Source organism: Sciurus vulgaris (assembly GCF_902686455.1).
Source record: "Sciurus vulgaris genome assembly, chromosome: 18".
Lineage (NCBI taxonomy): Eukaryota > Metazoa > Chordata > Mammalia > Rodentia > Sciuridae > Sciurus > Sciurus vulgaris.
In genome coordinates, this window is record NC_136479.1 from 40784316 (window position 1) to 40855620 (window position 71305).

The following is a 71305-nucleotide window of genomic DNA, read 5'->3' on the forward strand; positions in this document are numbered from 1 at the left end:
AAATTTGGAAAAAGACAAGGATGTCCACTCTCACCACTCCTATTTAATACAGTGTTATAAATTCTAGTCAGAGCTATTAGGCAAGAGAAGGAAATAAAAGGGATAAAAATAAGAAAGGAAGAAGTCAAATTATCACTGTTTGCAGATGATATGATATACTCAGACGATCCACAATATTCCACCAGAAAACTGATAGAGCTAATAAACAAATTCAGCAAAGTAGCAGGCTACAAAATCAACATATAAAAATCAGTAGCTTTCTGGAGCTGGAGTTGTGGCTCAGAGGTACAGCGCTTGCCTGGCATGTGTGAGGCCCTGGGTTCAATTCTCAGCACCACATACTAATAAATGAATAAAATAAAAAGATTCATTGACAACTAAAAAATATTTTTAAAAAATCAAGTTTCCCTATATACCAACAATGAATCCACTCAGAAAGAAACCAGGAAAACAATCCCATTCACAGTAACCTCAAAAAAGAACAAACTGTCTAGGAAAAAATCTTACCAAGGAGGTAAAGACCTATACAATTAAAACTACAGGACACTGAAGAAAGAAGCTGAAGAAGACACAGGAGGATGGAAAGACCTCCCGTGTTCGTGGATAGGCATAAATGGTATTGTAAAATGGCCATAGTACCAAAAGCAATAACAGACTATGCAATACCCATCAAAATACCATTGACATTCTTCATAGAACTATAAGTCCTAAAATTCATATGGAAGTGAAAAAGACCCCAAATATAGAGAGAAATATGAAATTTAAAAGGACCAAAGTATAATACCTGATCTCAGGACACGCTGCAGAGCCACAGTAACCAAGCAGCATGGGACTGGTTCTAGAACACACAGTTCTAGAAATGAACCCACACAGCTACAGCCCACGGACTCCTGCCAAAGGTGCCAGAGAAACATGTGGAGGAGGGTCAGCCTCTTCAGAATGGTGCTGGGAAAACCAGTTATCCACGTGCAGAAGATTGCAACTCGACCCCTATCTCTCACACTGTAACCAAGGTTAACTTGAGATGGATCCAAGATCTTAATGTAAGACCTTACACTCTGAAACTACTAGAAGAAAATGCAAATACTTCAAGACTTGTCACAGGTATGAATTCATTTGGACAAGACCCCCCAAAACAAAATGACAAACAGGATTCTATCACACTATGAAGCTTCTGCACAGCAAAGGAAACAGCAGAGTGGAGGAGGCACCTTCGGAAGATACGGACATATCTGCCAACTATCGATCTGGCAAAGGGTCAGTATCCAGAATAGAGGAGGAATCCACACAGAAACCCCTAGATGCTCCCATTAAAATATAGGCAAGTTATCTGAATAGAATCTTCTTGAAAAATGCAAATGACCAACAAATACATGAAAATGGCTCAATATCATTAACTGTTAGGAAAATCCAAATAAGAACTACAAATAAGTGTTCTCTCATTCCAGTTAGAATTGCTATTATTAAAAAAAAAATAGCAAATGCAGGTGAAGATGTGGAGAAAAAGGAACACTTCTATAGTGTTTGTGGAAATGTAAATTGACACAGCCCTTGCAGAGTCTAGAGACCCCTCAAAGCCAAACAGATCTGCCACATGATCCAGCCGTCCTACTTCTGGGAATATATCCAAAGGAAGTGAACCAGCATACTCAGAGACACCTGCACACCCGTGTTTACTGCAGCACTATCCACAACAGCCAAGAGATGGAACCAGCTTAGGTGCCTGGACAGATGAGTGGACAAAGAAAATGTGGTGCATACACACCTTGGAATATTTTTCAGCCACAGAGGATGAAATCCCGTCACTTGCAGGAAAATGGGAGGAACTGGAGGACATTATGCTGAGTGAAATAGGTCAGGCACAGAAAGACGCGCACTGCATGTTCTCTCATGTGGAAGGAAAAAGGCTGACCTCAGGTGACCGCTAGAAGCTGAGAGGTGTATGTTGGGCAGGGAGCATGGACACAGGGCGGCTGCGTTCTATGGGCACCCCTGTGCATGCAGGAAAGTATGCTGAGTTCCACAAATGACGCAGCTGATACACATCAGCCGTAAACAAAGAAAAATGAAGTCCACGTTTTCCATGGGTGAATTTAAAACTAGTATAGAGGATAGGAAAGCAGGCTTCTCTAAATCAATTTTTCAAAGGTCATCAACATGACCCTCAGTGTTCCTCAAGACTCTTTCAAAATGACCCCAGGATTTGTTGGAAGACGACAATGCAGACTCTGTTATAAAATAATAAGGTAATAACAGAAATCCTACCATGTTCATCAAACAATGAGGCCTTCTGTGGCACATCAATGGACACTTTTGAATCCAAAAGTTAGATATTTATTCTTATAGAAGTTAGAATGTCATTAGCATAGCAAACACATGATTTCCATAAATAAAAGTTCCTAGGTCAAACTAAAAATTCTATGCCCTTTAAAAAATATTATGATTAGATATAGCAAAAGCTGTAAAGGAAGCACAAAATGACCGAAGCCATTCTGAGAAATGCTCCTTTTGTGTTTATTTGTTTAATAATGTATACCACAGCACTGCCTTGGTCAACAGGTTTTGTAGTATAAAACTTAGAGGTGACTAATGATAGCTTATCACTTACAGGATTTCTGTTCATTTCTTTGAAAAGTGTTAAATCAACTTGAAACATGACTCAATGTTTGTGTAAAATAAAATAATTTTCCCAGTCTACTACTCCTCCTGGGAATGTAATAGGCTACCAGTTTATTTATTTGGTTTTTATGCATTAAAAAGTTTATTTATAAGCTTTCCATCTGCTGTGAATAATCTGAGTTACTGGATCATCGAAGGAAAACAATTTCCCACATTTCACTTGTGGATGAATCGTGTGCCAAGTGGAGGACCGTGGCTGAAGGCTTTCCCACACTTACACTCATGCACCTTCCCCCGGGTGTGGGTTTTCCTGTGCTGGTTCAGGTGTGCACTCTGGCTAAAGGCTTTCCCACACTCGGGGCATTTGTAAGGCCTCTCTCCGGTGTGGGTCCTCTCGTGCTGGTTAAGGTGTGTCCTCTGGCTGAAGGCTTTCCCACAGAAGCTGCATTCATAGGGTTTCTCTCCCGTGTGCAGTCTATGATGCTCAGTAAGAGATGTGATACGGCTGAAGGCCTTGCCACACTGACTGCACTTATAGGGTTTCTCCCCGGTGTGGATCCTCAGATGCTGGGTGAAGGAGGAATGCTGGCGGAAGGCTTTCCCACACTCGTTGCATATAAAAGGTTTTTCCCCTGTGTGAATTCTCTGATGTTGAATGAGATGTATTCTCTGGCTGAATCTCTTCCCACATTCATCACACTTATAGGGCTTCTCTCCCTTAAGCCCTGGCTGAGGCTGGCTGAGAGGGGAGTTGTGGCTGAAGGCCTTTCCACATTCCAGAGGGTTCTCTGTTGCATGCGCACTATTGGGAAGAAGAATATGTTGACCGAAGGTTCTTCCACACTCATTAAATTCACAGGGGTTCTCTCTCACAGGGTTTTCCCGATAGCAGATCAAGTCTGAGCTATGCCTGAGGCTATTTCCTTGTGTGCCATAACAAGGGGGAATCTGAATGGAAGGAATTCTCTGACCACAGTTGTCCCCTGACCTCCTACATTCGCTGCTTCTCTCCTGTGTGAGCTTTTGGTGGATGAGAGATACTGGTCCCAAACGTCTCTGCTGGTTTTCTTGGTTCCACTCTAACTGACAATCAAGATCCCAGAGTCCTCCTAAGATGGAGTACCAGAAACCGTCTCCTGTTAGTCTCTGCATTATCATGTCCTGGGTTTGGTTTTCATTGGAAATACTCTGGTTTAGAGCTGACTTTTTTACTTCAGGGATGTTCTCCCCATCTAAAAGAAATTCAGAATGTATAAATACATTCTTATACAAACATACTCTTTGCTTTGAAAAAGAACTTAAGGCGTAAAGAACTGCCAAGTGAAACTGGCAGCACCTGTGGCATTCAGTTTTCAAACAAGGCCACGGGAAGACGAGGAGGGAGAGACAGAGCAGAGAGAGGGGATCTGAAACCCGGTGGAGTCAAGAGAGCTGCTCACAGGAGTGCCAGGGTGGAAGGAGATGGGTGGCCAGAAACACCAGGGGTCGCAGTGGCTTCCTGGGGAAGGCAGGCCTGGCGGGCCCTGCAGCCTCACCTGTGGGTTCTCCTGCTGTGATGCCGAAGCCTGCTGGGGAGGTATCTTCCTATTTTTAATCTTTTGTTTAAGCTGATAAAAGTGATGCTTGTCTGTAGGGTACCAAGCGTACTGAAGTATACTTGCCTGTATTTGAATATCATGGAAACACAGAGAAAGAGTCTACCGGTAAAATAATCATTTGGAGCCTGTCTTGCCTGATCTTTTCCCCTGTGTTTACACAAATATCCATGAAAACCATAGTTTGATCAAGCCCAACTCATGGATTATGATAAAAATAAGATTTCATTGTTTTCCCACCACTGCTTTGAACTCTATTGAGTTCAAAGACATGGCTGCTTTGGACATGGACATGGCTGCTCTGCCACCCCAGGTCAGTGCAGTGTCCCTCCTCCTGGCCTCCCGCCACCCCCTTCCTGCGTGCAACCCCCCTCCCCCAATGTCTCCCAGTAACTGCTTCTTTCTTCCCGCTCTCCTCATCCACTAACTGGGCTAATTCTTGTCACAGGAGGCAGGAGAGGGATGTTTAGAGGATGACGAGGTCAGGAGGTGAGGTTCTGAACCACTGGAGAGCTCCAATTTTAAGCTTGGCAGATGGCTGACACTGAGTCAGTTTGGGGAACTTTGATGACTCTTGGGAAGTTCTTAGAGGACTCTCCTCTCCTGTCATTTCCATTATCTAGACAGATATCTTTCTATCTCAGACACGAATCCTACTTGACCAGAGCCAAAGTCACGCCGGCTGACCCCTAAGCAACATTGGTAGTGTGGACTCCCCCTGCCTGCTGGCTCACCACCAGTCAGTCAGCTGCCCCCGGGGCCCTAGACGTTCTGGGCGAGCCAGCTTTGGCTTTCTCAGACGTGAGTCATGCCCTGGTACTGGTCTTGTGACCACAGGGAACATGCATCACAGCTGTCTGAGTGTGCCCTCCACGCTGGGTGGACATATCATTACTGTCCCAACTGGGGCTTTCGTCACCAAAAGTGGTACCACTGACAATTACACCAGGAACTTGGGGGGAGGAATCCCATGACTGTAACTTGACTCTCCCCTCAGCCCCCTCCCTTCTACCGCTTCCCTCAAAAGAGGGTCAGGGCCTCACAACAGAGTTCTCCCCTAAGCAGCGTCTTTACCAATCTCCTCAAGGGTCTCGCTCAGATCTCTTCACACCCTTGATCTGGTGGGCTCAGGACTAGAGTCCCATGGCTGTTTTCCATCTGCGTGACGTAGGGGACTTCCCACGCCTACCCTGGTGGGGCAGGTATCTTCTGTCAGCTCTGATCCTGTCAGTTTCTTCTAACACACATATTTGGATGTAATAATACATAGTTTTCATTTATTTTTATTTATTTTTTTAGTTTTTACTTAGTTTGAAATGAAAATGATAGTATATGTACTGTCTAGGTGACTTTGTTTTTCACTGAATTATATTCTGAGTATAGACTGACCTCCTTCTTTTTAAAGGTTATATCCTATTTTTAAAAAGCTACTCTCAAGTTTTAGGTTTTCAATTTTTTTTGGTGCTGGGGTTGAACCCCTGAGTTACATTCCAGCCTGTTTTATTTTGACAGATCAGGCTGGCCCTGATCTTGAGACCCTCCTGCCTCAGCCTCCTGGTAGCTGGGATTACAGGCATGCACCACTGTGTGGCTACCTTCCCGGGCAGGCTCGGCTTGAGATGGGCTGCCGGGAATGCCGCCTCTTCTCCTTCCTGGTCTCAGACTAAGGTCAGTGCAGGGTTCTGCAACCCCCATCCACTTGTGGGCTTCTTGTTAGCAGAACACGTCTGTGAACTCCAGCACTGGCTGCCTCTCAGTCTCAGGTGACCTCCCTGCCACATCCTTCCAATTCTCTGCATGACTTCCCTTCTGTATCCCTGAGCTTTTCAGGCCCTGCTCCTTCTAGTCTCAACCCACTTTGAAATTCTTTCCTGATCAAGTCTTGACCTAATTGGCCTAATCCTCTGGGAGGAGTGCCCTCTGCCATTCTGTGGACCTCCTTTCCCATCACCTCCTGGCCAGCGGGCATTCACATACCCAGCAGGTCAATTAGTGGGAATTACCAAGAAGAAAGAAGAGAGGAAAGGGTCTGAGAAAACAGGAGGGCTGAGGGAAGAAGAAGAGAGAGCCCAGGCTTCTGACTACCAGGCTGGACCACATATCTGTCTTCATGGGACCACTCAGAAAGTTAAGGAAGGGAGAAGAGGCTAGGGGAAAAAGGGGTGCCAAGAGCAGAGATTAGGAAGGAAAAATATCCAGGTCACCGGCGGCCCTTTAGGAAGGCAGGGGCACAGAGCCTTCCTGTGCAGCTGGGAAGGTGCTCTCACATGGAGCCGGAGCTCTCTACCTGCGCTGCACCCCAGCCCTCTGTAGAGGAGTCTGATTTTGAGACAGAGTCCCTCTGAGTTGCCCTGGCTGACTGAGTTAGTGATCTTCCTGCCTCGGCCTCTGGGTAAGGAACCTCCAGTTCAGTGCCTCCTCTTCCCAAGGGCGGTCTCAGCCTCAGTCAGCTCTACCTGCTTCCCGCCTCGTCTGGACCTGTTTCTTTGACTCTGCTGCTCTCTAGTTTCTAGTTTTCAGTCCTCTTTAGGCTCTGTGCACTTCCTGGAGTTTCCCAGATCACTAGTTCTTGATCAGCTTTCCTCCTTTAGTGTCACCGATTCATCGGGCCCCCCACTTGGCACAATGGATGCTGCTGGGTGCTACCTATGGAAACAGCACGCACTGGTGCACAGGGAAGCCACCGTCGGGGACGTGGGGGTGGCCTTCACAGCTGCAGACTCCTGTGCCTCTGGTCAGCTTCCGCCCGCCTACTAAGCTACTCAGTAGGCGGAAGTCACTCCTGCTTGGAACCAACTCCTCACACACCTTTCTTTCCCTTATTCTAGGGAAACCCGCTCCATTTCCTCCTCTCCTGCCTCTCTTCTTATAAGCCCACAGTAACGCACTAGCACCGCTGTATTTTCTAACCAGGTTCAGACTGACTCCTCCCAATCACCCCACCTTTTCCCTCCCTGATGCACTCACGGCCTCCTTGTTGCTCAATCACTGGAGATTTTCCAGGTCTCCTCTTGGCTAAGAAGAGATTTTGGGTAAAGTGGTGCTGGCCAGTGTCCATAACAAGGAGGCATGGCCTGCAGCACCCAAAGGGACATGCCAGAATTCAGTCACCCAGTGAGGTCATCCTTTCGGTCCCTTGAGTAACAGAAGTGCTTCACTGCACCTTCATGAGGACCACTGGCTGTCTGGCGGGGCCATGAGGAACCATCGGTATCTCCCTGGAAGAGACTGCAAGGCTGCCTGCCTGACGAGGGGCGTGAAAGGGAACCAGCTGCTTGAGAGGCCCTGAGAGCCCTGGGCATCCAGCGCAGCTGACTAAAGAAGCTGGGAAGTTGTTCTGCAGTTAGTGATTGATTTTTCCAGTTGAGGCCTGTGGGCAGGGACACAAGAGGGGACAGTGTGGATCCTACAAATGTAGCATGTGCAGTCTGGGGAAGGATGAGCCCTGCCCTCTGCTGTAGGTTCCTGCCTTGGCGATTCACCTGCACAGGGAGTTTTACAATCTCTTCCTTCAGTGTCCTGCTCCCAGGTTCAGAGCTGTGCAGGGCTGTAGAAACGTGCCACTGGCAGTTGTGGGGAAGCGCCAGGGTTCTTCACAGCACGTCTTAACTACCAGACTCTGCTCATGGAAGGGGGCACTGCCAGCCAGAGTTCTGCTCCTGAGGTCTCAGCGGGGCTGAAACAGGAATGAGTTTCTTACTAAGAAACCGAGTCACACCAAAGCCAACCTGCCTGAGAAAGCACAGTGTAAACGGCAGAGAACCAGGTCCAGGGCACAGAATCAGAGGGCAGAGGGACTGGACAGGGAAGGTGTGCTTGGGAGCCGCCCAAGCCACCGGAACAGAATTTGCCTATCTTAGCAAGCGTTTGCTGAAACAAGCAGGCAGAACGTTGCCGGTGTGTTCCTGCAGTAGAAGCTATTGTTATTGCTTGGTCAAGAAAGCCCATAACTAAGAAGCTCAAAGAAGAGGGACAAAGTCAACAGACCTAGGTTTTGAAGTCTTCGATTAAATGACAGCATGACATTAATCAGCAAAAATACAACATAAATCTGGAGGAAGCTTGTGGGTGAAATGCTGGGCTGGAAATGAAGAAGTCGGAAAATAACCTGAAGGGCAACTGAAAAGCAGAGCACCATGTCCATAAGGTGGTGCCTTCAGCAGCTCCAGGAGGAGAAGGCGAGAGAGGAGGGAGGGACAGAGCTGCCACAGCAGACTAGAGGAGCCCACGGCAGCCACAGGGCAGGCGGCCTCAAGAAGGTCAGAGGAACACAATCAGGCCAGCAGGACACAGGCGGCTTCCTGGCCACTGGATCTGATGGGAAAGAAGTCAGTAACGGTCCCCAAGGAAATGGCTTCAGGTAGAAGGGGTCACAGCACATAGGTGCACGAGGGACTTAGCAGTGAGGCTGAAGGTTCAGCTAAGCTTAAAGAGTCTGATAATAAAAGGAAAAAGGAAAAATGAAAAATGGGCAAAAATACAGAGCGGTTTTGATGTGGAGAAGAAGGATTTGAAGAACCCTGGGAGGAGATCTCAGCAGGAAATACAGAGAGAATCTTTGTGGAGATCCATAGCATTAAGGTACTAGTGGGTGTTCACACTGAGACTTCAAAATTACTTTTGTATTCCATATTTAAATAATAAATATATATGTTGTTGATTTAAAAAAAAAAAAACAGCCATTTCCACTTTGGAAATACAATTTGACCTGAATTTTTCAAAGGCCTCAGTATTCTTTGAATCCTGGGGGAGACCAGCGCACACCCCAGTGAACATGTATTTCAAAAGTGAGGCTTTCCCCTGGGGTGTAGGGGGCCCGCATGCTCACTTCTCACCTGGAGGGGTGTCCAGGGGGCCGTCTGTTCCTGTCACCCACAGCTCCTCTTGCTCCAGCTGAGTGATTACCTCTGGCTTATAAAGCTGATGCCCTATTCATGGAAAAAAGGATGTCTTAGGAGTTCGTGCTGGGAACCCACCTCTGACCTCTGTCTCTAGGGTCTCTGGGCTTGGGGAAGGAAGGCTTCAGAGACAGCCAAATGCACTTCTCTCACACTCAACAGAGAAGGGCAGGAACAGAGGCCCCTGAGCCAGGACCTACGGGCACCCTTGCTGGCCTGACCTGCCTTACAAAAGCTCTGCGGGTTGTCGCCACAGAGGAAGGCAACTCGGCCGCCTTTACCCAGGGCCACCAGGTTCCTGTAGTTCTCCAGCATCACGTCCCGGTAGAGGTCCTTCTGAGCAGGGTACAGCCGCTCCCACTCCTCTCTGGTGAAGTCCACGGCCACGTCCTGGAATGTCAGGGATTCCTGAAACACCAAGCATAGCCCTGTTCAGGCAGAGGCCCCAGGAAGGGTAAAGACAGCGCTGGGAAGAGGGAGCATGTCAGCATTCTCCTGGGAGTGATCCAGGTCAAAACTCCCCAGACCACAAGTGCCTGTCTTTCTATCATCTTTTAAGACGTAAAAATGTGCGTGAGCTGGGTGCTGGTGCAATGGCAGACTCCTGGGAGGCGGAGGAAGGAAGGTTTTGAGTTGGAGGATAGCTCAGGCCATACAGCAAGACCCCGTTTCAGAAAACAAAACACAAAAATGCACGACACATTCTTTGCTTTTAAGCATTTGAAATTTGTTGTGGGGTAAAGATTCTCATCTCATCCACAGAATTGAGGATGTTTTGAAACTGAAATTAGGTATCACACAGATAGATCTTACGTAAATCCTTAACAGATTCTTATGGATTGGACAGGAAAGGAGAGAGGCTATTTGGTAGGTTAAAAAACAAAAAACAAAAAACCAGCAGAGGCACCGATGGGGAGTAGAAGCCACATGATCCACGTTGGGTTAGTAAGAGGAACTGCCTCATTTCAGGCAGGGATTTCACATACAAAGGGTGACCCCCCAATTCTTCCATACCTGGTGCCTTGTAAGTGACCTTTGTTTGACACTGGCACCCACTCCTAACACACAGCTCTCTTCCTCCTTCCACCCACAATGCTCCCCGCCAAATGGGTACAAACAAGTGCTCCTCCCACATTAGCTATACGGTTGTGATTTTATTTAATTTTCATGCCTTGATAATTCATCTTTCCAAAATGTATTTCAGTTCAATGACTTTTGCAATTTAGAGAGAAGTCACTGAGGATAGAAGAAACTGAACAATTCATCCAAGGACATAAATTAGCAGATTGCAATGGGGTTCCTCCTTGGCTCCTGTCCAGAGCTGGTGCTCTGGTTACACCACACAGACACCTTCTCTGCTTCTGGGTGTTCCCCTAGCCTGCCTTCCACCTCTCCACGCTTCCAGGGGCAGCTCCAGAAGCTGTGTCCACAAGGGAGAGGAAATCTGGACCACCACTTACACTCTGTATTTTTATTTTTTGTGCTGGAGTTTGGGCCCAGAGCCTCTGGCGTGCCGATCTCACCCTGAGCTACGCTCCTGGCTCACCGTTATCCAACATCCACCGCAGGGGCTTTGTGGCTGGTGGGGTCAGTACCCACCTCTAACTTCTCCCTATTTGAGAGGAGAGGAAACTGAACGTACCTGGGACCTGACTGTCTGTGATCCATAATTCACTTCTTCCTCCTCCCTGGTCCCCTGCTGGGAAAGCACAGCCTTCAGAGAGGGCATCACGGGAAGAGAGCAGAACCATTCTGTTAATACACAACGTTGGGGCTACATGTGCATGTTGGGGCCTTTGTGTTGGGATGGCAGACAGCTCATAGACAGGACCTGACACACAGGCTTGAAGGTTGGATGGCTGGACCCTGGTGTCCCTGCTCCCCTTTGACCGTGAGGAATTCAGTGCAGGACTTCCTTCCTCTGGCACACAGACACAGGAAGCGGGAGGGAAAGGACTGCAGCTGAGGGTCTTGTGTGGCATGTGGGGCCCTCGGTGGTCCTCAGCCCTGTCTGCACACTTGGTGACGTTTAACAGGATGCCAACGCTCAGTCCCTGCTCTCACAGATCCGAAACCCATTGGTCTGCAGGAGGCCTGAGCAGCAGCTTTTAAAAAAGTGTATGTTTATTGTTTATTGATGCATTATAATTATACAAACTAGAGGGATTTATTATGTCATATTTGTGCACGTGCATAATTTGATCAGTCTCACTCCTAGTACCTTCTCTTTCCCTCTCTTCTGGGCCCTTTTCCCCACATCCTTGCCAGTGATTACTTTTATTTGCATCCTTGATGATGGGCAACAGCATTTAAAAGCCTAACATCTCCAAGTGATCCTAACTGTGGATGAAACAGACGAGGCAATGCAGAAGACACGCCAGGGCCTGTTCTTATCTTGATCCCCATGGGGTTAGATTCAGCCCAAACTTAAGACTGCGCAGACCTGCGCCTCTATCCCGAGTCCACAAGGAAGACTGCCCTCCTCCCGGCACCTGCCTTCTCCTCCCCAGCAGGGTCACCGCACCTCTCTGCAGGGGTCTGGGTGCTGACTCTTCTGGTACTGCCCCTCCAGTCAGGAGGTCCACCAGTGCCAGCAGCTTCAGTATCCTGACTGTCCCTAAAAGTGGCTTTAGTGCCTTCTAAGTAATGCCACTCGGAGGTGTTAGAGGCCAATGATGTCTGCCTCTCAGCGACACCCACCCTTGGAATCTTGCCTTGTTCATGCGGAGCTGAGATGTAGGGGCTCCCGAAGGCGGCTATCACCCTGTTACTCAGCCATCTCTGAGGGGACTCTGCTGTGATACTCATATTCATCCCCTGGTAGGATCTTGTAAGCTACAGGTGCAGGTCAGGCACCTCCATATGACGAGCATCAGAGTCACAGAAGAAACTCAGAAGTCTGAGTCAGCCGGGGACCTAAAGAATCTGAAAAGAGAAGTACAAACCATTCATGAAGACACTTTAATTTGCTCCAATTTTAGAATCACAGGGAAGTTGAAAAGGAGTTACGCATGTAACTCCTGTAATAAGCAGTGTGAATGGTGTACGCAAGTGACTCCTGTATGCCATTCACACTGCTTTCCCTGTTAATATTCCATACAACCACGGTACAATGACCAAAACCAGGAAACGAACATCGATACAACTCGATTAACCCAGATCAGTCACATCTCGCATTTCTTCAGTAGCATCTTTCTCGGATCCAGGACCCTGAATCACATGCAATTACATTCCAATCTGTACCTTCCCAGGCTTCCTGTCTTTCACGCTCTTCTGTCTTTTCTTTCTGAAGGTTTAAAAGCACCTGGTGACGTAACGCGCATCCAGCGGACAGAGCGGACGCGGGGCGCAGCGGGTCACCCGCGCAGCCCGGGGCCTGGGCAGTCAGCGATCTCTGCAGGAAGGGCCTCTGGACTCACCCACCAATGCCACGCCGACGGTGCGGCAGGTGAGGACCCGTCCTCACGCTGCTCAGCGCCGGGCCCTGTGCAGAACGGCGCCCGAGGACGGGGTGGCAGAGGGCAGTGCGCCGGCCAGGGCCTGGGGAGTGGTGCACTGGTGCGGCCACGCTGCCCGCACCCGCCAGGCTCGGGCGGATCTCGGCAGACCCGCGCGCGGCCGGCCCCCTTCCCTCCGGCGCGGTGACGGCTGCCGTCTCGGGCGCAGCGGAGGCGGCGCTGGCGGAGCCCGTCGGCCCTGCCGACCGCCCGGGGTGCGCGGGGTGCCGGCGGCCGCGCCGCGAGGAAGGCCAACCCACCGCGTCCAAGGCGAAACGGAGGCGACGGCGCGCGGGGCCCGGGCCCCTCGGGGCGCACTCACCGGCTCCGCGGACGCGGCCCTCGCGCCCCGACGCCGCCGCCCGCCCGGGAGCGAAGGGCGCCGCCGGCCCACCGCGGCCTGCGCAATGGCGCCGCGGGCTCGGGGGCGCATGCGCGGCGCCCGGAGGGGCGGCGGCCCGGATGGCCGCCCACCCCGCCGGCCGCCTCGGCAGACCTCCGCCCGCCGGCCTCCGGCAGCCCTCTGCCAGCGCAGGGCACCGAGGTGCAGGTGGAGGCCCCGCACCCTGCCGATCGCGCGGAGGCCGCCCCAGGTGCAGGTGGAGGCACCCCGCTAAGCACGCCCGGACTGAGGGTTACGGAAGGACACGATCTGCGAGGCAGCGACGGCGTGGCTCGGCAGCGGGGCGTCAGCCAAACGGCGAACCTCTTCCAGCGCGTCCTCCCATTAGCAGACTTTGGTCCCTGCCAATCACACTGAGCTGCCAGGCTCTGAAGCGAGCTGCGCCGTTGCTGCTCCTCCAGGTTCGAGGCACAAATCACCCTCAGCTCCCAAGTTTACTTTGGCGAATCTCCAAGTATAGTAATTGAGCCGCTACGGTCTGCTGCTGAGAAGAGTGGAGCTTTTTACAAGGGGATAACGTTTTGCTTAGCCGGGGCTCAATGCGTGTTCTTTATCACCAAAATCGATTGCAAAGAAGAGCTCGCCTATTCATGCTAGTTATGAGTTTTATATATTTCATTTTTGAAAACTTCTTCAGATAGCTAAGTGCTGCCAAACACTGATATCCTCCCACAGCATATAATTCAACTTTTTTTTTTGCGGGGTGGTGGGGGGGTTTGCTGGGGATCGAACCCAGGGCCTTGTGCTTACGAAGCGAGCACTCTACCGACTGAGCTATCTCCCCAGCCCCCGTATAATTCAACTTGAGCATATGCATCGCTCATACCGTTTATAGAATTCCATTATTCTCTTGATATTGCTTTTTAGCATTTCTTTATGTGGCAGATTAATCACTTCCAATGGAAGGTTAGGCGAAAGCTCCTTGAAGGAATAGTTAAGTGGATTTTGAAATATGGAAATGCCCTGTGCAATGGCAGGGAGGTCCGAAAATGCTACCAGAGCTATCGTTTGAACTTGGAAAATACAGCCACTGCTAGTTTTGCGTGGGCATGAGGATCTCACATCTTGGTTTAGCTTGTGACAACACTGGGAATACATAAAGCAGCTTGATACTGTGATCCAGCTAGTTGTCATTGACATAACCTTATTGTAGTGTGAGTCGAACATTAGCTGTTTTGTCTTGTAATTTTAGGTTGAATTCATGAAGAAACAGTATCAACCCCAGTTCAGGGTGGGGAATGGTAAGAAAGGAAAAGAAAAGAAACATAATCACACCTGGAGCAAAGCTGATTTCCTAAGTCACCCAGGGTTTGCTAAATGGTTGAGGGTGTTCTCATTTGGAAAAAAATTAATCTCATCTCTGGGCTAAAAAATTTAAAAATTAGAAACATTATTTGTTAATTGATACATTAAAACATTAAAATTGTACATATTAATGGAATGCTATGTTATATTTTGACACATACACATTGTATAATGCTTAAATCAGATCAAGCACATTTATTTCATCAGACATTTGTCATTTCTTTGGGGGGAAACTTTCACCTAATGTCCTCTAGTTCCCTCCATGTTGTCATGAGTAACGTGATGTCTTTCTATTTTCTGTGGCTGAATAGCACCCCATTGCTTATATGCACCCCGTTTTCTTTATCCATTCATCAATTGATGGGCACTTGGGGTGTATCCATTTCTCAGCTATTTTGAAAATCTCCTTTCCAACACAGGAGAGCAACTGTCTTTGGGTACACTGATTTCTCTTCCTTTGGCACCCACGATGGGCTTGCTGCGTCATATGGCAGCCTATTTTTAGTTATTTACTTGGTGATTGGATTTGACCATTGACGGCTCTATGCATGTATTGAAATATCACGCTGAACCACATAGACCTATACAAGTAGCACATGTTAATGAGAGAGGAAAGAAGCCCTTAACAGCTGCACCAAAAAGTGACTAGAACAATCAATGAATTCAGCAAAGTTGCAAAGCACAGAATCGGATTTCAAAAACCAGTATCATTTAAAACATTAACAGTGAATTCTGAAAAATCAATCAAGGAAACAATTGCATTTACAAAACCTAAAATGCTCAGAAACTTATTCAATGTGGAAAACGATTTCTGCAATGAAAACTGTAAACCATTGAAGAAAAGGCATTGTAGAGGACAAATAAATGAAAAGTTATCACATATTATGGGTTGTAAGAATTAACATTATTAAAATTAAGTCCATATTACCCATGGAGAATTTCAACAGCAGAAGAAAGAATGCATGAAGTTTAAGACAGATTATTTGAAATAACACAGTCACAAAAAAACAATAAAAGGCTTTTAAAATGACCCAGCATGCTTGAGGCCCTGGAAAAAAAAAAAAAAAAAAAAAAAAGCCTTTAAAGCACCTGACCAGGTCAACATGATGCGTAGCTGCTTGGGGGATTTCCTGTCATCTCTCACTGACTGGGAGATGTGGCTGACTGAGCCTACTGCCCAGCTTCACAAGAAAGCACCAACCACATAGCACCAGAAATCAATCAAAACTTAATTATAGTTTTGCTGAATGTATATCACCTTTGTGCCATGTTTAAGTCTTAAATTGGGGGACAGTCTGTAATTGGAAAAAGAAATCCTTTAATAGTCTTCCCACATAATAGTGAATATTCTTTGATACTCCATCAAAACGTGACAAGATTAGTTGCAATGTGAAATCTAAAATTATATTCATTCACATTAAAATCTGCTTGTTTAACTCACACTGACTTGTGATGTTATGCATGAGTCATTGGGAAAACATTTGTTTACGGAATTATCTATTTTAGCTGTTCTTAACGGGCTAATTTGCGCTCTAGGAAATGTTTGGCAACTTCTGGAGATGGATTTGCTTGTCATGGTTGGTGGTTGCTCCTGACACCTTGTGGATAAAGTTCAGAGGTGCAGCTAAACATCCAAAAGCCTCAGGAGAGTCCCACAAGAGAAACAGCTGCACAGATCAAAGTGTCAATAGTTGGGAAATCCTAATCTATTTAATGTTGACACATTTTATTATACATTATAAAAATTTGTATTTTTAAATATAATCACCATTTTTTGGAATGTTTTTAAGTATTTGGAAATTATTGAGGTGATTATGGTGGATACAAATCATCACAAAACTAATTTTAGATTTGACACTTAAGTTTTATTCACAAACTATGCTCTTAATTATTTTTATTTAAAAAAATTTCTGTCCGATGGAATATTACTCTGCCATGAAGAATGATAAAATTATGGCATTTGCAGGCAAATGGATGAAACTGGAGGATATCATGCTAAGTGAGATAAGCCAATCTCAAAAAACTAAAGGACGAATGATCTCGCTGATAAGCAGATGAGGACATATAATGGGGGGTAGGAGGGGTTAGTGTTAGGGTTAGGTTTAGGGTTAGGGATAAGGAGGGTGGTAAGAATGGAGGAAGGAAGGACTGTATAGAGGGAAAAGAGGGGTGGGAGGGTGGGGGCAAGGAAAAAAATAACAGAATGAATCAAACAACATTGCCCTATGTAAATTTTTGATTTTTAATTAAAAAAAAAGACAAAAAAAATTTCTGTCCAATTTTACAGGAAGAAAATTTCCTAGAAATTCCACCAAAAAGATTTCCATTTCCCTTTTTTCTAGTCAGAACTATAAACATGACTAATTCCACTAGAAGTAGTTCTGGGCTGGAGATGAAGCTTCTGCCAGCTACCCAACAGCACCTGCCAGTTTATTCTTGTGAGTCTCTGATGAAATGTCAGACCTTCAGAGAGGCTTTCTTTATTATGTTTTTGTTAGTGCATTTTAGTTAAACATAACAGTGGAGTTCACAGTGACAAATTGCATATGCACATTCTTTGTTTTGGTTCCAACTACTTCCCCTTTCCTACCCCTCTTTCATCTCCATAATAACCCTCCGCTTCCCTACTGATCTCCTTTTTATTTACTTATTGTTTTAATTGTTGCATTACAACTCCACACATGGGATTCAAGATGGTGGGCTGCAGAAGGTGGCATTTCCGTTTGCTTGGGATTCAGGCAGGAGTACTGCTCCTCAGCCAGGTGGGTGAAAGGGGGCTTTCACTGAAACTCCAGCTGTGGCAGCAGCTGTGGCTGCAGCTCTAGCTCACCTCAGAGGGAGGGAGAGCATGGAGAGACACAGTGGACGTATTTGGTACAGAAAAGCCCGAGGTCAGAAAAGCAGCCTGGACTTGGCTGATCCAGAGGCTGCACTGTGAAGCGGTGTTTGAAATGCTCTGTTTCTCCACTGGCTGCAGAGAGCTGAGGCAGGAGCATCTTGAGAGGTCACACTGCAGCTGCTGCTGAGCACCTGTCATAGCAGACACTGCCACACTGTCCTAGCAAGTGCCTGCCGTGCGGCCCAGGGGGAGCCTAGAAGAACGGGCAAGAAAGATGACAGAGAAGGCTGTACCGGGGGATTCAAGTCAGAAAAGCCACGGGGAGCCCGACTGGCTTTCCCTTTGAGTCTGGCTGCTCACATGACCAGCAGAGGCGGGTGGAGAATCTGAACAGGCGGGTGTGAACACACTCATGGGCTAAGCCTAGGAAGGCTGTGTTGGTGGGCAGCAGAGGGGGTGAGGGATTGGCTCCCCTACCCGGGAGTAGAATTCCTGGGAGGATCCAGAGATGCCGACTCCCAGCAAAGAAAAGCAATGGCCATGCTGTGAGGTGTGTTGATCAAATCTCTCCAGAGCAGACACCTCCTGCAAAGCCCCTGAGCCCTGATTAGACCTGAGCCACCAGAACTCCCTTCACAGAACTCTGGAGTGCATGGATCTGGCCCGTCAGACAGAACCCCAGCTGACAGCACTTCCCACTCCATGCTACCTCACATGATGAGGAGGGAAACTGAGAGCAATTTCAACCAGCTTCTGTCTTAGGCCACTCCCGCTGGCAGCCCAGGAGCAACACAAAAAGAGGGTTAACAGCCCAGCCTTTGCTCTCCCTCCTGGTACACCCAAGAAGAAACAAAAGCAGCCTGCACTTAGCTGATCCAGAGGCTGGACTGTGAAGAGGTGTTTGAAATGCTCTGTTTCCCCACTGCCTGTGCCCACCTGTCCTTGTCCACTCTTCGACCACCCCAGTGGAGACTTCCCTTTCATTTTTCAGGACAAGGTCAGGGTGGGGTGGGGGCAGGTGCTGTGGGTTCCTCTGCTATGGCAGCCCAGGAGCAGGACTGCCGCAGGCACCAGGCAGGGTTCCTCTTGGACTGATTGTTCGTTGGCACCTGGGGAAGGGTGGGGGCTAGAGTCAGGGCTTTTCCCACCCCAACTCCTTCAGATGCTGTGCACGCCAGGGTCAGGGCAGCCGCCAGAGCCGGGATTGCTCAAGACCCCTCAGCCCCTGGGAGTGGAAGGTGTGGGATGCTTGGTGCCCACCCTGCTCTGTCAGCCACAGGTGCTGAGCACAGAGAGGGGAGGGCCCAGGAGCTGCACGGCGGCCTCTGCTGTGGGCACCGGAGCCAGTCCATGGAGGGGGCCACCCTGGGCCTCAGGAGGCACTTTCCTCCAGCTCTGGTCCTTTAGAGCAGTGCCCTCTGTTGCACTGTGTCTGTGTCACGAGGCTGGCGCTCTACCGCACAGGACGCCGTGTGCTTTTGGTCACAGTCCCTCTGTCAGGCTGGGTGTGTGGCAGCCACCTGCCCCGCCAGAATGGCAGGCTGCATGTTTCCGGAGTGCGTTTTGTGGTGGTTTCTGACCAGGAGTGGGGTCCCCGTCCAGGCGTTCTCTCTGCTCAACGTGGCTTCTGGCTACAGCGCCCTGGGGTTTCGTAGGACAGGATGTCAGCTATTTTTCCAAAGCAAGATTTCAGGTGACTTGCTTTAGTGAGCTGCCACTGTGAAAACCGTGGCATTTCCAGCGACTGGGAAGTTCGCAGGGACCCTCTCCTTCGCCTGCACCCCTGAAAAGGGGGCCTCCTCTTTCCGGCTGCGAGCTGGTTATCAGAGGCCGGACGTTTTGTTTCTCTTTCTCTGATGTTGTTCCTGAGTCTTTCAAGGTTCCAGTCTCCCCCTTGCTGATTTCCCTGTCCGCCCACGGTCACTAACCTCGAATTGTGTCTGTTCACTTGTTACTTGGTTTATTCTCTGTGGAGGCCGAGGCCAACTCTGGGTGCCTGCGTTCCACCATCCTGGATCGCAGTGGAGACTTCCTTTTCATTTTTCAGGACAAGGTCAGGGTGGGGTGGGGGCAGGTGCTGTGGGTTCCTCTGTGGGTTTTTTTTTTTTTTTTTTTTTTTAGTTGTAGGTGGACACGATACCTTCATTTTATTTTTACGAGGTGCTGAGGATCACACCCAGGGCCTCACGCGTGCCAGGCAAGCACTACCTCTGAGCCCCAGCCCAGCCCAGCAGCTTTTCTCCTTGATGTTACAAATCACAACGAATTTTCAAGAAACCGTCTTAGAAATACCTGAGCCTGCATAACCAGTGCTTGTCTGCTGTTTCTGTGATTAGAATGGTCCGTGAGAAAGGTGTCACTATTTCTCAGAGTCAGTCATACTTAGCCTGATGTGCATGCTTCATGGGTGATTGGCGTTCCCCTGTTCTTGGGTGTGCTGTGAGTGACAAGGGGTAGTGAGTGTGATTTCATCCATTTTTGTCTTTGAACCAGCTGTGAAACTTCAGCCCAGTGGAGAAGGCTCGCCACTTCCTCGTCTTCCTAGGAGAAACCTTGGCCTCATGGCACCCGACAGAATCGTAGGGATTCCCCGGTGCCCGGGGACCTTGCTTGGAGAACTTCTTCCCTAGAAGTATGTGAGAGAACACCTCTATTCTCTAATGCACTGGTAATTGCACTTTCAAACAAGATCATTTGCATATCTACTTTTCAAGCCATTTTTAGCAGACATGTCCCCAAATCAGCAGTTATACAGAGATCGAGGCTTTCAGATTTGCAGTTACTTCAAACTCTGCAAGAGGATAAATAAAAAAAATTAAGAAGCAACCTCTGACCTCTCTCTTGTGGTTTCAGAGTTTATTGTTTTTACTGCAAAAAGACCAGAAAGTATGCAAACCTCGAGTCGTCTTAGCTGTTTATTCAAGAACAGTTTCACACTGGAACAGGGGGTACAGGGATGAAATGGACCAGTGGATCCACCTTCCTGGTGAGAAATGAACCCCTGAACAAAGACTGGGTTTATATAGGTCATTTTGAGGGGTGGTCTAGTGAGCATATCTGTTTCCTTGGGCACTTTTGGGGCCGGGGGTCTGTGGGCAGCATCTGGAGAGGATTTACTTTGAAGGAGAGGAAGGTCTAGAGACGTTACTTTAGGGGTGACAAAACACCTCCCCGTCTGCAGCCGGCCCCTGTCTGGGAGATGCAGGCTGTCAGTGCCTGGCTCTTCTCTCTCCCTCTTCCCAGGCCTCACTATCTTGGGGATTTTTTTCATTTTCCATATCTATTAATTGTCCATTCCAGGCAACGACTGGAGATCACTGCACTGCCTAGCAGTAAGTTTCTGACACTAGATTAGAGCAAACCACAAGGCAGAAGAGAACGCTCTAACTAGAGAACCCTACTGAGCGGCAGGAAAATGGGACCAGTTTCTAAATTGGATAATCCTTGCTTGGGCAGGAGGCTGTGGTCCAGGGCTTTTCAGTTTGCTTTTCTTTTTGTTTCACCCACATTTGTTAAAATGTATCTCACAGTGAGTATCTTTGTGCTGCTCAGGAGCAGGGTAGCACAGCGTCCTCAGGGAGGCTGTGCAGACTGGCACAGCCTGTCCTTGTCCCTCCCCTCCTTGTTCCCAACTGTTGCGAACACAGGCAGCATCAGCCTGGTCACTTTTGCGGGCAGAAGGAAGATCGTCTGCTGTGGAGTCAGTGTCTGCTGCACACCTGGAGCTCTGGGCAGGTAAGTCGTTTGGTGTTTCTGCATGTGGTGTTTTCGCCTGCCACAGGACAAGGACCAAGGCGAACGTGTCAGCACTAAGAGGGGTGAGGACGCGGCCCCCAGCACAGCGCGGGTGACTCAGGCGCTTCCCAGTGGTGAGGCAGCTTTGGTTCCCTGGGCCTTTGCAAGCTCTGTGCTCTGAGTCTCCGGCTGTGGCCGCTCTGACACCCTGGCCACCAGGGAGTCGGAAGGAGAAGCAATCCTGAGTGCTCCCAGCACGCCAGACATGGTAAAGCAAGGTTCTCCCTCTTCCTTTCTCATCACCAGAGAGTCCGTTGAAAAGCAGGGTCTTTGTCCTCTTGAGTTCAAAAGTGCGCCAGGCGTTCCTGGTGTGCTTCTGGTTGTGCCTGAACGTTCTCCAGGCACGCGCTGGCTGCTCTGGTGTTTAAGTGCAAGCCTGTCCAGCAAGACAGCCTCACCTGGAGCCAAGTCGTCAGGTGCTCTGCCGTCTTGGCGCCCTTGTTCTCGGTCACTAGGCGTGCCACCTTGGTGAGCAAACTTGGAAATGTCTTGTCTTTTCATTTCAGTTCTTTCCGCCCAGCATGGCAGAAAAACCCAGGCGCATACCCTCACGAATACCGAACGATGAAGATATAGTTAAGTATCTCTTTCCAGTGCAACTCTGCCCTTGTACTTCAATAAGACGGTGCAAAGTGCCGACCGAGTAGTCTGGTCCTCTTCTAGACAAGAAGGCTTTATGTGTGGTGATGAATTGGCTTTTATATTGACTAGACCTTCAGTGATGGTTTAAATATTTATCACACTGTTTTTCATTTTTTATTGGTTCTTTTTAGTTATACGTGACAGTAGAATCCATCTTGATATAAAAGCATGGACTATCTCTTGTTCTAACTCAGTCTCCAGCACCTCTCCTCCCCCTTCCCTCTCCCTCTCCCCCCTCCCTTCTCTGTACTGATCTCTCTGCCGTTTACCCTTAGTGATTTTTTAAAAATTAATTTCTTGTGAGTGTACACAATGGTATATTCATATATGTTGACCTTGTTAGTGCAAAAGACCATTCTAATTAAAATCAAAGAAAAACAAATTAAAATTCCAGAACCTACCAACTGGTGTTCCAGTCAGCTTTACGTGACTGTGAAAAAACACCTAAAAACAGCAGCTTACAAGACGAAAGGGTTATTTGGCTCAGTTTCAGAGGTTCAGCCCATGGCGGCCCCCTGCTTACGGTCTGTGGTGAGGCCCGTGTTCACTGTGATATTTCGTCTGATTGAACCTTTCTCTGTTGACCTCTCCTTTGGCATTTGCAACCTGTAGGGACCACTGTTACATGTTCGGGTTTGACTTTTTTTTTCCTTTTTAGCTATCACATGTGAAAGAATGTGCTACTTGTATTTCAGTGTCTGGATTATTTCTTGTCCCGACCCGCAGGACTTCAACGGGAACCTGGAGGGGGGAGCGGGGATTGGGAGAGACAAGAGACACAGGAAATGGAGACAAGACAAAAGCCTGATCAAGTCTCATTTATTAGGGGAATAAACACAGTTAATATAAAGTACAGAAACCAATCAGGTGAAAGCGCGCGAAGGCAAGACTAGTCGCGCGCCAGAATTCAAATAAGGAAGTGTAGTTGGCCAGTCGTGAAGCACCACGCAATCTAGTCTGATGCACCTGGTATAGTCTGACAGGTGTGTAAACAGGTAGAGGCACGCCCGCCAGCATCTGGCAGGCGCCATCTTAGCTCAGCATGAGGCGAGGCAGGGCGAGTGACCTTGAGGCAAGGCAGGGCGTGTGACCTGCCGGCTCCGGACAATTTCTCCAACATGAGGTCCTCTAGTTCCATCTATTCTTCTCTGACTGACGACATTTCATCTTCTGGGTGGAATATTCCACTGTGCAGACATACATCTCCTCTATCACTTGTTTGTTGATGAGATCGGGCAGCTCAGCTTGTGTGGATGGTGCCCACATGGATCTGCGGCTCCTGTGGGTATCGACCTGGTGGTGGGAGAGATGGATCACATGCAGATTTGTTCTTATTTTTTTGAGAAACATCCATGTTGTTCTCCATCGTGCTGCGCAGATCCACGTTCCCACCAGCAGCGTGTGAGACTTCCTTTGTCTCCACTTGCTCTCCAGCACTTTTTTAAGAGTGAAAGGAGTAGGATTTATTCAAGCGTGAAGAATAGAAGCGGAGCTCTTGTGGGAGCAAGACAAGACCTGACAGCAGGTTGCCCACCAGCATTTTGTTTTTGTGATAGTCCTTCTAACTAGGCTGGGATATCTCAGTTTTGATTTGCATTTCCCTGATGGTTAATGTAATTGAGCATTTTCTCATGTATTTGTTGGTCATTGTATTTCTTTTTTTTTTTTTTTTTTGGGAAATATCTACTTATACCTTTGCACATTTTAATTGAGTTACTTGATTATTGTTTTGAGTTCTTTATATATTGTGCATATTAATCCTTTGTCAGGTGGGTAGTTTCTAAATATTTTATCCCATCCTGCTGCAGGTTGTCTCTTCCTCTCTCTCTCTCTCTCTCTCTCTCTCTCTCTCTCTTTTGCTGTGCAGGTTTTTAATTTATGTAGTCCCATTTATGCTTTTTCTTCTTGTACTTTTGGGGTCCTTGCCAGAGGGTCATTGCCCATACCAGTGTCTTGAATGTACATACTGGTGGCATTCACTGTGGTATTTCTATGAATGCACACCTGAACTGATCATATCCATCTGCCCTCTTTCATCCTCTACTGCCCCCTCTCACATGCTTCCAGTCCCTAGTAATGACTATTGTACTTTCACGTGGATTTTTTTTTTTTTTTTTTTTAGTTTGCACATATAAATGAGAACATGTGATACTTATCTTTCGGTGTCTGGCTTATTTCATTTAACATGATGTCCACCAGTCCAATCCATTTTGCCACATTTGGTATGATTTCTTTCTTTATGACCGAATAATCTTCCGTTGTGTATGTATGCTGTATTTCCTGCATCCATACATATTTGTAGGTGAGCACCCTGGCTGATTCCATATTTCAGCTGTTGTGAATAGTAATGTAATGAAATCTCTTTGGTCTGCCGATTTCAGTTCCTTAGGTATAGCCAGGAATGGGACAGCTGAATCAGGTGGTAGGGCTAGTTTTAGCTTTTTGAGGAGCCATTCTCCATGGTGTCTGACCCAACTTACATCCCCACCAGTGGAGTGTGAATGCTGCTTTTCCTCCACATCCTCTCCAGCATTTGCTATATTTTGAAAATAGCCCTTTTTGCTAGGATGTGATGATAATCTCACTGTAGAGTTGATTTGCATTGTCCCAGTGGCTAATGATGTTGAGTACTTGTCCATATATTTATTGGTCATTTGTATTTCTTCCTTTGAGAAGTGTCTGCTCAGAACATTTGCCCATTTTTATTTTTTATTTTTTCTAATCACTTTAACTATTTCTTTTTCCCTTGCATTTTTATTGGTGCATTATGGTCGTACATACGATGGGGTTCGTTATTGCATATTTGCACATGCATGCAATACTCAGTGTGACGTATAATTTGGCCAATATCATTTGCTTGTTTTTAGGTTAGATTGTTGATTTTTTTGTTAATTTTTTGTGTTCTTTGTATACTTTAGATATTAACTCTGTGTCAGATAAATAGTTGGCAAATATTTTCTCCCATTTTGTTTCTGCCCTCCTTGTTTTCTTTGCTGTGCAGAAGCTTTTTGTTTAACATAACTCTGTCAGTTTTTGCTTCTGTGCTTTGGCTGTCCTATGCAGAAAAGCAGTGCCTGTACCATGTTTCGAAAATCTTCATTCTGTTTTCCTACAGGACTTTGAGCATCTTGCATCTCATTATGTCTGACTCGTTTTGAGTTCCGCACAAGGAGAGATGGGGGTCAAGTTTCCATCCTCTGTATGTGGATATCCATTTGGTGAACAGTCTGCTTTCTTCAGTGTATGCTTCTGGCACTTTTGTGGAGGGTCAGGGCAGATGCACGGGTTCATTTCTGTGTTCTTTGCGCTTTGTGTCTGTTTTTATGCCACCATCCTGCTCTTTTGGTTATTGGGCCTCTGCTGTATATATTGAAATAACGTATTGTTCTTTTTGTGGAAGATTACTTTAGTTATCCAGGATCTTTTGTACTTCCAAATGGTAGTGAGACAGGAAATTCATCCAACTTGACACCCTTGCCTCAGGCCTGGAAGTGACATGGGCCCTCACACGGCCGGTTGTGGTTGTCAAAGCTTGATGCCTCTCTGTGGTGGCCACTGTCCGTCACAGTGGTGGTATCCAGCCCAGGCAGCACAGGATGGGACAGTGCGGTATTGGCATAAAAACAGGCCCAGAGCCCAGTCAAACAGATTAGGGAATCCCAAAACCAACCTGTGCACCCAGAACAACAGTCTCAGAGAGGCCAGGAGACTGGGAAGCACACATGTTCTGGGAAAGGTGGATTTGAAGCTTGGCCCCTGTCACCCTGAAGAAAAATCAACTCAAAATGGATCAAAGGCCTTAATTTAAGACCTGAAACTTGGAAACTAGTTACTGGAGGTAAACACGGGGGAAGCACTTCAAGATGTTCATTCAGGCTGGGATGTGGCTTAGTGGTTAAGTGCCCTGAGTTCCATCCCCAGAAACTGAAATTTCTGCACAACCAATGGGAGAAGGTAGTTCCAGATAATTATCCAAGAGAGTTACTGTCTGGGCTGGGGTTGTGGCTCAGTGGCAGAGCACTTGCCTAGCATGCGTGAGGCACTGGGTTTGAGCCTTAGCACCACAGAAAAATAAATAAAATAAGTATTGTGTCATCTACAAATTAAAAAAAGGTAAAAAAGAGAGTTAATGTCAATAAAACAAAAATAGCTCAAAAACTTAACAAAAACCAAATAATCCCATTTTAAAAAGGCAAATGATCTTAATAGACAGTTTAGCAAAGAAGTACAAATGGCCAATAAATATCTGAAAAATACCCAATATCATTAGGAGTTGGGGAGATGCAAAGCAATACCTCCAGGAGACCCCATCTCACCCAGTCAGAATAGCGGCTGTCAAAAGCCCACGAAGCCTCCAAGACTGGGGAGGAGGTGGAGAAAGGTAGTTCCATGCATGGCTGGTGGGGTGGGAACTGGAACAGTCCCCAAGGGAGGACTCTGCAAGCCCCAAAAGCTGGAGCCAGAGCTGCCACAGGACCCAGCTGTCCACTCCTGAGCATATCTGCAGGAAAGGAAGCCTGGTGGTCAGAGACAGGCGCACTCCTGGGTGGCTAAGGCACTGAGTCGCCTTGCTGGCCATTTAAAGCAAAAGTCATTTGATTTGTTTTATTTAAACTTCAATTTGATTTTGGTTACTTAGCATGTATTAGCATGTTAAGTTTTCCTAACATACCAACACACTGAAAGTAAAAAAAAGAATTTTAAAGTTTTCCTTTTAAATAGAATAAAATTATTTTAGAATAACAGATTGGGGTTTCTTGTGGCATTTGCTTCTTTCCCTATTTCTTTTTAAATTTAGAAAGATGCCCTCCTTGTAATTGGAGATAGATTTAGTTTATTTGTAACAGTCGTGGGATATCCGTGTTTCTGCACAGACTTCCTTTTGCACAAGTTTGCTGAATACACTTGCATCTCGTCTGAGGCATGACAATCGAGTGATAATTCTAGTGTCCTTTACTCATTGTTGTCATTGTTCTTCCAGATGGCTTTGTTTGCTCTTCTAATTTGCAACTTTAAAATCTTCCCTTTCTTAAAGGAAAAAGAGAACATCCGATGCCTGAGCACCATCGGGCACTTTGGATTTGAGTGTCTGCCCTACCAGCTGGTGAACAGGTCCATCCAGCAGGGCTTCTCCTTCAACATCCTCTGTGTGGGTGAGTGCGGGCCCACATCTGAGCCGGCTCTGCTTCTCTCATCTCACTTCAACTCAGACAGCATCTTAGGAACGTTCTGGTATTTTTGAATCAGTTTCCTGCTTCTTGGCCTATGTTGGACTTTTTTATTTAACTGTTTCAGAATTTTTCGAAATCTTGCAATAGGCCTGGTCTACTTTCTTCCTCCACCGTGTCAGTGACGAAGGAGTCACGACTGGCATGTCTGCTTCCAGGGGCATTCCTCGTTCGAGTATTTGGGACCCTTTATTTATTTAAGATTAGTATTATTTTCGATTAACAAATTATATACATTTATAGATATAATGTGGTGCTTTGATACGTGAATACAACGTAGAATACTCCCAACCCTCTCCCACCCCTTCCCCCTCTTTCAGACCCTCCCCCCTTTCCTCCTCCTCCCTCCCCCCTCCCTCCCCCTCCCTCCCCCTCCCTCCCCCTTCCCTCCCCCTTCCTCCCCCTCCCTCCCCTCCCTCCCCCTGCCACCTGGCCACCTTCCCACCTGGCCACCTTCCCACCTGGCCACCTTCCCAGCTTGGCTCTGAGGCTGACTTCTTGGGGCTTGGGGACCCTTCCAGCCGCTGGGGGTTCGGGGTCTCTACTGACCCATCCCGTGCCACTGTGATGACCTCTCTCTGTTGGTCACAGGAGAAACTGGAATCGGAAAATCAACACTGATTAACACGTTGTTTAATACGAATTTGAGAGACAAAAAATCCTCACATTTTTACTCGAACGTTGGACTCAGAATTCAGACGTATGAGCTTCAGGAGAGCAAGGTGCAGCTGAAGCTGACGGTGGTGAAGACAGTGGGGTACGGGGACCAGATCAACAAGGAGGCCAGGTGGGTGGACCTGGGGTACCGGGGCTTCAACATCCTCCGTGTCTGGACTGCATTGTAGTGTCCTTCAGGCACTGACCCTTTCCCAATTAGGAAAATTATGGAATGGATATGTTTATATGTCTGATTTTTATAAGATCTTTGAATCCATGATAGCAGAAATTTGTTTGTGTAGTTTCTACCAGTTTTACCTCTTTCCTTCCTCTCCTTTGGCATTACAGGGACTTCTTATACTTGTACCAGATCGTGCTTTATTTTTCACGACTTGCCTTTGGTCACAGATGACAACAGAATCCAGCTGATACACAGCTTGGAATGCACCTTATTCTAATTAGGACCCCTTCGTGGGGATGTGCAGATGGCGAGATGCACGGTGGTGCATTCGCATGTGTGCACAGGAGGGCTGTGTCAGGTCCACTCACCGTCTCTCCTCTCCTGTCCCCCCTCCCGTCCCTTCGTTCCCCTTTTTCTAACCTTCTGGGCTTCTATTCTCCACCCCTCCAACCTTATTGTGGGTTAACTTCCACAAATCAGAGAAAACATTGGACTTTTGGCTTTTTGGGACTGACTTATTTCACTTAGCATAATAGTCTCCATCGATTTACTGGAAAATGTCATAAAGTCATTCTTAATGGCTGAGTGATGCTCCATTGTGTATATATACCATGTTTTCTTTTTTCATTTAAAGATCTAAAAAAATTATTTTTTATTTTACCACATTTTCTTTATCCATTGATCTATCGAAGGGCACCTAGGTTGGTTCCATAGCTTAGCTATTGTGAATTGAGCTGCTATGAACATGGATGTGGCTGCATCTCTGCAGTGTGCTCATTTTAAGCCCTTTGGGTATAGGCCGAGGAGTGGGATAGCTGGGTCAAATGGTGGCTCAATGCCTAGTTTTTTGAGGAATCTCTGTACTGTTTTCCAGAGTGGTTGCACCAATTTGCAGTCCCACCACCAATGTATGAGTGTTGTTCCAGATTTTAATGTCTGATACTCCTAATGTCTCCTGTAGAAGGAAATACCTTGCGGCATAGCATAGAATTTTAGGTTCCTACTCCCTCTGAAATGTCTTTTCATTAATGATTATACGTGAGTTAGTATCAGTTAGTTTTAGAGAAAGGCTTGCTTCCCACTGGCTTGTCTGCTGGCTGTAGCCGGGCTGCGCCAGGCCAAGGCGTGCAGTGGGCCCTCCCTCCTCTGCCCTCCGTGGCACAAGTCAGGGGCTTGAAACCATCACGCAGCAGAGTCGGCGAGTTCTGCCGGTCTGCATCTGTCTGTCCAGGGTCGCGTGTTCACCAGCAACCCACGGGTCGAAGGCTGTTTTTGAACAGATACTCAAATTGTAACTTAAATGGGACAATGGCTTGGGAGAGGCTGCAGAGCAGGTGAACAGAGTGGCAGGTAAAAGCAGATGGCTGCTGCCTTACTAGCGGCTGGTATCTGGAGAACGAGAGTCACTGCAGTGGTTAGTTTTTCTGAGAGCATTTTGAATTACCATTGTGGGTCTGTTGCATTGACTCACTACATCCTGGGGGAGGCGCCTGAGCACTGCATCCGGTTTCGTACATAAGAGGCTCAAGACAAAAACCCTTTTCCCACAGTTCTGGAGTCCAGAAGCCCAGTCAGGGCAGGTATCACCTGTGGACAGGGCAAGTTTTTCTCTGCATTGTCCAGCTCAGGTGTCCATCCTCTCTGCTTCTGCTGGGTGGTTTCCATTCCTGCTCCATCTGCATATGGCATTGCTGGAATCAGCGATGGTGGGCTTCGATTTCTACTGTCCAGGCAGAGTGCAGGTGTGGCTGGATCCAGCTACTGTGGTCTGAGTGCTCCTGTCTCCTGGCAGAGTGCAGGTGTGGCTGGATCCAGCTACTGTGGTCTGAGTGCTCTAGTCTGTGGGCAGAGTGCAGGTGTGGCTGGATCCAGCTATAGTGGTCTGAGTGCTCTAGTCTGTGGGCAGAGAGCAGGTGTGGCTGGATCCAGCTACTGTGGTCTGAGTGCTCTAGTCTGTGGGCAGAGAGCAGGTGTGGCTGGATCCAGCTACTGTGGTCTGAGTGCTCTAGTCTGTGGGCAGAGTGAAGGTGTGGCTGGATCCAGCTACAGTGGTCTGAGTGCTCTAGTCTCCGGGCAGAGTGCAGGGATCGTTGTCAATATCCAGCTCTGTGATAATATCTGGGCCTCATGTCTTGAGGATAAGCAGCAAGTGTGGTGGTGACATCGTCCTTGAGAACAGGTGCCTCTGTTAGTTCCTGGAATGTAAGGACCTCAGTTTGGGGGAGGTAATGTATGTTAGCAGCTCAGAATCCGAGGTTCACATATGCTCCTTTGAAAGGTCTGGATTCTGATTCTTGAGGTTGAGGGGTCACATCTGGTCTCAGGAGGGACACTGTGTATCTCAAAGACCTGTTCTAGGGAGTGGGTTATCACAGCAACACAGGCTCTGAGCACAGGGCTAGGATCCTGGGGTGTGGAGAGGCTCTTCACAGCTCTGAGCCAGGGTGGATGGCGCGGGGGTGACGTTCCTTGGTGTGGGTGACGCTGGTTGAGAGGGGTTCTGTGGAAGCAAGGCAAAGGGATGCATGGGTTAGTGGGGCCACAGCAGTGGTGGCTCTGGTTGTGAGGGGTTTGAGGAGCATAGTTCCCACTACTGGGCTGGGGTACAGTCTTGGCTCCTTTTGTAGGAAGAAGGCTGCTGGGTTTTGCAGCTTCCAGCAGATCCTTCAACGGAGTTTAATTTATAGCTAAATCAAACACATTGGTGATTGATATATGCACACATTTGAAAGTCAATGCAACCAGTCATCTCTCATAGTTAGCGTGTGCGTGAGGAGACCCTAGGAGGTGCTGTCGGCCAACTCCAAGTGCATCATGAAGTACTGTCTCCCGGGTCCTCATGCTGTGTGGTAGGTAGACAGCCAGACTCGTTTATGTGGCAAAATCAAAACTGATGTATTTACTTATTCATTGAACTCTAACGTGCATATAAATTAGTGTTAAAATCATTAGTCCTTTCCTGTGAGATGTGAAGATCCTGAATATGGTATCATTTACAGTTCCTTTTGTTTTTACGCCGTCTTCAGATGAAGCTGTCTTACATCTTTGCTGTTTTCCGTCCCAATACCTTTCTCTGCATTTTTATCATTTATTTGATAAAATAGGTTAATTTTTGTATTTTGTACCCCATTTTCTATTTCTCCCACAATCTGGTTGATATATTAAAAGAGAATATACATTTTATTTCATTTTTATTTTCACCCCAGTTATAACATTTCTGGGATTTTATTTATTTCGTAATAGCATATTTCATCAGAGGTAGATGCCCAAACACAAAACTATAAAGAGTAGCCTGGCATTTTCTCCCATTTCAGCTGGAGGGTTGAAGATAACTCCCCTGCACTCTTCCCAGTCAGGGTGGTCAGGCCTTCTCATCTTCCACAGGGAAGAACCGTGACGTGGGCCTAGTCCATTTCCAAGCTGGCCTCTGCTTCATTTCCTACGCATCCGAACGCCTGGTCTGTGGGGATCCTTCCCTCACTCCCTTCTCACTCGGTCTCCCTGGTTTATTTACTGAGCGTGGCTTTTAAGTTCCACACCAAGCAAGTGCAACTCCTTCAGGTATTTCCCTTGGTGTGAACCGCCTTTCAGTTGGGGTGCGCCGCTCTGTCACGCCCAAGCTGCCCTTTGCTTCGGCCTCCGGCTCATGCTCCTCGGGTACCACACTGAGCCAACACTTTGGCTTCGGAGGAAGACCTGCTCTCTGAAGACCGTCTTGGTTTTCTTCAGCGTGTCTTGGCATTCTTGGTGTTTCTAGATACGCAAAGACGTAAACGTTCGGTTTGTTTGGGATTGCACTGAATGGACAGACGTTTTTTCAGTTTAAATAGGGGAAAGCACGGGTCCCCTTTCTGGCGTGGAATTGTGATCTTTTTGCTTCACCTTCTGAAGCTGGGGATGGAACTCAGAGCCCACCCTGCCCTGCCCTCTGCCATGGAGCCACGCCCTGGGTCCGCCCGCAGTGCATCCCTTCATGTGGATGCACACCCTGTTCTCATCACCGTGGCGTAGATTTAGAGTCCACCGTAGCTGTTTATCCGTGGTGGGAAGCAGAGCTGGCTCCTGCCTCTCTGTCCTCCTGTATCTGAATGACTGTGTTTCAGCTACCAGCCGGTGGTCGACTACATCGACGCCCAGTTTGAGGCCTTTCTCCAGGAGGAGCTGAGGATCAAGCGCTCCTTCTTCGAGTACCACGACACTCGCGTGCACGTGTGCCTGTACTTTATATCCCCCACGGGGCACTCGCTCAAGTCTCTGGACCTGCTGACCATGAAGAGCATCGACAGCAAGGTGTGTTGCAGCTGCATTGGGCTTTCCGGGGTTAATGTTTATTTTGAGATAAGAACCTTTTGAAGCATTTACATGTAAATGCATGCTGTTTTATAACGTGAAAGTATTTTAATGACGTTTTATTACTTTTAAAAATATTTTCTTGTTGTCGATGGACCTTTATCTTGTTCGTTGATTTGTAAGTGGTGGTGAGGATCGCACCCAGAGCTTCACACATGGAGGCAAGCATTTTGTTTCTTTTAAAGCATGTGTGTCGGCTTTGTTGGGCTTCTGTATCAAAACACTGCAGGCTGGTTTAAGCCATGAAGGGTCATTTTCTCACCATCCTGTAGGTCACCCACCAACCACCAGGATGTCAGCCAACTCTGCTTCCTCTGGAATCCTCTTCTCGGCTGGCAGGCGGCCGCCTCTTGATCATCACACGCTCTTTCTACTGGTGTCTATATGTCCAAGTTTCTTCTTACAAGGACATCAGTCACATTGGGTTATAACAGCCTCTTTAATTTCATCACCTCTTTAAAGCTTTATCTATGATACTGTCACATTCTGAGAATCAGTGTCGGGGCTTCAGAATGTGCATGTAGTGGGGACAGAAAATTCCACGTTTGATAGGTTGCCACCTTAGCTTACATTCCAGGTACATTTAATTAAAAATCATAAACGGTGCCTCGCAAGCCCTAAGGCCCTGGGTTCAATCCCCGGCACCGCAAAAAAAAAAAAAAAAAAAAATCGTAAACGGAAGGGGAGATGCATATAAAAACACAAAACGAAGCTTTAGTTCGTATTTTTCTGTGATTAAATGCTAGTTTGGATCCTGTCTGCTTGCCACATTTTTGAAATTGAGTTCACAGTGTGGTGGTATAACACAGTCCTGCAGTCTTTGATTGGTACTACTGCTTGTGTGAAGCATGCAGCTTTGTGATTCTGGACTCAGGCACTTCCAGAGAGGATTCAGAATGCAGGAACTGTTAGGGTCCCATTCCGACTAATCCCCGGAGAGTCAAAGTGAACACACGGTAATGCAAATCACACAACGAGGTTTTATTAAAGCAAGCTCGAGCCTGGACCGCAACCAGCCCCTCAGACCGATACAATGGCTGGGGGGAGGGAGCGGCCCCGAGGGGCGAGAAAGCGCTCTATTTAAGAGATTTCCAAGCATTCACACACAAAGACCTGCATGTTACTGGTTAACATTTGAACAGCTAAACGTTAGTCCTCCTCTGGTTGGGTCCTGCCAATCTATTTGATTCTCATTGGGTCCCACCAGAACTGAATGGCCCTAGAGGAAGAAGGGAGGAGAGAAGGGGTGAGCTGTGCAGGAGATGGGTCAGGGTTAGGACCCCCTGTCCTTGATAGATAAGGTTTCTAGGCAGCTGCACATCCTCAGACAAATATCTCTTAACAACCTCGGCAAGCACGGGGGCCAGCAGTCCTGTCTGTGCTGCATTGGCTCTTGAGGGTGCAGTCGCAACTGCCTGCATCCTGGTGACTAAGACAGTTAGCTGCACAGATATCACCCTGTTCCCAACAGAACATGCCCCTCAGAAAGGAGCACAGAACCAAAAGGCATGATTCTTTCTAGCAAGAGCTTGGGGCACGTGTGAACTTCATGCTGACAGTCTGCAAAGTGTTGAGGACATTTATAAACTCTTTTTATTTGATTACATTTTCTGACAATTTGTTTTTCACAGCTTAGTTTAAAAGCATGGAAAATCGTTTTATCAAATGAATATAAAACCCACAGCATACAACTTTGTAGTCTTACGGAAGACATGTAACGTACATGCCAAGAACACTGTAGGGTTTGGTGGTGCGTGAAAGGAAATTTCCACGGAACCTCGCCGGACACGGGAAATCACAGAGGGAGTTTATTAAGCAAACAGAGTCTCCCTGCAGGGAAAGAGAGAAAATGAGAGGAAAAGAGAAAGGAAAGAGAAAGGGCATGTGCTAGAGAGAGTGGAAAGCCAGGAGGATAGAGAAAAGTGAGGAGGACAGACAGAAGAATGGGGAAAGATGGCGGGGAGCTATGGTAAATGGTTGAATTCCGCCGGGCTAACGGGACCAATATCGGAGAAGGATACTTGCAAGCTGACTGATGAACCAGTAGCGAGCTAGGATGTTCACAGATTGACAAGTGGTTGGGAGGCGGGGACATGGCTGCACCTGATGGGCAGGGGAGCAGCTTTGTACATTACAGTGCCGGGAATCCCAGTGATTCTGGCGGTGGAGACACATTTGAGGCCAGCATGGGCAACCCAGCAAGACCTGTCTCAAAGTTAGAGTGAATACAAATGGGCTGTTGACAAAGCTTAGTGGAAAAGCACCCCTGGGCTCAACCCCAAGTATGGCAAATGGATGAATAAGTGATAAGTCCCACAGGGTTTGCCATCAGTGCAGGTTTAAACACAGGTTTTACTCCGTTAACTTCCTGTGACCTTGTCTTGAGTGGCGGGTGGTAATTAAAAGCCGTTCCATTTCAATATCTGACCCTGTCCTGGTAGCAGGTGTGGCTTCAACTCTTCCTCTGCACTATTTATATAATTCTTGTGTGACAGTATTAAGTTTAAAGGTATGTCTTTTTTTTTTTTTCCTTTAATGGAGAGCCAGTATACATCTGAACGAAGCTGTCACATTATCAGGTTTTCTTCTTCACTCAGCTCTGGTAAAACCTGGTATCTTCCATTTTATCCACCTGATCAGAGAAAAGTCCCTAAATTTGGGTTCCTTTTTATCAAAAAAAGTCTTAACTTTCATTAAGTATTGTTCAGTCTGGATTTGTATGTAATACCACATCAAGTTCAAAGAAATTAAATTTTTGCTTAAATTAAGATCTTCCTCCTTGTATTGTTGAGTAGTGCATTCGTAGTCTAGGACACCATTTTATTTTTAACCTTGTAGTGTAATCTGTTATGTCAGGCTGTTTCACAGGTACGGCAAATCCCTAGCTGTTCCAGGGACGGTTGCATAAACAGACGGGAAAAGATGTCTGTGTATCTCTGGTGTTTCCTTCCAGTTTTAAATTCTCTGTGCCAGTTTCTGGGGTTGAAACTCAGTGGTGGAGCACTCGCCTAGCATGTGTGAGGCACTGGATTCAAGTCTCAGCACCACATAAAAAATAAACAAAATAAAGGCATTGTGTTCATCTACAACTAAAAATGTTTAACAAAAATTCTCTGGGCCATCATGTGTTTTCTTCACCAAATATAAACACCTGGGAATTGCTGACACAGAAAGTTCCATTTTTATATGTGGATCTCTTACTGTCACAACAAAATGTCTTTTCCAAGTTTCCTTACCAATATAATTCCAGAACTTTACTTTACACCTGAATCTACCTTACCAATTATCTACTATTTACTCTGGATGATCTTATTTGTGGATATTAAAATCATACAAAAATTTGAACATCTATGTTATAATATTAAAAGCTTGGATTTTCCTCGGAATTAAAAATGAAGTGCTTTGAGAAATCCAAAACGAACAATCTACCTAAAACTGATATTCGTTCATTTGTACTATGTAGATGGTACCATATGCAGATGTAATTTAACAAGACACTTTAATAGTAATAAAATATATTTTTGAATTTTTCATATTGCTATTTTATGCAAAATTTATTTAAATGTAAATGCATGAAGAAAGTTGTGATCATTTTGTAGAACTAGGAAAAATGCTTTTAGTAAAAATTCAAACTCAAATATGCAAATATTTAACTTCAAACGTGGAAATAATTCCTTTATGCAAATTGCAAATGTACATGTTTGTTAGGTCTTTTCTCTCTCTCTCTCTCACACACACACACACACACACACACACACACACATACACACACAAAGTTAGCCATTGAAATTTGGTAACCAAAAAATATTCATGGGCTGGGGTTGTGGCTCCTGGTAGAGCACTTGCCTAGCATATGTGAGACTTTGGGTTCAATTCTCAGCACCGCATATGAATAAATAAAAATAAAGGTCCATCAATAACCAAAATATATTTTAAAAGAATCTATTTTATTTTTAGGTGGTCTTTAGAAAATATAAGCAAATCTATCTTCAGGGGCATCTAGGTAGGACAAGCGTGTGTAAAAATGGGAGATTGATCAATTTGTATGTAGGGGGTAGGTGATTGCATAATTGACAGCTAAAGGAAAATTCCATCTTTTTCTCAAATTTGATGAAAAGTCTCTTGCTCTTTTTTAACTCTGTTTAATAAGAAATAAAATTGATAATGAAATAAGCATCCCATCTCATTCTATTGCTTAAATTTCACTAACTTCAAATGTGTTGGGAGTGTAAAAGAGTTTAGAAGAGACGTAAAATTGAGACTTTGGGAAACGATTTTGTAAGGAAGAATTGACAGCCAGTGATTACCTAGTTACACAGATTTGTTTCCAGAGCCTGTGAGATTTGGACTGTGAAAAAATACAGGATGAACAACAGATATTCAAGGTTGAATTCTGTCTTCCTTCTTTATAGGTGAACATCGTACCATTGATTGCTAAAGCAGATACAATTTCTAAAAATGACTTACAGAAGTTTAAGAGTAAGATAATGAATGAATTGATTAGCAATGACATCCAGATCTATCAGTTCCCAACAGACGAAGAAACTACTGTCCAAGCAAACTCGACTGTAAGTTCCTAGTTGTTGAATATTAATTGTGTTAAATGAAGTATGATTTCTGTTATGCTAATAGAAATATATTATTACCTGTAGCCGATAGAGACGATGAATCATATGTGTCATATATACATGAAAAATCATATATATTTTTTTCTAAAATCCATTGTGGGGATGTGTTTTATTTTCTTGATTTTGAAAAATTTTGCCAAGAATCAATTAATTTTTCACATCTTTATTTATTTAATTTTAGTTCAATACCACACAGTTCACCCATTTAAAGCCTACAATTCAGAGACATGGAGTTTGCTCGCAGATATCTGCAGCCATCTTGACAGATTAGGGCCTTTCCATGGTCGTAAGAAGAAATCCCATCTCTGTCAGCTCTTCCACCTGCTCCCGGATGCTGACCTTTCCTGCCCACTTCTGAGCGACTACTGACTGACACTGTATTTCCATTGGCAGATTCCTCTGCTTGGACATTTTATGAGTGGAACCACATGTCATTTTGTACCTGCCTTCTTTCACTTAGGATGATGTTTTGAAGGTTTACCAATGTTGTAGCACATATCACTAATTCATTCCTTTTTAGTGGCCAAACATTGTTATGTGAATACATCGTTATATGAATACGTTATATGAACACATTTTTTACCCATTCACAAGTTGAATGGATATTTGACTTTATTCCACATCTTGGCTATTAAAAAGATGTCGCTATAGACATCAGTGTACAGGTATTTGTGTAGGAATGTTTTTATTTCTCTTGGGTCTATGTTTTGCTAGTAACAGAATTGTTGGAACTGTTCAGTCATTCAAAGAATTGCTAGATTGATTCAAAAAATATTTGTACCACTTATAATCCCACCAGGAGTTCTGGTCCCTTCCTTCCCTTGCCTGATTGCCACTATCTGATTTTAGGATAGCTATGCCTGTAGGAATGAAGTGGATATCATTTGTGGCTTTAATTTGCATTTTCCTAAAGATAGAGATGCAGATATCTTTTCATAGGCTCATGGATATTTGTGAATCTTTCTGGGAGAAAAGTCTATTCAGATCCTTTGCTCATTTTTGGATTGAATTTTTCTTTTTATGGTAAATTGTAATAATACTTTATCTTTTTACATCATTCTTTTTTCCATTGTGATATGTAACATCATAAATTATTCCTCCCGTCTAACTGGATTTTGGTAGCCATTATTGAACACCTTTAAATCTGCTCCATCCCTCTTGGGTTCTGGGAATCACCATTTGCCTCCAGTTTGAGAGAGAACACATAGCACTTGATGTTCATGATTTCACTTTAGGTAGTGTCTTCCAGTCCACCCATTTTGCTGCAAATGGCAGGATCTTAGTTTTTATTATGACTGAACGGTATTTTATTAAGGATATATACCATTCTTTCTTTATGCTTCCATCTATCAGTGCACAGCCAGGTGGGTTTGAAATCTTTTCTGTGACTGTGTGTTATTGGTGCATTGGAGGTCTACCTCAGAGTGGGATTCTGCATGCCGTATGGTACATGTGCACGCCAATATGGTCGGTCTCCCTCCCTCCCTCCTTCCCTATCTGTTTCCTCCACCTTGCTGTTTATTATTATCATTGTTGTGGTTGTTATCAAACTTAGTGCATTAGATTTCTGTATATAAGTGGGGTTCATATTAAGAGTGCATATACAAAGTCTGGTAGATCGTGATCCTCAGTACCTCCCCATGCCCTCCATCCTCCTCCCTCTCAGTCCCACTCCTTTACTTTATGGGTTTCTTTTCAATTTTTGTGAGACCATCCTGTTTTACTTCTGCCCCCCAGCTTCTGCATATGAGAGAAAACATTTGATCTTTGACCTCGGAGTCTGGCTTATTTAGGTCAGCATAATATTCTCCAGTTCCATTCATTTACCAGCAAATGCCTCATCCATTCATGTGTCGACAGGCCTGGGATGATTCCCAGCTCAGCCGTTGTGCCTTGTGCTGCTGTGGACGTTGGTGTGCGAGGGCACGCTGAGGTTAGTTCTTTTGATAATACCAAGCAGTAGGACAGCTGGTCTTATGGTGGTTCCATTCCTAGTGTTTTAAGGAATCTCCATGCTGCTTTCCAGAGGGGTTGCAGTCCCACCACCAGTGGGACCTTTACCCCACAGCCTTGCCAGCATCTGCTATTTGTGTTCTTGATGATTGCCATTCCGACTGGAGTAAGATGAAATCTCAGTGTAGTTTAGATTTGCATTTCCCTCATTGCTAGGGATGTTGTACATTTTAAATGCATTTGTTGACCATTTGCATTTCTTCTTTAGAGGAATGTATGTTAAAATCATTGCCCATATTTTTTTGAACAGGTTTCTTTTTTTTTTGGTTTTAAGAATTTTGGGTTCTTTCTGTGTTCTAGTTTTTAATCCATCAGAAGGGTAGCTGGCATAGATTTTCTCCCATTTGGTTGGCTCTCTCTTCACATTTTTAATTCTTCCCTGGCTGTGCAGAAGCTTTTTACTTTGGTGGCTCCACTTATTGACTTTTAGTTTTGTTTCTTGGGCTTTATGGGTCTTGTTCAGGAAGTTGGTGCCTGTGCCAATATGTGCAGCCTTGACCCTCTTTTCTTGCAGCAGTTGCAGGCTTTCTGGTGTAATCCCTCAGCTTCCGTCCACTTTGACGGGACTTTCGTGCAGGGTGAGAAATAGGGATCTGACTTCATTCTTCTACATTCGAATGTTCTGCTTCTCCAGCACCATTTGTTACAAAGGGTGTCTGTTCTCCCTCATGTTTTTGGCACCTTTGTCAAGGATGACGTGCCTACATCAACGTGGGTTTGTCTCTGTGTCTTCTGTTCTGGCTTGTTGGTCTTTATGTCTGTGTTCATGCCAACACCAGGTCGTTTTTGTTACTAGAGTTCTGTACTATAATTAGAGATTATGTATTGTGATGTCTGTAGAATTGCTCTTATTTTCAATATTACTTTAACCATTCTGGAAAGGTCTTCCACGTGAATTTTAAGACTGCTTTCTCCACGTCTGTAAGGAATATTGTTGGTATTTTCATGAGATCACATTGAATCTGTACATTACTTTTGGTAGTGTGGCCATTTAAACAATATTGATTCTGCCTATCCAAGAATATGGGATGTCCTCCCCTCTTCTAAGGTCTTCTTCAGTTTCTTCATTCAGTATTGTATAATTTTTACTGTAGAGGTCTTACCTCCTTGGTTAGATTTATTCTCAAATATCTCTGCTTTCCGTGGACCCCCAGGATCCAGCACAGAGGGCTGCGGCACAGCTACTTCAGGATGGCCTCTGTCTTAGCCCCTGCAAGCCAGGAGAGGGTGCTTCAGTCACCAGCTGACTGCATGCCTCTGCGTCCTTTAGGTTGACTGCCCCTTGGGCCACAGGTTCTCCTGTGCCAGATGTAGGTATAGAGCTGCTCTCTCTCTCTGGCTCCTCCCTCTCCCTCCGCAGGGCGTCTTTCAGAATTCCAGAACCCGTGTCTCTAGGACTCTTTCTGGGCTCTTTGCTGAACTTGAGTGGATGCCCTCCACACCACCTTGCTGGAAGTAGTGCTCTTGCTGCTGAATCTGGGCCCCTGGGGCTACCAGGAAACACACCCTCCTCTCCTCTCACCTCCCCTGACCTGACCTCTCAGCTCTGCTGTCTCATCCCATAAGTTCTGGTTGCCATTTAAATCTCCACTTGTCTCAAGTTGCTCTCTAATTTCTTTCAAGATTTTTTCTTTGACCCATTAATTGTTCATGAGTGCATTTGGCACCACGTATTTGTGTATTTTTCAGTTTCCCCTGTTGTTGATTTTTGGTTGATTCTAGTTTGTTCAGCTCTTTCCTGGCGGGGGGTGGTATGTGGATAGGACTGATTACTTTCATGATCTTGAGATGCTGGAAGAGAAAATGAAAGTTTATCTTCACTGCTCTTGAGAGTGCCTTTGAATTCTTTTTCTACACCTCCTACTGCCGTTGAAGTCAGTTTTGGGGAAACGTTAGATGCTGTCTGCTTCATGACTTGGTTCTCCACCCTGGCAACGTGGCTGAGGCAGGCTCTGGAGTTTTGGGTTGGATATTAAGCTTTTATCTGAGTGTTGCCACAGGAGCTCAGAGGGTAGGGTCGGCAGACTGAGCACCTTTGGTCTGCCCACTGCCTATGACTGGGCCAGGGTGATCAGCCCCAGTCCTTTCTGTCTGCTGCATACAAACAGGACCCCCTAGTCCACCAAGAGGGACTGAGAGCTTCCACTCCTCAAACACAGGGACTTTGCTGCAGGAGGAGACTGGGAGGAGCAGGTCTGGGTAGAGAAGGAGGTACTGTGGAGGGGACTGATTCTTTGTGTCAATTTACTAATGTGAGTGAATATCTGAAATGCCATTTAATATTTGAAAGGTAAACTTTGAAGACAAACAGGCTTAGCTTCCCACACAATCCATCTGTCCCAAAACTGTGAACTTGGCCTTTACGGGGTCAGAATTGTGAAGAACCTGACTGACAGGGTCCCGACTATCAGGGGATGGATAGGTGTTAATTCCTTTTCTTCCATTTCTCCTTTCTTATGTTTCATACCCTATTAACTTTAAAATACTTAAGCTAACCATATTTCTCAATTGAAAAGCTGAGTAATGTAAAAATTTCCCCTTATTTTTATATTACTTTTTATTTATGTTGCATCTCAAAAATCTTGGTCTCTCCTGTGTTCTACCTCTGAGAGCCCAACTACTGGAAATCCTATGTGGAATGGTTTTTTATCGTGACTACTGATAAATATTAAATCTTTAATGCAGCGTTTAATGATTTTAACCATAGGCATGTCCCTTATATCAGAGTTCTCATGCAGACGTCTGTCCACCTCACATCTCAGGGACCACCCTGCACACGCCCGGATTGCGGCCTGTGTATGTCCTCCTGGCTCTGCCTACCACCCTCTCAGATGTTCCTTGCATTGCACTTTATTTTCAAGCTCCCTCTGAGTCCCAGGACCACAAGGAGCTGCTGTGGTCTAAGCCGTGCTGTGCACTTGCTGCTCGTACCTAGTGTCTATTGCCCACGGCAGGCTGTCTTGCTTTAGGCAATGACAAGTAGATAGTCTCCAGTTGTCTGCACATCCTGAAATGGGGTCTTGCAGAAATCAGTCAGCAAACGTTTTCTGCCAGCTGCTCATTCAGGATGCAGGGCATACCCCTCGTGGGCTGATTTCTTTGCTGTTTTCCTAGCAGGGGAGCAGTGGTGTCATGAGTGGGGCTGTGACGAGGGAACTCATCTGTCCTCCTTTTCCAGGGGGTGCTGCCGTTTGCCGTGGTGGGGAGCATAGACGAGGTGAAGGTCGGGAAGAGGATGGTGAGGGGCCGTCACTACCCCTGGGGAGTTCTGCAAGGTGAGCGCCAGGAGGGAGGACAGGTCTGGAGGCCGTCCGGGGCAGAGTGCACTGCGTCCCAGCCGGCCTTTGCACGGACTGGCCTTGGCCACTCGCTGACCGTGATGAATGGCCACTATGAGGAAAACGTGTTCTACTTCATTTAAGCTGATTCTCATGGTGACTGTGACTCATTCTCATAGAAATTTGCTAGACGATGCTTTAGGCCAGACGCTATGGAAGATGGACACAATCTTCTTGTTCTCCCTGATGTTCACCCCACGCATACTATCTTCTCTCGCTCTGCATGAATCACGCCATTCAGAATGCTGGAAATCACTCAGAAGCGTAAATCCTAGTATTTAATTATGTTAACTAAAATACTGCCTAATTTATAAAGCATTTAAAAGTGATCATTACCCTCATACCAAAACCAGATAAGAACGGACTGAACAAAGAATCCATATCTTTAATGAACATATATGTAACAATCCCCATCAAAATAATAGCAAATAAAATCCAACAGCACATTAAAAAGATTATTAGCTTGGATTTATACCAGGGTGGCAAGGATGTTTCTGTATGTTCGAATCACTAAACATGCTGTACCAGGGCAACAAGGGGGAGGGCAGAACTAAAGGGTTGTCTTCATAGGTGCAGAAAGGCTGTGGATAAAATCCAACGCTTGTTAATGGTGAAAACACTGAGCCAAGTAGCCATAGAGGAACAACCTCGACATAACAGAGGCATTTATAAGAGTCTACAACTGACAGCTACTGAATGGGAAGAAGCAGAAGGCTTTCTCCATGATGCCTGGAGCAAGACATGAATGCCCCCTTTCACCGCTTTTAGTCATCAGAGTACTGGAAATCCTGCTCAGAGCGATTATTCCAGAGAAGGAAATAAAGGGCATGAAAATTGGAAAAGAAGCTAATTGTTGTTGCTTTTTGCAGAGGACATTTTCCTATGTATAGAAAACCTCAAAAACATCAGAACAGAGAACTAATTAATAAATTCAGCACAGTTTCAGGATACAGAATCAACGTAAAAAACAGTATCATTGATGTATGTCAAGAGTGAATCGTCTGAGGGCTGGGGAGGTAGCTCAGCTGGTAGAGTGCTTGCCTTGCAAGCACAAGGCCCTGAGTTCGATTCCCCAGTACCGCAAAAAAAAAAAAAAAAAAAAAAAAGAGTGAATAGTGAATTGTCTGAAAAAGAAATCAAGAAAGCAGTCCCATTTAAAACAGATAAAAATACCTAGGACTAAATTTAATCAAAGAACTGAATGGTGTCTACAGCAAAAATTATAAAAGGTGAATGAAAGAAATCGAAGAAGACACAGGAAGTGGAATGACATTCCATGTTCATGGACTGGAAGAATCAGTACTATCGAAATGTCTGCAATACCCAAAGTGAATTGATTTGCAGATTTAATTCAATCCCTATCAAAATACCAATGGCCTTCTTCATGAAACTAGAAAAAATTCTAAACCACAAAAAGAAAAAGCCCAAATGGCCAAAGCAATCTTGAACCAAAGAACAAAGCAGGAGGCGTTACACTATGTGACTTCAAAATGCCCCACACGGCTGCGTGCATGCAGCGATGGAGCCAGAGCATGGCTGGCATGGAAACAGACCCGTGACCACAGGGCAGAATGGGGAGTCTGGAGCTGAGTCCGTGCATCTACTTCCAACTGACTTTTGCAAAGTTGAAGAAAGGGCAGTCTTCAGTAAATGGTGCTGGAAAATTGAATATCCACATGCAGAAGGATGAAGCTGGACCACCATCTCTCAATAGTTACCAAAAGGAACTAAAAATGGACTATGCCCTGAAAATGTGAAATGTTAAATGAAAATTAGGGAAAGTGCTTCAGGATATTGGAAGGGACAAGACATCAAGAGCACAGAAAACTCAAATTCTTCACAGAAAAAGAAGATGTCTGTCAGAGCGCACAGACAAGCCCGAGTAGGAGAAAGTATTCACAATGTGCACCTCGGACCCGGAGATGAGAGCCACGATATATGTGACCCCACAAACACTCACCGGCAGAGAAACAAGCACCCTGAGTGAAAAGGGGCAGCAGATCTGAATAGGTTTGGCTACAAAGACCAGTAGGTTAACAAAAATGCTCAGGATCTTTAACTATCAGGTGAATGCAATTCAGAACCACAAGGAAATATAAGCCATTGTGTAAAGCAGTATGGAACATCCTCAAAAAATTAAAACTACTATGACCAGAGCAATTCCACTACTGTACCTTCACACAGTGGAAGAGGAATCAGCATCTACTAGAGACGTCTGCACTCCCTGACTGTAGTCCCACTGTTAACAACAGCCTAGAAGGGGAACTTGTCTAAGTGCCTGTCGTCAGACAAATGGAGAGAGACAGTGTCACGCATGATGGAAGAGTGTTTGACCACACAAGGGGAATCTTGCCCCCTGCAGCAACATGGATGGAACTGCAGAGCTTCATGCCAAGAGAAGAGGTCTGGCCCAGAGGTACCACGTGACCTCACTCCACGTGGAATCCGAATCGCAGGTGGTGTGGTGGTCACCAGAGCAGGGCGGTGGGTGAGGGAGTTTCATCAGTGGGCACTGACTCTCATCTGGGATCAAGAAGGTGACTGTGAAGTTGCGAATGTGGTGATTTTAGACACCTGTAGTGTGCCACACAGTTCAAAACGCTAGAAGGAACTGTCGTGCACGTTTTCTCTTCAAGCAGTGAAGGCTTTGAGGCTATGAATATGTGCAGCCTGATTTAAACGCCGCACAATGTTCACGTGCTGCTGCGACATAGCACCCCATTATGTATACCACTTCTGCAGTTCTGTATACCAGTGAGAAGTAAGCCATAAAGGAGTGATTTGGAGTTGTTCATTGATTTTGAACATTGATTCATGCAGTCTTATAAATATGTTGTGTACACGGAGTTTGATACCACAAGCCTGCTCAATTTATGATTTTTTTAAAAGTAATTCACTCTAAAACTATTTACATTAGTGAAATTTTATTACCTAAGCAATTAGCTGTGAAAAACCTTGAGGGTAGTTTATAGAATACGAATGCCATTATTAATGAAAACCTATATCGTATACCAAGATAACTTGTTATTTTACTATTTCCTATTTATTCTTTTTTTTTTCCTTTTTGGTTTTTTTTTTTTTTTGTGGTGCTGGGGATTGAACCCAGCGCCTTGTGCTTGACCGGCAAGCACTCTACCAACCGAGCTATCTTCCCAGCCCTTTATTCTTATCTAATAAATTTAAAGCAAATTTGTTGCTCTTTAAATCAACCATGCCCAAATCAGTAATTTAGAGTAACCAGTTACATGGTTTGAATCATTGTAGCTGTCAGTAAGATTGGTGACTTAGCTGTGGCTCTGAATGTCTTTCACCCATGACTTTATTTAACAAGCTTTACCAGTGCCGGAGAGTGACAGTGGTGTGATTTGCTGCCTTTCTGACTAGTGGAAAACGAGAACCACTGTGACTTCGTGAAGCTCCGGGACATGCTTCTCTGCACCAACATGGAGGACCTGAAGGAGCAGACCCACTTCCATCACTACGAGTGCTACCGGTGCCGCAAGCTGCAGAAAATGGGCTTTACAGACGTGGGTCCCGACAACCAGCCAGTTAGGTGAGCACAGGCGCGGCCCGAGCAGAGGTATGACCTAGAAAACCCCCCGGGACACACAGCAGGGTCAACGGGAAGGAGAAGTGTGGCGCGTCTCCCGCTGGGCCATCCGGAGGTGAGGCCAGGAGACGCGGGGAGTGGCAGAGGGCCTCTGGAAGGGACCGTCTGCTTGTTGAAACCCACGTCCAACTGTGTGCATGAGGTGTGTCTTCAGGGAAAGCCACTATTTTGCATTTCGAATTTGTATTTGAATGTTTGTACTTATGTAAAACAGATTCAGGGAGGAAACTGTCCAGTGTTGTTGAAAATTGGCAAAGGATATTGAGAAGAGTTGGGGGAGAAGGGTTGAGAAGCAGCGTACCGACCGCTGAGTCGAGAGCTGAGGTCCGAGGCAGAGCTTAGCGGTGCTGAAGAGCAGAGGCCTTGCACAGCTGAGCTATGCAAGCACCCCAGTCACTTTATCACCGTGTCAGGCGGGCTCCTGGAGATAACCAGAACCCAACCATCCTAGATATTTTAAACGATTTCTTTCTTGCTTTAGTTGAACTATTTTGAACACAACCTCATATTTTAGAGGTTTTCTTAAATTTTCTTGTCCAAAGATGTGAAGAATATGATATAATGGAAAGTGGTGGAAATAAGAAATCAATGATATGTGTTCCAGCATCCTGCTGCCCTTTACTCACACTCTGCAGAGACTCTGCAGTGAGGCTTGAGAACAGTGCCTGGGATGTGCTGTGCACGCCCTTGACCACTGAGCTACGTCCCCAGCTGTTCCTGTACATGCTGTTTTGAGACAGGGTCTCGCTGGGTTGCCCAGCGTGGCCTCCAGCTGCAGTCCTCTGACTCCATGGCAGCTGGGATCACGGGCTGGCTCTGCCTCGCGCAGGCACATACCAACAGTTATGCCTCCATCTTGTCATCCCAGCATATGAGCATTTCGTTTTGTGCTGCCACACATGGAAGGATCACAGTCCATGGGAGCACGTCTGCAGATAGATCGCTTACGTGTTCATTTAAAAGAGAACTTTAACACGAGTCCTAAGCATTCCTTTTTAGTTTTCAAGAGATATATGAAGCCAAGAAACAAGAGTTTTACGATCAATGTCAGAGGGAAGAAAAGCAGTTGAAGCACAGGTTCATGCAGCGAGTGAAGGAGAAGGAGACGACACTGAAAGATGCGGAAAGAGAGGCAAGTACTGAGGCAAGTACTGAGGAAGTACTGAGGCAAGTACTGAGGCAAGTACTGAGGCAAGTACTGAGGCAAGTACTGCCCACCCAGTCGCAATCCTCGTCCATCGCCAGGTGTGCGGGGCGATCTCAGATCGGCTGATGTCTAACCTGGGGACTTGCTGTTCTTCAACGAGTAGCTATCCACCATAGCGTCTGAACACAGCCTTTACAAAATCGTAGCCTGTGATTTTATGTTTTCTGGAGTAGTTTGAGAATTTTTCTGTTACATTTCTTGCACTCTAAGGTCTGAGGCAGCACAACCCGCTGGCTGTGCTGCGCTAGATCCACCCAGGAACTCTCATGAGTTGAGTCCTCATGCCTGAAGTTTTCCCGTGGTGGAGCTGTGCGCTGGCAGCCCGCTGTGTCCTGGGTGTCACCCCGCTGCATGGATGCCCTGAGCGTTGCTCTGTGGGGCTCTCTTCGTGGCCTCCCCTGTGAGACTGCGAGGCATTGTCCTTGTGGGGCTCTCTGCAGGCGCCATGCTCAGTGACAAGGATCTCCTTGGGCCCTGGGCCACCCACCATGCCTTCTGAATTACAGACGGGTCCCTGGCTCCACAGCCCTGTCCTGGGAGTGCTGTAGAATCTGCATGAGGCAGATGTGGCCACGAGTTGTGGTTTGTGCTTTCCCGGGCGTGGGGTGGGCCACACCAGCACTTGGCTGGAACAGAGCAGGCCACACCAGACAGAGTCACTCCACTGAAGGACAGATAATGACACAGAACTCTGAAAAGCAAAGAGTCATTTATTAGCAAGCTCGAGCCTGGTCCTCCGTGCACGCGGTAACCGGTGACGCTAAGAGGCCCCGAGCCCTTGTTTAGCAGGGTTTTTATAATGAAAGCAAGCAGTTTTACAGTGTTCTTTTAAATTGGTTAACATATAAAATTGTATACAAAGCATGTTATTTTAAGTTCTGGGTCACCCTGACCTCCGAGAGGAGGGGTTATCTTTAAGTTTTCTTTTGGGTCAGCCACCTGGCCTTTACAGATAAGAGACGAATATTCTTTGCAGCTTTTATGAGGGGTTGAGGGCAGTTTGGGAAGAGCCTCGTACTTACACGGGTGTGGGCTCTTTCTGTCTTTACAAGCGTAGTAGGCCGTGGGAAGCTGTATGAAGCCTATGGGAAAAGCAAGTTTGGATCCGCCAGCCTGAGTCCTTTACCTTTTCTGCCTATGGAGACATGCTGTGTGCTGCTTCCAACACTGGAGTCTTGTGGACTCTGGGTCCGAAACACGAGCCTGTTATGTCATTAAACTCACACCTGAAATCTTATCTTTTGACAATTTCTGATCATAAAGGGATTCAAAGGGGACTTCAGAGTCCCCTGGGGGTGCAGGAGAGGTGCCCTGGATCCCTTTTGAGGTCCCTGTCCTCCTGATTGAGCCCCAAGGACTTTGGATGTTTTTCTTGGTTATACTCTAGTCTTTGCATTGAGCCCATGCCTTCTTTTTCTCTTTTACAATTCTTGTTCTTTTTAGTTATCATGACAGTAGAGTCTGTTTTGACCTATTTGTATAAATGAGCCCATGTATTTTTAAGCCCATGTACTGTGAGAGAGCAGATGACACTTTGAGGTTTATGGTGACCAGTGAGTTACTGTCAAGGGCTGCAGTCCCCCCGCCCCACCAGAGATTGAACCCAGGGGCACTTAACCACTGAGCCACATCCCCAGCCCTTTTTCATGTTTTATTTTGAGACAGGGTCTGGTTAAGTTGCTGAGGCTGGCTTTGAACTCCAGATCCTCCTGCCTCAGCCTCCTGAGCTGCTGGGATCACAGGTGTGGCCATTGTGCCTGGTTGGCTGCAGTTTTGAAGATAACTAATGCCATTTCCAGGAAGAGGCTGTTGTAGGATGGGTCTGTGGGTTTCAGAAACTCAAGGGACTTGTGTTCTCTTCTGCGGTGACCCTCCTGCTCCTCACCATTGTGGCCGTCCTCCCCCCCTCCCCCTTCCCTGTCCTCTTCCTCCCCTCCCCCTCTTCCTTCTCTTCCCCAACCCCCCCACCCCCCGGTTTTGTAAATTTGGCAGAAAATGCAAACTCATGTACAGACTAAAATCACAATAACACACTCCACACTTGCCCAGAGTGTATTTAGACGTCCTTGACGTGGGTCCATCTACTTAGCTTTTTTGTGATTCTTCTTCAGAATATCTTATCTTTAGTCAGATTTCTTTCGTAGCCTGTATTTTCTCCCTTAGTTTAACTCTTGAACTTTTATAAAATTCATAGATGATATAAACAATCACCTTTAAGACTTTTTCCTTTATTTGTGTTCTTATTGATTCTTTTTAGTCATACATGACAGTAGAGTCCCTTGTGACATAGTTGTTACAGCGTGAATCATACCTTGTTTTAATTCAGTCCCCAGTACCTCTCCTCCCCCTCCCCGTCCCCTGCTCCTCTCCTCTTCTGATCTTTCTGCCATTAGCCACGTCAATGTTTAGAGCAGCTCAATTCACAATAACTAAGCTATGGAACCAACCTAGGTGCCCTTCAACAGATGAATGGATAAAGAAAACGTGGCAAATATACACAATGGACTATTACCCAGCCTTAAAGAAGAACGACTTTATGACATTTGCTGGTAAATGGATGGAACTGAAGGCTATCACGTTAGGTGAAATAAGCCAATCCCAAGAAAACCAAAGGCCCAATGTTTTCTCTGATGTGTGGAAGCTAAACAATCAACTTTAAAATTTTTTTTTGTCTAAACTTTTCTCAACTTCAATATATCGGATTTAGTTGTTTTGGAGTTTGAACTTTTGAGGTTGTCTATCGCCATATTTTCACGGTGTCTGTGCTTGCATGTTGACATTTGCTCTCATATTGGGATGATATCTTAGTACTGTTCTGATGGTCTCTTTAGTGAGCTCCTTTCTCCTCATAAATGTTCCCTGCACTGGAGGTTCATCTTGACCTCAGCGCATCCACGCAGCTTGTTGAGGGTCTGTGTTCAGTTCCCAGCTCTGCTTGGAGAGAATGACCATCAGCAACAGCCATAGCTTCAAAGCAGACATATGTAAATGCTTATTTAAAAACATCAAAAAGGTGTATTTGAATTTTTCTCTACCACTCCATTAGCCAAAGAGAAGAAAAGTGGAATGATTATATAGAATGTGCCAAAAGTCAGATAATAGAGAAAGTAAAATCAACGTTAAGCCCTGTAGAAAAGAGAGGAGGAAGGGGGAGGAGTGGGAGAAGGGGAAAGTGTGTGCAGGGAAGCGGGACAGAAAAAATCGAGAAAAGAAGGAGAGGAAGAAGAGAAAAGGAAGGATACAGATGAGGGAAGGAAAAGGTAGAAATCCCAATGATGGAACTTAAAAATACTCAAGATGATACGGAGTTGGGAAATAGCCAGTGGGACAGGAGGCCACACAGCCTGCACAGAACACGGGGCCAGAGCCTGTGGAAAGGCTGACCGCACCTCACCTGAGTGGCGGGGAGGCCTCCTCACACACTTCCAACTGAGAGGCGGTGGCCAGGGTCCAGGCCCACCACCCTGGGCCAGAGGCGGCATCTCCGCTCAGCGCCACCCTGAGCAGCCTGCTTGTCCCCACATCGGGATCAGCTCAGCCACTGTGCTGTCCATCTGGGCACTGCCCTGGCCCCTCCTCACCCAGCTCACGCACAGGTGGCTCTGGGCCTCGCTCTGTGGGTCTGAGGGACCGTGGACCACCTGGGCACGGTGCTGTCCTCAGTCCTGGCCCTGCGTCCCTCTGGTTCAGGCACAGGCTCGTGCGCTCTGGGTTTTCCTGGTGTGTGTGCACACATGGCAGGTCAGGGCCACTGCAAGGCTCCGTCCACCCTCCTCCTGCTGCTGAGGTGGCCCTGGACATTCTCTGACTGGCCTGGGCGCATGTGGCCCTGGACATTCTCTGACTGGCCTGAGTGCGTGTGGCCCTGGACCTTCTCTGACTGTCCCGGGTGCGTGTGGCCCTGGACATTCTCTGTCCGGCCTGGGCGTGTGTGTCCCTGGACATTCTCTGACCGGCCTGGGTGCATGTGGCCCTTGACATTCTCTGATTGGCCTGGGCGCGTGTGGCCCTGAACCTTCTCTGAGTGGCCTGAGCGCGTGTGGCCCTGGACCTTCTCTGACTGGCCTGAGCACGTGTGGCTCTGGACCTTCTCTGACTGGCCTGGGCGCGTGTGTCCCTGGACGTTCTCTGTCCGGCCTGGGTGCATGTAGCCCTGGACATTCTCTGTCCGGCCTGGGCGCGTGTAGCCCTGGACCTACCTTCTCTGACTGGCCCGGGCGCGTGTGGCCCTGGACATTCTCTGACTGGCCTGGGTGCTTGTGGCCCTGGCTTTCCAGGGGCCTGGTTCTGCACAGCAGCCCATGTCCTCTCCAGCGTGGTGGGGCACCTTATGTATGACGTGGGGTTTTGGTGTGCCAGCAGGTGAACCTGGATTGATACCAGCTCTTTCCTCTACCAGCAGTGAGTTTTGCTGTCTCTAGGATTTTGACAAGGATTTTGTCAGTGCAGACTGTGAGTGTGGATTTATCATCTTTACTCAAAGAGATCATGTAGAATAAAAGAGTGAGAACATATACTTCCTTAGGAAAAGGGAAAATGTTAAAACAATTTTGTCTACAGTATGGCTTTTATTACTCTTGGTTCAGTGAAAACACCGTAATTTCTTTATTTTTAAATTTTGTTCTAATTAGTTGTACATGACAGTAGAATGCATTTATACATTTTGATAGATCATACACAGAGTATAATCTCATTTTTCTGATTATACATACTTTCAGTTTTAAAATCAATAAAAGAATCATATATATGAAAACTTAAGAAAAAATCATGAATTTTTAAATATAGTTTGATGTCCAGGAAGACAATTGTGTTCGTTCAGCTGTTCTTTCTGCCACACTTGGTTTACAACTGCACATTATTTTACAGCTACAGGACAAGTTCGAGCACCTTAAAAGATTTCAACAAGAAGAGATAATAAAGCTTGAAGGAGAGAGAAGAAAGCTGGAAGAAGAAATCATCGACTTTTGTAAAACCAAGGCTGCCTCCGAAAACCTGCAGACCCAGATGTGCACCAACATGAGGAAGGACAAAGAGCGTAAGAAGTAGTCTTTTTTACATTCCGGCTGTGCAGGGCTCTGTCGCTCTCTGTTCCCTCTGCTGAGCATCCTGCAGTGAGCTCTGGGTACGGCTCTGGCCTCGAGGGCTGGTTGGCTCACTCTGCACTTTCTCCCCTGGAATGTGAAACCCTTGGTAGGTGCTGCGTCTTAGGTGAGATGGTCACTCAGTACCTAGTTCACAAATGAGAAAAGAAGCGTGTGCACGGTACAAATGGAGCGGGCTTGGTAGAGGAGGTCCCTTTACTGCAGCCACGGCTGTGGCTCCAGGAGTGACTTAAAACTCACATCTCGGTAGACACTGTGGGCTCTGTTGTGAAATGGCAGGCAGGAGACATCAGAGGGAGGTCCCAGCGAAGCCCGTTTCCTTATCAATTCTACCAATAACAATTCCTTGGTAATTTTCATTATGATACAGAATCGACTTTTGGTTGGAATCCTGTGCTTTGATGTCAGACTCTGTAAAAATGATATTAGAACAAAAGATTCAGAATCTAGAGACAATCTGTACTGTGGGCACTGTGAGTTCCATTGGGTGATACTGTTATGCCTTGCAGGTTTTCAGTAAGTTGAGTCTAAAGTCACCGAAATTGGAAAGTAAGATTTTTTTTTCTTTTTCGAAACCTTCCTTCTGGCCTTATGTGCTATATTTCCTGATTTAAAATGTTTTCCATCAGTTTGTGTGTTACAGTGTGGTTGACTTTCACCATGGCTCAGTCTATTAAAATGCGGCTTTCGAGGTCTTTCCCCCTCTTCACTCCAGCTACATTTGGATCGGCACCTAGAGGCCTTCAAGAGTAAAGTCTGTTTCTGTTGAACTCTTATTGCTGCATTCACTTTAAGTACAGCATTTTTTAGGGAATCAGAATATTGTAGTATAGCCTCAAAATACTTCCAAAAGCGTGATCTTTGATTACACCTTCACTTCGTAGCGGTGTTCTCTGAAGAAGAGAGGATGGGAAGGCGATCCCCAGTCAGCTTCACGTGCGCGTGTTGTCGATCACCTTACAAACGTCACAGCGGGGAGGAGGGTCTGCTCTGTGGTCTTCTAGCCCAGGCTCTGCAAGGACAGGATCTTCGTTTTGCTCACTTAGGTTTTCATTCTGGGGCTTAGCGGGATTCCTGACCACAGTGGATGTTAGTAGCTGAATAAACGAACGAATACAGCAGGAGTACATTAGCTACCTTATATGCACAGACTGATTTTTGTTGGTGGATTTCAGAAGACAATGTAACTTGTTAATGCTCTTGAACATGCTTGTGCAGTTGTGTTGATGGAAGACTTGTGTCCTCCTTCTTTCATCTTAATCAAATGTTATTAAAATCAGACTCACCAATGTTATGCCATAGACAAACACAATAAAATTAATTGTAAAAATCATTGCTCCTCTCCAGTTAAGAATGGACTTTCTAGGTAATAATGGGAGAATCCATGGTTTTATTATTGCAAAAAGTATTCACCCTAAAATAAACTGTTATTGTTTTTCATTGGTATTCTCAGGGTATAAAACACCAAATCATGGTTTATTTTTGCTCTTTCCACAATTAAAAAATACAGTTAGTTTCTTACATGACTTTTTACTTTATAAATAAAATCATTACTTTGCTTGGCTTTATGTAAAACAGGTTCTAGATTTATGTGGCCCAGAAAAATTTAATGTGAGAACTCCTTATGTTTCACCAACTTCCTCACATGCTGCCTTAGAGTGGGCTGAGGTTTTTTGTACTGATGTTTTGTTTCCATTATCATTTCCTTTTATGTCCACTCTTTATTTTGCTTCGGCTGTTGTTGGTATTGCAGGTCACATCATGAAGTTATAATGGTCAGATTTGAATTGATGTCAACCTCGATCACATACCCAAACTGCTGCTGTAGAACCCTACCACTAAGTTATTTATATAATAAATTATATCTCTATTCAATGGTACCTGGTAAGATACACCAAATACTTTTCATGCATTGGTTTTATAAATTTGGTAGAAAATGCAAAGTGATGTACAGAACGAAATTATAATAAAACTTTTCACACTTGCCCAGAGAGCTTTGTGTATTTAGATGTCCTTGACAGGGGTCCATCTATTTAACTTTTTTTTTTTGAAGTTTAAAAATCTGTATTTATATTACAATGACAGAATGACATAACACAGCCCCACCCAAAGGACAGGTGGGTGGGGGTCCCTTTTCACTCTCCAGCTTGGGTCTGGTGCCAGCACCAGACCTCTGAATGGCCCCAGACTCTGGCATGGAACCTGCCCTAGTGCCCTGGCTGGGGCCCAGGTTGCTGGCCTGGGGTCAGAACCCTCTGTGCAGGCAATATGGGGTGGGTAAGTCTCAGTGTCTCTCTGATCCAGAGTCTGGATGGTTGGGCAGACAGGAGGGTAAAGGGTAGGACCCTCAGGTCATAGCTTGGTGCATTGAATTGTTTTTTTGGTTTTTTTTTTTTTTTGCACTGGGGATTGAACTCAGGGGTGTTTAACCACTGAACCACATCCCCAGCCCTTTTTATTTTTTATTTGGATACAGGGCCTCACTAAGTTGTTGAGGGTGATCTTGAACTTACCATCTTCTTGCCTCAGCCTCCTGTATCACTGGGATGACAGGCATGTGCCACTGTGCCTGGTTCTATTTAACTTTTTATATTTTATAAACAGAAGCGATAGCTGGTACATGAAAACGCAAGTCATACACACTGCTGCCGTTAAGTGATAGTCATACTCATTTACATTATGTAGTATTTAAACAGGTTAAAATGCTTATCTCTTGCTTGTCACTCATCTATGTTGAAAACACTCCAAAGTCTTCTCCTCTAATTCTTTGAAACGCACAGTTCGTCATAGTTGCCCAACTCCTTGCTCGGCAGCAGTGCCTCAGCTTCTTACTTTTATCTAACTGCGTTTTAGTGCCCACTGACCTTTCCACATTCCCCTTTCTCTCAACTTCTGTGGAACCAGCTGTTTCAGATCCCATGCATCAGCGACACGTGGCTCCTGTCCTGTGTCTGACTTTTTTCTCTTAACCTAACCATCCAGGTCCGTCCATGTTCCCATTTTTATGGCTCCGGAGCATTCCGTGATGCCCACAAGTCTCCTTTCTGTGTTCACTCCCTGGCCAGAGGGCGCCCAGGCCAGTTCCACTCCCTAGCTGCTGTGTGTGGGGCTGTAGGAAGCAGGGAGAGCAGGTGTCCTATGGACTAACTGATTCCGTGTCCTTTGGGGATGTGCCCAGTAGGTAGAGGGCTGGATGATGTGGTAGTTCCATTTTCACTCCTTGAAGAAAACCACAGTGGCTAATCTGACCTACATTCCCACCAACAGTGAGCGAGGGTCCCACTGTCTCCCCATCTTCAGTAGCATTTCTGATCTTTAGTCTTTTTGGATAAGAGCCTTTTTTACTGTGATAACTCATTGTGGTTTTGAATTTCTCTATTGACTAGTGATTTTTAACATTTTTTTTTCATGCATCTGTGGCTATTTGTGTTTCCTATTTTGACAAATATCAATTCAGATCATTGCCACTTTCTAGAAGAATATTTCTTGTTTTGTCTTCATTAGTGCATTATAGTCATACACACCTTGGGTTCATTTTGGCATAATCATACAAGCATGAAATGCAGTATGCTCCAATTCGGCCCCCAGTACTTCCCGCCCTCCTCTGCTCCCTCCCTCCCCCTTCCTGACTGTACAGTCTTCCTCCTATTTGTGTATTGTTCACACAGCCCGTGCCTCACACTAGGCACGGAGGTGGAGGTCACCGTGGCGTGTGCACAGGCACCAGCAGAGTTGCGATTCCCTGTACTCTTCCTCTGCTCTCTCCCTCTCTGTCCCCTTCCTTTACTCAACTGGCTCTCCTCTATTCCCACAGGATGTCCACCCCCTTTTTTACTTATTTTGCTCTAGCTTCCGCATATCAAAGAAAATATTTGGCCCTTGACCTTCTGAGTCTGGCTTGCTTACCTTACTTGGCATGATGTTCTCCAGTTCCATCCATTCAGTTGCAAATGCCATAAATTCATTCTTCTTTATGGCTGAGTGGAACTCAGTGTTGTGTACATATGCCACATTTTCTTGATCCATTCCTCTGTCGCTGGGCACCTGGGCTGGTTCACTAACTTGAATATCATGAATTGTGCTGCTGTAAACATTGTAGTAGCTGTGTCGCCATAGCTTGCTGATTTTAGTTCTCTGTGATAAAAACCAAGGAGTGGGACAGCTGGTCATATGGAGGTTCCATCCCTAGTCTCTTGAGGAATCTCCATGCTGCTTTCCAGAGTGGTTGTGCTAATGTGTAAGTCCCAACAACAGTGTAGGAATGCACCTTCCCCCGTCCTCACCAGCATTTACTATTATTTGTATTCTTGATAATTGCAATTCTGACTGGAGTGAGATGAAATCTCAGTGTAGTTTTGATTTGCATTTCCCTAATTGCTAGAGATGTTGAACATGTTTTCATATATTTGTTGACTGTCTATATTTCTTCCTTTTTTGATGTATATTTTAATAACTTTTTTATTTATTTTTATGTGGTAATGAGGATCAAACCCAGTGCCTCACATATGCTAGGCAAGTGCTCTACCAGAGCCACAGCCCCAGCCCATTGTATTTCTTCTTTTGAGATGCATTTGCTTAATTCATTTGCCCATTTATTAATTGGGTTATTTTTTATAGTTAAGTGTTTGAGGTCTTTATATATTCTAGATATTAATCCTCTTTTATAAGAGTAGCTAGCAAAGATTTTTATCCCATTTTACAGGCTTTCTCTTCACATTCTTGATTCCTTTGCTGTGTAAAATCTTTTTAACTTGATGCCATCCTATTATTAACTCTTGGCATCATTTCCTGAGTTTTAGGTGTTTTATTGAGAAGGTTGCTGCCTGTGCCTGTATATTGGAATGTTAGTTTTGTCCATTTATTAATTGGGCTATTTTATTTTTGGCATTGAGCTTTTTGAGTTCTTTCTATGTTCTGTGTATTGATTCCCTGGCAGTGGAGCAGGTGGTAAAATCTCCCATTCTGTAGGCTCTCTCTTCATGTCTCATATTCTTTGCTGTGCAGAATCTTTTAAATTTGATGCTGTTCCACATATTGGTTCTTGATTGTATGTCTTGAGCCTCAGGGGTCTTAAGGAAGTTGGTGCCTGTGCTGACCAGTTGGAGTGTTGAGCCTGCATTGTTTTCTAGCAGTTGCCGGGTTTCTGCTCTAATTCCTAGGTCTCTGATCCACTTTGAGTGACTTTGTGCAGGGGAGAGAGGGGTCTAGTTTCATCCTTCTACACATGGATGTGAGTTTCCCCAGCACTGTTTGTGTTTGATGTCTTTTCAGGAATCAGATGACTATCTTGGTCTGTGCCTTCTGTTCTGTACCATTTGGTTGTCTGTCTGCTTTTATGCCACTGCCGTGCAGTTTTTGTCACTACAGTTCTGTAGTGTAATTTGAAGTCAGGTATTGTGTGCCTCCACCATTGCTTTCTCAGCTTAGAATTGCTTTGGCTATTCTGGGTCTTTTATTCTTCTAAATGAATTTTAGGACCCCCCCCCCACCCTGCCCAACGACTCTGTGAGGAATGTAATTGGTATTTTGATGGGGATTGTGTTCTAGCTGTATATTGCTTTAAGTAGTATGTCATCTTAACAATATTAATTCTGCCTATCCATGAACATGGGAGGTCTTTACATCTTGTGTCTTCTTCAATTTCTTTTTCCAATGTTTTCATTGCATTAACCTCCTAGGTTGGATTTATTCCTAGGTATTTTATTTTATTTTTGAGGCTAGCGTGAAAGGAATTGTTTTCCTGATTTCTTTCTCTGTATATTTATTACTGGTATATAGGAAAGCTATTCGTTTTTGTATGTTGATTTTGTAACCTGCTACTTTGCTGCATTTATTTATTAGCTCTAGTAGATTCTGGTGGAGTTTTTGGAGTTTCTAAGTATAGGATTCTGTTGGAGTTCTTGGATTTTCTAAGTACAGGATCATCTCATCTGACGACAGTGATAATTTGACTTCTTCTTTTTCTATTTTAATCACTTTTGTTTCCTTCTCCTGCCTAATTGCTCTGGCTAGAATTTCTAGCACTAAATTAAATAGGAGCGGTGAGAGTGGACATCCTTGTCTTATCCCATATTTTAAAGGAAATGCTTTTGGTTTTCCCCCACTTACTGTGAGGATGGCTGTAGGTTTTTCATATATAGCCTTTATGATGTTGTGGTAAGTTACTTCTCTTCCTGGTTCTCCAATTTTTTATTTTGTATGGGTGCTAAATTTTCCAGACTTTCTCTGTCTCTATTGAAATGTCTGTTCAATTTTTGTCCTTGATTCTATTTGTGTGGTGGTTTACATTTATTGATTTGGTTATGTTAAACTAAGTTTTTCATGATGTACAACCTTCTTAATATATTGTTGAATATGATTTGCAATGTTTTATTAAGGATTTTTGAATCTAAGTTCATCAGAGTTATTGGTCTGTAGATTTCTTTCTTTGATGCCTGCACCTATGATTTTGGTATGAGGATGATACTGGCTTCATAGGATGAATTTGGAAGTGCTCCCTCCTTTCCTATTTCATGGAACAAGTTGAGGAGCTTTAGCATTAGCTCTTCTTTATCCATTACTATTATTCTTTACTCTGCAGCATGATGTTTTCTTTATTATGTTTTTCAGCTGTAGCTCTTCCATTCAGAAACGGGAGACCATGTTTTCATTAAGTCTGTTTTTCCAAATAACCCAATCGATAAATGGGCAAAGGAACTGAACAGACCCTTCTCAAAGGAAGAAATATGAACAACCAACAAATCTATGAAAAAATGTTCAACATCTCTAGCAATTAGAGAAATGCAAATTAAAACTACACTGAGATTCCATCTCACTCCAGTCAGAATGGCAATTATCAAGAATACAAGTAAAAATAAATGTTGGAGAGAATTTGGGGAAAAAGGTTCATTCAGACATTGCTGGTGGGACTGCAGATTGGTGCAACCACTCTGGAAAGCAGTATGGAGATTTCCTCAGAAATCTAGGATTGGAACCACCATTTGATCCAGCTATCCCATTCCTCAGCATATATCCAAAAGTTTTAAAATGAGTATACTATAGTGATGTGGCCACAGCAATGTTTATAGCAGCTCAATTCTGAATAGCTAAGCTTTGGAGCCAACCTAGGTGCCCTTCAACAGATGGATGGATAAAGAAAATGTAGTATATAGATACAATGGAATATTACTCATCCATAAAGAAGAATAACTGTATGACATTTGCCAGTAAATGGATGGAGACTATCATGCTAAGTGAAATAAGCCAGGTTCACAAAGCCAAAGGTTCAATGTTTTTGCTGATTTGTGGAAGCTAACCCACAACAAGGGAGGGTAGAGAATAGATATTCATAGATTAGACAAAGGGGAATGAAGGGAAGGGAGGGGGGGATAGGAAAAGGAAAGACAGTGGAATGGATCTGAAATAATTTTCCTATGTACTTATACAAATATACGGCAGTGAATCCCACCATCATGTACATCTGCAAGAAGGGGGTCTGTATTAAAATAAGATATATTCCATGCTTACATAATTATATCAGAATGGATTCCTTGTCATGTATAACTAAAAAGAACCAATAAAAATGTTTGTTTGTCCTTCTGTTTTCCCCAGTTTAGGCATAGTTTGAAAAAAGGCTTAATTTGTACAAGTTGTTATGAATTTAAATCTTAATTTTTCTACTTTAAGTGTTAATAAAACATTCAGAATTCTAGCTTGTATATGACTTCTAAAAATAAAATAGCACTTTTAACATAATCTTTCTGTTCTGCAAAAATATTCTATATACATATGATCAAAACAATCCTTACATGTATGATTACATGAATGGTGTGAACCTACATCATGTACAACCATAGAAACGAAAAGTTGTACCCCATTTGTGTACAACGAATCAGAATGCAGTCTGTAAAAATAAAAAAATAAAAAAAAATCTTTTTCTATTTGGAAACTTTCCTATTCACAATAAGTGAAAAAAATCTATTGATATTTCTAATGCTGAGATAGCTGGGTGTCATTTAGTGTTCAATTTCAGTAACTACTAACCTCAAAAATTCAAAATTGCTATTACAATCCAGGTTCTAAAAACTACATTTTGGGAATGCACCCCCCCCCCATGTTTATGATGTCAAAATAAGATCTTGAAATCACGTGATATCAAATCAGTGTAAAGGTGACCACGTGCTACCTAAATGTGAAGAATAGCCCTATCGCTTTTGACTTCACATGCAGATTTCTGCCTCCTTCAAACTGCATCAAAAAGTTCAGGGAACACCTACGTAACTGGTATATGCAGAAAGACTGCACAGTCAAAACGGGCTTCATCACAGTCCACAGTGAGTGGTTCACTCAGAACACCCCTGTCCTCACTGCAGGTGGTCAAGTAGGAAAGGAAGTCATGTGTTTTTCATTTTTAAAAACATAGATGTGCTCTTCTACCCAGAGGCTCCGTTACGTCAATAGCACAAATGGGTTTCATGTTTCACTGAAGACAACTCAGCAGCATCAGGGTGCCGGGAAACAAATACTTTAGAAACACACCAACAGGCCAGCAGTGCACACTGGAGATCCTGGACACAGGGGAGAGGCATGTCCCAGCTGGGACAGTGTGAAGCAGGGGCAGCCTTTTTAACCTGTTCGGAACAGTGTGAACTATTTCTGGAATTGGCCACAATTACTGACACCTCAGGTATTGAAACCACGGGTAAGGGGAGCTACTGCAGTCCAGTGGCCGAAAGACAAAGAGGGAATCTCGAAAGCAGTAAAAGAAAAGAACCCACCACACACAAGACACCCTCCAGAATTTGTGATTTCTCTTCAGAATTCATGAAAGTTGGAAGGCAGCGGGATGAAATATTTAACTGCTTAAAGAAAAAAAAATGTACCAACTCAAAATTGTATACCTGGCAAAACTGTCCTTCAAAAGTGAAAGGGAAAGTTATGCACATCTAGATTATAAAAAAACTCACAAATATGTTGTGATTAAACAGTTCCTCAAGAAATGCCAAAGGAGCCATCAACCTTAACAAAAGACGAACCCCAAGACCACATGAAACAACAAGAAACAAGGGTGAAGATAGCTATGTCAGTAAGCACACAAGTCACTACCACAGCATGGTTAGTTTGCAACTCTTTCTATTCTACCTGATTTAAACTACAAATGTAAAAGCAATGTTCAGGAACTTTTGTTGGAGGACACTTTATTGGTCCATTTTGTTGTGCTATAACAAAATACCCAAGGTTTACTACTTTAAAAGAAAAAGTCTTTAATGCAGTTTTAGGGCTGGTAGCCCAAGATCAAGATATCTCATCGGATGGGCCTCTAGGGAGCACACTTGTCTACATGTGCCACGGCATGGCAGATGGCACTACAGTGGGAGCACGCGGAGGAGGAGGAACCACCTGAACAGACGGAAGAAGGGAGAGCAGGAAGTGGCCGACCTGCTTTCTTCCCGTCAACTCAGTCTTCAAGAACTCACTCCAAGAGAGTTGCACAAATCCTTTCTGAGGGTGATGCCGTTTATTTCCTTGTGTCTAGTAGATTCCGTCTCTTGAAGGCACCCCCACCTCAGCACCACCACACCCAGCACCAGACTCACAGGCAGGGAAGTGGGACCTGTGCCAGAGGAGCAGGGAGGGAGAAGGTGCTCCCAGTCTGTCCACTTCCTGAGGTGGGAGAAGGTGCTCATGGGCAGTGTGTCCTCTCCTGGAGGAGGGAGAAGGTGCTCACGGGCGTTGTGTCCTCTCCTGGAGAGGGAGAAGGTGCTCAGGGGCACTCTGTCCTCTCCTGGAGGAGGGAGAAGGTGCTCCCAGGCAGTCTGTCCACTTCCTGAGGTGGGAGAAGGTGCTCACGGGCAGTGTGTCCTCTTCTGGAGGAGGGAGAAGGTGCTCATGGGCATTGTGTCCTCTCATGGAGGAGGGAGAAGGTGCTCACGGGCAGTGTGTCCACTCCTGGAGGAGGGAGAAGGTGCTCATGGGTAGTGTGTCCTCTCCTGGAGGAGGGAGAAGGTGCTCACGGGTGTTGTGTCCTCTCATGGAGGAGGGAGAAGGTGCTCACGGGCAGTGTGTCCACTCCTGGAGGAGGGAGAAGGTGCTCACGGGCAGTCTGTCCTCTCCTGGAGGAGGGAGAAGGGCAAGCACAAGGCCCTGGGATCAAATCCCCAGCACTGCAAAAAAAAAAAAAAAAAAAAAGCAACTAAAAGACAGGGAATAGTCAAGAAAACATCAGACAAAATCCACTCCAACAAACACCACTGCATGATGGAAAGGGCACTGCATGTCAAGACCATGCCAGTGCTGCAAGCACCAAAATCAGTCAATCATAAAAAATGTCAAAGACACTTGTAACAGGAAAAGAGACTGAGTTAGTAATCAAAGACAGAATAAGACATTTAGATAAGAAGAGCGCCAACCCCACGAAGCACTCAGAAAAGCAACCCAGGTAAAATGTGGCAGACTGAGCAGACACACTCAGAAGGAAAACAAATGGCCATGACTATAAAAAATGCTCAGCACCTTAGTTTTCAAGGAAATGAAAATCAAAACTACAATGAGATATCCAATGTTTTTTTTTTTTTTTTTTTTTTTTTTTTTTTGTACTGGGGATGGAACTCAGGGGCACTCGACCACTGAGCCACATCCCCAGCTCTATTTTGCATTTTATTTAGAGACAGGGTCTCACTGAGTTGCTTAGCTTCTCGCTTTTGCTGAGGTTGGCTTTGAACTCGTCTCCTACCTCAGCCTCCCAAGTCGCTGTGATTATAGGTGTGCACCACCACACCTGGCTTCCAATGTTTTTTAAAAAGGGGCTGAGGCTCAGGGGTGGAGTGCTTGCTTAGCAGGTGCAAGGCCTCCAGGTTTAATCCCCAGTACCTCAGATAGAGTAAAATAGAGCTACCATATGATCTCACAATTGCTAAGACATGGAATCAGCTCAGGTGCTCAATGACATACGAGAGGATAAATGTGGACAGGTAAAAATGTATATATGATTAGATTCTGTCAGTGGCAGCAAGTTGGTTGAAACCAGAGGACAGTAAGTTAAAATGGAACAGGCCACACACAGGACGATGCATGCTCTCTCACGGAGGACACTGAGGCAAGCAGCCTGAAGGGGAGGGTAAGCACTAGAGGCTGCAGATGGGTAAAGGGACGAGGGGCTGGATTCACACACATGTGGGCATGTGGCAGGTGTGAGTTAAAATATCACTGCAACTACAGTAATATGCACAGTTAGTGAACGTGAAAGAAAACAATTTTTCTTTAAAAAAATCACAATAATCAGGACATTGTGGTGCTGACAGGACAGACACACACATCACTGGAACAGGGAGGGCAGGGGCAGGGTGGTGATGCCAGAGCACCAGCAATGTGGGAAGCCAACCCCAGACGCTTAGCAGGACCTCATAAAAATACAAACGGAGAATGGCTGGGGACATCTCAGAAGCAGAGGGCCCTTGGTGCAATCCCCAATGCCACAGAAATAAATAAATGGGACAGAATTTAGAATCCAGAAATGAATGTTTAATTTACAGTCACGTGCTTTTCAAAGAGGGTGCCAAAGAGATGGAGATGTTTTCAAATGATCGGGAGAAACTGGATTTCTATATGTAAAGTGAACCACAACCTAACACCATATGTAAAATTAATAAAACAGATGAAGAACCTAAATGTGAGAGCTGAAACCATAAAAATGTTAGCAAAACACAGTGAGAATCTCATGACCTTGGATTTGGACATAGCTTCTTAGAAATGATACTTCTTATATATACACCAGAAGTTTGAATTTCATCAACTTAAATGGTTTTCTGTATCTAATGGACACAGTTGAGAAAATGAATGAGAGAAAACAAATATAAATTATATACAGATAAAGGCCTAGTATCAGAATGTATTTTTTGTTTTCAAGAGTTAAAAAAAAAAATCCCTGATTTAAAAGAGCAAATGAGGACTGGGGTGTAGCTCAGTTGGTAGCGAGCTTGCCTACAGGCACAAGACCCTAAATTCAATTCCCCACACCAAAAAAAAAAAAAGCAAAATGACTTAAACAGTTATTTCTCCAAAGAAGATAGACAATTACTCAACGAGCAAATGAAATGATGCTCAGTTTGATCATGAAAAGAATACACTCCTATCACGTGAAGCAACATGGGTGAACCCAGAAGTGGGATAACCAGCACTGCAGCCCTCAGGTGGAAAGCCCCCAAAGGTCAGCACAGAGCAGTCCAGGTACCCAGGACTGGGGCCGGGAAAGGGATGTGGAAAACGAGCTGTGGGTCCCTGGCATGAGGCTGATGACAGCCATTAGGAAGCACCTGTGTCCCCAGGTCACCACAACAGAGGATTCTTCAGGTCCTCACCAGGACAGTGAAAAGCTGTGAGGTCAAAGTCACGCTGTTGCCAAGTTGATCACACGGCGCAGACATGCACTGGAACTTCATGCTGCACCCCTGAATACTCACTATCCTGTTTTTATCTCACTTTCGGTTTGTTCTGATTAGTGAAACATTGACAGTAGAACGCATTCTGGCACACGTACACCATGGAGCACCACTTCTTCCTCTGGCTGCACGTGGTGCTGAGTCACGATTCTCACATGTGAATTTTAAATAGGATTTTAAAGTGCAGGAACTCCCAGTTTATACTTGCATTAGGGGAATTCCAAGCCACTCCTCAGAACTGAATAAACCCCCGTGTGACGAGGTGGGCTGCAGACAGGTGCGGGCAGAGCAGTGAGGGGCCTGAAGGTGGGAACCTAGGCAGGGTGCTGCACACCCGCGGCCCTCCACGACCCTGCACAGCGTGTCCAGTGCCAGTCCTCCTGCCGGCGCGCTCCGCACCCTTACCCAACAACATGCGGGTCCCATGGGAACACCTTCCTGCTGATGAGCAGCATTCAACACCCACTACTATCCTGTGCGTTCATTTCATTCCGGTACTGAAACCAACCCACCAGCTAAAACCTACCCAGCTGTCACGAGAGGAAAGCGGCTGGGGAACTCATTATACTTGGCATTACATGACAGGTTGAAATGAACAGTCAGTCAAGTTGACAAGTGTTTCCCCAGTGCAAAGGGAATCCTACCAAGACGTGTCTACCTGCTCACTGCAGAATTACTTCCAAACTGATCTCTGGATGCCACCGAATGTCATGAAAAGCATTCCTAAGATCCTTCAACAGGTCACGTGAGCCATCTTTTGCAAACTTCAAACAAGTTGCAGTTAGCAGTTGATGAGCAACAAGCAAGTGGAAAGGGCAGACTTAGCACAGGGAGATTTTAGATAAGGAACCCAGATTTAAAAAGTCTTCTTCTTTATTGTTTGTTCTATTTAGTTATAGGCTAGCAGAATGCATTCTGATTCAGTGTACACAAATGTAGCATGACTTTTCATTTCCCTAGTTGTACAGGCTGTAGAGTCACCGTTTGTGCAAGCACACAGGTACACAGGGTAATGATGTCTCTCATTCTACCACCTTTCCTCCCCGCTCCCCTCCTCTCATCTCTCTTGACACAATCCAACCAGGAACCCTGCTTTTTGGGAGAAATTAGGTCAGTGTATCTAAAACAGATTAAAATTTTTTTTTTAAGTCGTAGATGTTCATGTTTATGTGGTGCTGGGAATGGAGCCCAGAGCCTCAGGTGTGCTAGGCGAGTGCTTTGCCACTGAGCCCCAGCGCAGCCCCTAAAATCAGATTTTTTCAGACAGTTGAAGTTTTTAGTAGGAAATTATGGACAACTGTTAAATTATCTTTCAGTTCAATAATTCTTTTCTTATAAAGACAGGTCTAAGCAAACACACATTACACATACACCCCCCCAAAAGCACACATTATTACTGCCTCTGAGTTCTCCTGCTCCTAAACTGTACCGTGATATTTGTATACTCCCATCATTTTAAGTCAAAACTAATGTCTGAAGGTGTTTTTTTTTTTTTTTTTTGTTTTGTTTTTGTTTTTTTTTTTTTTTTGACCCAAAGGGGTAACATATGAAAACACATTACAGTGTAATCTTTTTTCTGTCTTCTGTTGTTCTGGGGATTGAACTCAGGGCCCTGCACATGCTAGGCAAGTGCACCACCACTGGGCCATCCCCAGTGCTAAAGGTAGTATTTTAAAGTAGGGAGTCAAGATACAGATGTCTGGGAGTTACTTTTATATTACTGTATCTTTCCTAAAACTGCTTAAGTTTCCACTGATTACACAAAGCAGAAATGAATAAAAATATACTCTTGGGAATAATAGTCTCCAAATATTCTGAAGTTTAATCATATTAATTAAGGATCAATAGAGCTGGTATTGCACTTACCCCATAGTATTTTTTTTTTTTTTTTTTTTTTACTATTTCCTAAAAATTTAAAGAGCTGCTACCTGTGGCAGAATAATATGTGAATCAATACACGACAGTGTGAACACATCAAGAAGCATCACCTATAGAGAGGGGTTCAGGCCATGAGCAACCACAGAGGCATACGTAAGTCCTGGAGTGAGCACCCTCCTCAGGACAACAAGGCCTTCTGCCTGAATGGCTTAGAAACACTCTGCAGTTCCTCTGTCCTTGAGGCCTGGAGACGTTACCGTCTTAGGAAAACATCTGGTACTAGTGGACTCTGAGAAGCAAGCAAGTTGTATGATCTGCACATGTGCAAGTTAGCTGCACTAATGTAACCTGATATGACCCTGGAGGAGATAATAAGCTGAACTGGCTTTCCCGTGGGGACCACTTCTTGCTGTTCACCATCCTGTGTGCTTGCCTCTTTATTGCTCTCCCCTTAACCTTTACAGCTGGACCCTTTAAACTTTACATTCACTTTTTTCATTTTTTATTTGTATGTTTTAGTTATACATAACAGTAGAACATATTTGACATGTCATACACACATGGAGTATAATTTCCCATTTTTGTGGTTGTACATGATGTGGAGTTACACTGGTCATGTGTTCATAAATGAACAAAAGAAAGTTATATCCCATTCATGCCACTGTCTTTCTCATTCCCCTCTCCCCTCCCTTCCCCCTACTCACCCTGCCAGCCTGTTGTGAGTGAGCACCCCCTTATCAGATAGGACATTTGGCCTTAGATGTTTTGGGATTGCCTAATTTCATTTAGCAAGAAATATTCACTTTTATTTAGTACCAAAATTCATGAACAATGTAAATCAAGTATTTCATAATTCACTGTAAAATGACTGGAAAAACCATAAAAAATAAGTATTTTTCTTTTGATATAATGATCTATGTGAGAATTCTGTTTTCTGGAGATTTTGAGCCAGGGTATTTAGTAGTTTTGAATTTATAATAAACTTATAGCCCTCCAGATGAGCTATCTGCATCATACTCTGATATCTGCGAAGATTATTGCACCACATAGACTAATGATGTGCAGTAACTGTTAAGCAAACATCAAAGGCAATGCCGCACTTTCTATGATTACAGAACATGTCTCCATCTGCAGTCCTCACACACATACCCAGACAGGGGGTGCAGAGAAAGGCTCACCTCTCCATCTCCAGGCCTCACACACACACCCAGACAGGAGACGTAGAGAAAGGCTCACCTCTCCATCTCCAGGCCTCACACACACACCCAGACAGGAGACGTAGAGAAAGACTCACCTCTCCATCTGCAGTCCTTACACACCCAGACAGGAGACGTAGAGAAAGGCTCACCTCTCCATCTGCAGTCCTCACACACCCAGATGGAGACGTAGAGAAAGACTCACCTCTCCATCTCCAGGCCTCACACACCCAGACAGGAGACGTAGAGAAAGACTCACCTCTCCATCTGCAGTCCTTACACACCCAGATGGAGACGTAGAGAAAGGCTCACCTCTCCATCTCCAGGCCTCACACACCCAGACAGGAGACGTAGAGAAAGGCTCACCTCTCCATCTCCAGGCCTCACACACCCAGACAGGAGACGTAGAGAAAGACTCACCTCTCCATCTGCAGTCCTTACACACCCAGACAGGAGACGTAGAGAAAGACTCACCTCTCCATCTGCAGTCCTTACACACCCAGATGGAGACGTAGAGAAAGGCTCACCTCTCCATCTGCAGTCCTCACACACCCAGATGGAGACGTAGAGAAAGGCTCACCTCTCCATCTCCAGGCCTCACACACCCAGATGGAGACGTAGAGAAATGCTCACCTCTCCATCTGCAGTCCTTACACACCCAGATGGAGACGTAGAGAAAGGCTCACCTCTCCATCTGCAGTCCTCACACACCCAGATGGAGACGTAGAGAAAGACTCACCTCTCCATCTGCAGTCCTTACACACCCAGATGGAGACGTAGAGAAAGGCTCACCTCTCCATCTGCAGTCCTCACACACCCAGACAGGAGGTGCAGAGAAATGCTCATCTCTCCATCTCTAGTCCTCTCACACGCCCAGACAGGGGGTGCAGGGAAAAGTTTGGTCTACATTTCGTATTTCTCAAGCATTTTCTCCACTAGAAATGTTTTTATTTTTCTAACGTGTTCATCATGGAGAAGTCTTTTCACAGTAATGACTTGTATAATGTCTCAATACTCTATGGATTTCCTGATATTAAAGAAAGGTTGAAATTTGAATAAAGACTTTGATACATCATTTACATCCTAATGTTTACTTCCAGTGTGAATTCTCTAGTGTTTAATCAAATTTGAGCTATTGCTAAAGGCTTTGCCACATTCTTTACATTTTCAGGTTCTCTATCCAGTATGAATCCTGTGGTGTTGGGTCACCAGACAGAAATTCAACAATGTTCAGCAATGTTCACAGATGTAAAGCTTCTCTCCAGTATGGGTTCTCTGATGTGCAATGAGATTGAACCTTCAATTAAAAACCTTGTCACATTCTTTGCATTTGTAGGACTTCTCATTACTCTGACATCTCTGGTGTGTAGAAAGGCTTGAGAGATTCTTGAAGGCTTTGCCACATTTTTCACATTGGAGGGCTTCTCTGCAGTATGAGTTCTCTGGTGTTGAGGAAGGTTTACAGTTTGATGAAAGGCTTTGCGTTATTCTTCACATTTGTAGGGTCTCTCTCCAGTATAAACTTTGGTGTTAAGCAAGGTATGAAATCTGAATAAAATCTTGCCACATGCTTCACATTTGTAGGGTTTCTCAGGGCTCTGGTATCTCTCTGGTGTGTAGAAAGACTTGAGCGATTCCTAAAGGTGTTGCCACATGCTTCACATTTGAAGGGCTTCTCTCCAATATGAACTCTCTTGTGCTGAGGAAGGACTGTGTTCAGAGTCAAAGTCTTTCCACATTCTTTCTTTATTTTTTTATTGTAAACAAATGGGATACATGTTGCTTCTCTGTTTGTACATGGCATAAAGGCATACCATTTGTGTAATCATAAATTTACATAATGTTGTTTGATTCATTCTGTTATTTTTCCCCTTCCCCCCACCCCTCCCACCCCTCTTTACCCTCTATACAGTGCTTCCTTCCTCCATACTTGCCCCACTCCCTAACCCTAACTCTAACCCTAACACTAACCCTTCCCTCCCCCCATTATGTGTCATCATCCACTTATTAGCGATATCATTCTTCCTATGGCTTTTTGAGATTGGCTTATCTCACTTAGCATGATATTCTCCAATTTCATCCATTTGCCTGCAAATGCCATAATTTTATCATTCTTTATGGCTGAGTAATATTCCATTGTATTTATATACCACAGCTTCTTTATCTACTCATCAACTGAAGGGCATCTAGGTTGATTCCACAGTCTGGCTATTGTGAATTGAGCAGCTATGAACATTGATGTGGCTGTATCTCTGTAGTATGCTGATTTTAAGTCCTTTGGGTATAGGCCAAGGAGTGGGATAGCTGGGTCAAATGGAGGGTCCATTCCAAGTTTTCTAGGAATCTCCACACTGCTTTCCAGAGTGGCTGCACTAATTTGCAGTCCCACCAGCAACGTATGAGTGAACCTTTCTCCCCACATCCTCGCCAACACCTGTTGTTGCTCGTATTCTTGATAATCGCCATTCTAATTGGGGTGAGATGGAATCTTAGGGTGGTTTTGATTTGCATTTCTCTTACTACTAGAGATGTTGAGCATTTTTCCATATGTTTGTTGATTGCTTGCAGATCTTCTTCTGTGAAGTGTCTATTCATTTCCTTAGCCCATTTGTCCACTGGATTATTTGAATTCTTGGAGTAGAGTTTTTTGAGTTCTTTATAGATTCTGGAGATTAGTGCTCTATCTGAAGTATGATTGGCAAAGATATTCTCCCACTCTGTAGGCTCTTTCTTCGCATTGCTGATAGTTTCCTTTGCTGAGAGAAAGCTTTTTAGTTTGAATCTATCCCAGTTATTTATTCTTGCTTTAATTTCTTGTGCTATAGGAGTCCTGTTAAGGAAGTCTGCTCCTAAGCCGACACGTTGAAGATCTGGACCTACTTTTTCTTCTATAATCTGCAGGGTCTCTGGTCTGATTCCGAGGTCCTTAATCCATTTTGAGTTTAGTTTCGTGCATGGTGAGAGATATGGGTTTAGTTTCATTCTGTTGCATATGGATTTCCAATTCTCCCAGCACCATTTGTTGAAGAGGCTATCTTTTCTCCATTGCATATTTTTGGCCCCTTTGTCTAGTATGAGAAAATTGTATTTATTTGGGTTTGTGTCCGTGTCCTCTATTCTGTACCATTGATCTACCTTTCTATTTTGGTACCAATACCATGCCGTTTTTGTTACTATTGCTTTGTAGTATAGTTGAAGATCTGGTATTGCAATACCCCCTGTTTCACTCTTCCTGCTAAGGATTGCTTTAGCTATTCTGGGTTTCTTATTCTTCCAGATGAATTTCATAATTGCTTGCTCTATTTCTGTAAGGTAAGTCGTTGGGATTTTAATTGGAATTGCATTGAATTTGTATAGCACTTTAGGTAGTATGGCCATTTTGACAATATTAATTCTTCCTCTCCAAGAACATGGAAGATCTTTCCATCTTCTAAGGTGTTCTTTAATTTCTTTCTTTAGTGTTCTGTAGTTCTCATTGTAGAGGTCTTTCACTTCTTTTGTGAGATTGATTCCCAAGTATTTTATTTTTTTCGATGCTCTTGTGAATGGGGTAGTTTTCCTAATTTCTCTTTCTGAAGATTCATCACTTATGTATAAAAAGGCATTGGATTTATGAGCATTGATCTTGTAACCTGCTACTTTACTGAAATCACTTATGAGTTCTAAGAGTTTTCTGGTGGAATTTCCAGGTTCCTCTAAATATATAATCATGTCATCAGCGAACAAGGATAGTTTGAGTTCTTCTTTTCCAATTCGTATCCCTTTAATTTCTTTGGTTTGTCTAATTGCTCTGGCTAGAGTCTCAAGAACGATGTTGAATAGAAGTGGTGAAAGAGGGCATCCCTGCCTTGTTCCAGTTTTTAGGGGGAATGCTTTCAGTTTTTCACCATTTAGAATGATATTAGCCA

The 71305-nt window shown here is 45.1% G+C and overlaps 2 protein-coding genes across 12 annotated transcripts; one reads left to right on the top strand and one right to left on the bottom strand.

Moving 5' to 3' along the window:
* Window positions 1–1135: 1135 nt before the first annotated feature.
* Window positions 1136–12065, bottom strand: ZNF713 (zinc finger protein 713). 11 transcript variants are annotated; one of them, XM_079121981.1, is made up of 6 exons: window positions 10755–10847; window positions 9338–9520; window positions 9050–9142; window positions 7697–7890; window positions 7158–7584; window positions 1136–3851 (listed from the first exon to the last, which is right to left on the bottom strand). In XM_079121981.1, the coding sequence occupies exons 5-6, from the start codon at window positions 7270–7272 to the stop codon at window positions 2836–2838; spliced, it is 1131 nt and encodes a 376-aa protein (XP_078978107.1). In that variant the 5' UTR covers window positions 7273–7584; window positions 7697–7890; window positions 9050–9142; window positions 9338–9520; window positions 10755–10847; the 3' UTR covers window positions 1136–2835. The 11 variants fall into 11 exon arrangements, 8 of the variants coding, with proteins under 8 accessions (XP_078978107.1, XP_078978106.1, XP_078978105.1 ...); XR_013760819.1 differs by lacking the exon at window positions 7158–7584 and adding an exon at window positions 11827–12065 and having other exon boundaries at window positions 3304–3421; window positions 9394–9520; window positions 10755–10843; XR_013760820.1 differs by adding an exon at window positions 11827–12065 and having other exon boundaries at window positions 3327–3421; window positions 7158–7890; window positions 9394–9520; window positions 10755–10843.
* Window positions 12066–20590: 8525 nt separating this feature from the next.
* Window positions 20591–51851, top strand: SEPTIN14 (septin 14; the record flags this gene model as incomplete). The annotated part of the gene is made up of 11 exons (XM_079120246.1): window positions 20591–20685; window positions 20804–20891; window positions 21458–21526; window positions 26629–26746; window positions 27413–27608; window positions 31763–31949; window positions 36422–36577; window positions 41829–41925; window positions 45373–45541; window positions 46598–46730; window positions 51672–51851. The coding sequence occupies exons 3-11, from the start codon at window positions 21473–21475 to the stop codon at window positions 51849–51851; spliced, it is 1290 nt and encodes a 429-aa protein (XP_078976372.1). The 5' UTR covers window positions 20591–20685; window positions 20804–20891; window positions 21458–21472.
* Window positions 51852–71305: the final 19454 nt, after the last annotated feature.

Bases quoted from the DNA above. Each gene is read 5' to 3' on its own strand.
- ZNF713 (XM_079121974.1), bottom strand. From the start codon at position 11,926: ATGAATATGAGTATCACAGCAGAGTCCCCTCAGAGATGGCTGAGTAAC. The intron at 10,844-11,826 runs GCAAGATTCCAA...GCTCTCTTCCCG, and splicing joins CTCAGCTCCGCATGAACAAG to TGATGCCCTCTCTGAAGGCT. The intron at 3,852-9,049 runs GTGAGAAGTGAG...AATTTCTTTTAG, and splicing joins CCCCCTGGACACCCCTCCAG to ATGGGGAGAACATCCCTGAA.